We start from the raw sequence: 55704 nt of genomic DNA, 5'->3' as shown, positions 1-55704 counted from the left end.
AATAAGGAAAAATATTTCCTTACAAATCTCTGATATGTTTTCAAAATGTTACTGCATATGTAGACGAGAGTAAAGGTGTGGATTTGGTGCATCTGTATTTTCGTAAGCATTTGATAAAGTGTCACATAGAACTTATCTCTGTTAATGTGACGGATAAGTTAACTAATTGGATAAAAGAGTGGCTTGACTGAAGAAAGCAGAGGGTTGTTGTAAGTGGAGTTTAGTCAGACTAGATCAGTGTTGCAAGTGGTGTATCTCAGCGCTCAGTTTTATAACCATTGTTCTTTTGATTTACATTAATTACTTAGATGAGGGAATAATTAATAAATTTTTGAAAGGTGATGATGATATCAAGGTTTTAGGTGTTGCTGGCTGTGAAGAGAATGTTGCTGTGTTAGAAAACAAGTTAGATCATTTAATGAGTTCCACAAAGAAATGACGGGTGGCTTTAATTATAATAACTGGAAGACTTTGTATGTGGGGTATCATGATTGAATAATCATATTTGTAAGAGAATAACTTCATCTGTATTATTAAAGAAAGGATTTTGGAGTAATTACTGTTTTTTTTTATGCCATCCAAGAAGTGTGTTTTGTTAGTGGTAGGTTAAACAGGATTTTAAATTATATTTTCAGAAATATTGAATAATGAAAAATGTCGTTGTTTTGTCGTTTGGAATTCAGCACAAAACTACTCAATGGGCTCCCTGTGTCTGCCCACCACGGGTATCGAAACATGGTTTTTAGCGTTGTAAGTCTGCACACATACCGCTGAAAGACTGCGGGGGGGGGCTATTATTCGAATAGTCTTGGTCGCCTATGGAATGAGTTGTCTGCGAATTTTGTGAAATAAGTAAATTTGAGTGAGTTCAAAAGAAAACTTCATAGATATATAAATAGCAAGAGCTGAATTAAATATTTTCAGTTTTAGTTTAAGATGGGATAACGTATATGGACCAAGTCCATTTTCTCCCCAAAGATTATTTTATCTCTCACTATTTTGTCTTTATGCTGTTCGTAATTGACTTCTATTTTTCTTGATAAAATATTGTAAATGATACATGTTATTTTATAATTTTATAGTTTTTAGAACTTGAATAGTGTTACTACAGGCAAATGATGCTATTAGGTCGATTGCATTACTAAGGTTCAAAGGGAATGGTTTTATAAAGATTCAGTAAGTTCACAATGTTAATTGGGCTAATTTTCACCCATATGGCCATATCAGGTGTGACATCCATTTTTTGTTTCACTTTATAAATAAAAAAAATTAAATACAATTCACAAAGTGTGACAGTCACGTAGGTTTACATACAGATCTTTTGTTTTCATTTATATAGTTGATTATATTACATGTGGTTTACAAGTGTTATAATATTCTTCAAGATTGCATACAGATTTTTATCTTATGTTTCGAATTGTTATTTGTATATTACATATGTCTTACAAAAGCTGATAAAGTTTCTTTCGACTGATTACAGCTTCTAGTTTCCTTACTCAAGCACACTTTTTTACAACATTTATCACAAAAAGGATGCCTATTTAACTATCCTGTGTTTTCTTTCGTTTCTGATAATTCTATCAATATAAGAATGATTTTTTATTGTTCTTGAAGAAATTAGTTTCATTTACATAATTTTAATAGTATGTATATGTGTGGAAGATGTTATAGTTACCCAGGATACTGTTACTTTGAGGCACCCAGTATTCTGAAGGATTATAATACACCTGCTGTTTAACTTTACATTATTTTTTTAAAAAATCATGTATTATATTTAGTAATTTACTTTACACACTTTTATCTTCCTGAAAATTATAATTTAACTTCTATGTATGTTTTCATCTTGTTACAAACAAATATGACAAAGGATGATGTGCAGTTTGACTTCACTGTATTTAAAATAACAATATTTATCATTCACTTGATGTATCTCTCATAAAACTTTGAGATAAACTTCTGTCTGACGTTAACATTGTTGCTTGTTAGGAAGTACAAAGGTCACTCATGTGGTCACTCATACAAACAGTGCAGGCCTGATTATCAGACAGGTGTCGTCATCATCTCTGGTGGCATTATTGTATGGCTCTATTTCGATGAAATATGGTAGCACGTATATCAACACTCTCTCTGTCTTCAATCTTTAATAGCAATATTCCCTCTGACGATACTTCCTGGAATTATGACGTCATTTTTCTGATGACTTCATTCTTTGTGGGGTCTATAATTCATATTCTCCACCTCTCTCCCCATCATCTGAGATGGACGTGCATGTAACACCTTCTGGCGCCGTGCCGGGCAATAAGTGCCATAACCACTCATACATTTCTAGCCAAATAGCTAACACCACAATGTGTTTGGTGTTTTAATAAAATATAACCCCAGAATGCATTTTCGCTTCACAACTGTTATTCTCTGAATTATTGAAGTAATATAATAAAGCTATAATTGCAGTATAATACCACTGAAAGTTTTAAGTCTTATTTTTCTAAGTCATTTAGTTTCAAAAATATCAGTTTGGAGAACTTTTATTGATTAAGGTAAAACGTAATATACATCATTTCTTATTTGAATATTGAATATTGGAAGGTACGAAGTATTTCAAAGATATTAAAGAGATACGCACTTTGACAAAAATATAGTGAAAGTGTACCACAAACTCAATATTCAATCCTATTTAAAACATTTTTACACTGCTTATTGAACATCAAGTTGTGGAGTAGATTAAGAAAGGTTATGTTGGTGTTTTAATACGTCATTTCGGGGAATTTCTTGGGACAAATTTTACAAAAACTCCATTTGCAGGATTCATAACAGTCATACCAATTTTGATGGTCAGTTTCTGATAGAAAAAAACAACAACAAAAACATTATTATAAAGAATTGTAATTTAACTTTAAATCAGTCTCCCTACATACATTTTGTGCGTGAATAGTTAAAAAACAAAAATTATTCTACTGCAGAATTCAGATGATTTGCAATCAAAGTTTTATGAGTGTATTACGCAAAATCAGTTGTAAATTATGAGAGATTTAATGTAATGAAGTCAAAGTTAAGATATATTCATTTGATTAAACGCATATACTTGACGAATACCATGAAAAAAGGAAAATTATATATGTCAAAATTCATCTAAAAACATTTTAACTTGAGACATGACCAGTTCTCATATAAATATTTTCCAAGAAGGTTATATAACCTTGACTTTTATCTCCATTAAGACGTTGCTTAAAATTAATTATCACTAAAGTGTACAATTACAACTTTTAAAAGGAAACTTATATTTATTTAAACGTAAATTCCAATACGAAAAAAACGAAGAAACACCAAAGATTAGAAAAATTCACAAGCATACTACACACATGTGATTGTTTGTTTGTTTTTTGAATTTCGCACAAAGCTACTCGAGGGCTATCTGTGCTAGCCATCCCTAATTTAGTGGTGTAAGACTAGAGGGAAGGCAGCTAGTCATCACCACCCACTGCCAACTCCTGGGCTACTCTTTTACCAACGAATAGTGGGATTGACCGTCATATCGACGTGGATGGGAACCCGCGACCCTCAGATTATGAGTCCCACGCCTTAACACGCTTGGCCATGCCGGGGCCGTATATATGACAAAATAATACTAATATATCTCTGTATTACTATACATATTACATAATAATACTGATCTGTGTGTAGTACTACATGTAAATCACACAAATATACTAATCAATGTGTGTATTACGATATATATATATATGAAAAAATAATACTGATTTATCTGTGTATTACTACATATATCATATTTATACTACATTTATCTCACTGCGATAGCATATCATACCTGAAAAGATAAGAAATAATGTAATAATAATTAAAGCCATAAGTACTGTAGTTGTTCGCTCTATAGATCGTACTGGAATTGTTAAAACCTTTATTATAAATTCCGGGCAAAAATGACCTTAAAAACAGACTTCTTGAAACAGCACTCAAAACCTTACTTTTCGATAGCTGAAACCATCCGAACATTGACAATAAGCAAAAGAAAGAATTTCACGATTGTTAGACAAGATTAGAATTTGTCCTTTTTTGGTTTGTTTTTAATTTCGCGCAAAGCTGCACGAGGTCTATCTGCGCTAGCGGTCCCTAATTTAGCAGTGTAAGGCAGCTAGTTTATCACTACACATCGCCAACTCTTGGGCTACTCTTTTACCAACGAACAGTGGGATTGACTGTAACATTATAACGCCTCCACGGCTGTAAGGTCTAGCATGTTTAATGTGACGGGAATTTGAGCTCACGACCCTTATATTACGAATCGCGTGCCTTATTCACCTGGCCATGCAGGGGCTTCATTTTTTGAAAACATCATTATTATTGTCTTCGAAATCTAAAGTTGAAATGAAAGCTGAGTTGCACTGTTACAGATACACAGAATGTAATATGTTGTTTTTAATGCCTGCTTCTATATTTGACACTTGTTAAAACAGTCAATATAGCATAGCAAGAAGAAAATGTAGATTAACCACATAAAGTTTATATAAAATTTAAAAAGAACATACACATTTTCAACAGTATCTTATTATATATACATATATATACGTAGGTGTGTGTTTGGTTGGACGTGATCAATATATATTCTGTTATGGTTACCTTTTCTGTTTTCTCACAAGGCATCAAGTAGTACTTCTGAACTATTCTAGATATGGCCATCTTGGCTTCTAGCTGAGCGAATCTCATCCCAATACAGTTTCTAGGTCCATGACCAAATGGTTGCCAAGCAAGTGGATGGTGGTCGTGATTATCAACAGAAAATCTGAAATATATATAAAGTTAAAATTTGGGGGTAAAGTGTTGGTAAAGTTGTTAAAACAATAACACTGTATAGACACTCGTACAAAGAATATATATATATATAAAGTTGCGTTCGTTCAATTTAAGAAACTATGGAATTTTTCTTCTATTTTGAGCAAAATATTCCAAAGCTTATTAAATACTGAATCGATTGTCTTACACAAGTTTATAAATGATATTATACATAACTGATATGCGATGTCCCGTTATAAGTTTCCTGTAATAATGTCCTAATTACCACATATTTTCATTTTTCTATAACTAATAAATAGCATAACCTAGCATATTAATAAGCAGGAATTTTAAATGACATATTTTTAGTTACCAGAAAACCATTAGAACTGGGAACCAGCATTTCGCAACTGTTTAAGTAGAGTTAGTTAGCCATTTTTTAAAATGATTTCTATAATTCAATTTTCCTTCGTATCGCTATAGATACAAGTTATGGAAGAATGAACGAAGATTTTGTAAGCTGTACAAACTAGTTTATGGCAGTTTCTCGACCTTTCGCTAGTTTACTGTTGTCATCGTAAAATTTTCGGTTATAAAACATATTTTAAACCTTTCGAACGAATGCTATTTATAGAACAAAAGCAAACAACTTTTTAAAATGAAAATATTTTTAAAGCCAACCCAAAGGCTTTTTCTGTAAACATAAGCATATATTTTGCTATTTTAATAAAGTAATAGATAGAAACAAAGAAGAAGTCTATCGAAGGTCGCAAGCTTTATATAAAACTAAAATATTTTTCAACACGCGAAATATCGAAGAAACAAGAACTGTGGTAATTATCATCGATAATAAACTTGTCAAGTGCCCTCATGTAAATGATGAGGTTGAATAATTAGCACTTACTATTCAAGTAATTTTACCCTATTAACTAGTGTGTTCGTGTGTGTTTTTTCTCTCAGCAAAGCCACATTGGGCCATCTGTTGAGTCCATCGAACCCCTGATTTTAGCGTAGTAAATCCGTAAACTTCCTGCTGTACCAGTGGTGGACTCCTATTAACTAGATTGTCATAGTTATAATCTTACACACTTAAAAGTGTGATTGAATTAAACGCCATTTCACCACTCGTATCTTGAACCTTTCAATAAAAACGCCATTAGGCTGGCAATTAGATATCTCGCATTATTGGAAAGTCATTTTGTCTTTATTTTGCACTATTATACTGCGTTACCTATAACTTCAAGAAAAGAATATAGTTCGTTAATAGCTGCAAGGTCAGGCAAGGTGAAAAGAAACAAAGCAAACACAATATATGTATATGTTGTAATTACCTTTCTGGATCAAACGTTTCATGGTCTGGCCATAAACCTGGGTCGTGATGAAGGTGGTAAACAGGAACCTGTACAGCCGTTCCTTTCAGAATTCGAATGGATCCATATGTTATATCTCTATTTGCCTCTCGATTAACAAACCTATTAATATAAAATCACGAATAATCATAGCACAACCGTAATTCCCAGACAAAAACCAAAATTCCAATGAGATTCTAGCATGTTAACCGATAGATTATTTGTTCTTTTATGTTATTATTTGCTCTATCATTCAGTCAAATTGACCACATTTTGATGAAACATGTTTAGAATATTATTCCTTTATCTCCTGCCAAGAATGATCCAAATCAGTTGATAACAAACGACGTACGGACACATTTTCGTATTTTTTTAGAGCTGAATATGATCAAAGCTGAATAACGTGTATGAACTCTACTGAGTGATCTTCTAGTTCCTTCTGTATTGGTATAATCTTTATATTTGACCACCTTTGATTTATAGTCACATTGTTTACAACTACTTAGTCAAACTAACGAAGTTTATGACCCTCAGGAACCTCTAGTTGTTTACAGTTTCAATTAACCCTAATAAAGGAAAATGAAAGCAGAAAACACCATGTCCTACATATTTTAATGTGTTCTATATAATATAATGTAGTAAATCTATATGTAAAAACGGCTCGTTTGGGTTGAGAAAATATTTTACATAGAAGAGCGAACAACATTTCGACCTTCTTCGGTTATCGTCAGGTTCACAAAGAAAGAGGTAACTGAAGGTTTTAAGGGTTTGTGTAGCTGTGTGTCGAAATGTAGAGAGCAGTATTAGATGTTTGAATATATTATTTTATTTATTTTATTGTATTAATATAGGTATAAAGGCGTTCCTTTATATTGGTTTATTTTGGGTTTAATTTGTTGTATAAGTAAGGCTTTTTTAATTTTGCGTCTGTTTGTGTTTGTTTCTTTATTTAGTATTTGAGTGTTTTCTATGGTTATGTTGTGTTAATTTGACTTGCAATGTTCGAAAACGTATAAAGGTGACTTTTCATGTTCTTTGAATCTGGTTTCCATTTTTCTACTTGTTTCTCCAATATAGAAGTCGTGGCAGTTATCACATTGTATTTTATAAATAATGTTGGTGTGGTGTTTGTCAGTGTAGTTTTTACATAGTATAGACCTCAGTTTTGTTCCTGGTTTTTGAATAAATTTGGTATTAACTGGAATGTCATATTTTGTTACTAATTTTTGCCAAATGTTGATTATTTGTTTGCTGATGTCAGGAATATATGGTATTCAGCAGTATATGGTTTCGTGGTTTTTTTATTCGTGAGCTGTATTTACTTTAGTTGGTTGATTTTGCTTTCTGTCTAGCTGTGTGCGTATAATGTTTTCTACTGTTTGTGGAGGAAACTTATTGATGTTGATGAAGTATTGTTTTATTTTGTCTAATTCATTGTTAATTTTATCTGGTGAGCATAGTTTTATTGCTGTGTTTATTTGGTTTCTTCGTATGTTGAGTTTTTGTTTTGTTTCATGTGCTGAGTCCCAAGGAATGTATAGTCCAGTATGGGTGATTTTTCGGTAGATTTCTGTTTTGAATTGTGTATCGGTTCTTGTAATTTTGACGTTAAGAAATTATATTTGATTACTTTCTTCCTGTTCACATGTGAAGTTAATGTGATGTATAGAGTTAATGTGATTGAAAAAATTAAGTATGTGTTCTGTAGATTTGAATCCCGCAACCGTGTCATCTACATATCTGTACCAGTATAGTGGTGGATGTAATGCTGTGTTAATTGCTTGTGTTTTAACTTGTGTCATAAAAATATTGGCTAGAACTGGTGATACTGGGTTGCCCATGCTTAGGCCATTTGTTTCTACATAGTATTGGTTGTTGAACATGAAGTTTGTGTTTATAGTGGTGAATTCTATGAGGGTTGCTAACTGGTTACTGGGAATTTCTACAGTTGGGTTAGGGTCTCGGATATAGAGTTCTAAGGCTATCTTACAGGCTTCAGTGGGTGGAACTTCTGTAAAGAGGGATATAACATCGAAACTGGCCATTAAGGCTTTATGATTAAGTTGATTTAGATTAGACTTGAAATTAAAAGAGTCTTTGATGAATGAGCTGGCTGATGTTACATATTTGGAGAATGCCCATGCTATGTATTTACCAAGATTGTAATTAAACGATTCATATGTGGACATTATTGGTCGTAATGGACAATCTAATTTATGAGGTTTGGGGATGCTGTATATTTGCGGTGTGCGTGAGTCGGTTTTACGTAGGTAGGAATAAAGTGTTTGTGAAATTGTGTTGGCTTTTTTCATTTTTAGTAGTAATTTGTTCAGTTGCGTCTCGTGTGTCTTTGTTGGATTTATGTGTATTGGTTAAAATTTGTTCGTGTCTGATAGGATGTTATTCAATTTTTGGATGTATTCATTCGTGTTCATTATGACCATAGCGTTACCTTTATCTGCTTTTAGAATTTTATGTTTTTGCCTTGTTTTAGGTTTTTAATGGAATTAATGTCTCTTTTTGTAAGATTGTTTTTTAGTTTTCTGTTTTGTGAAATTATATTGATGGTTTTGTGGAAAATACTTTGAAAAAATCGTTTAAGATGTTGTTTTTAGGTGTTTCTGGAAAATATAAATTTGTAATTTTACCTGGATTATACATTCCTTGAAACTCAGCACATGAAACAAAACATAAACTCAACATACTAAGAAACCAAATAAACACAGCCATAAAACTATGCTCACCGGATAAAATAAACGAAAATTAGACAAAATAAAACAATACTTCATCAACATCAATAAGTTTCTTCCACAAACTGTAGAAAACATTATACACACACACCAAGACAGAAAGCAAAATCAACCAACAAAAGTAAATATATCTCACTAATCAAAAAATCACGAAACCATATACTGCTGTACACCATATATTCCTGACATCAGCAAACAAATAACCAACATTTGGCAAAAACTAGTAACAAAATATGTCATTCCAGTTAATACCAAATTTATTCAAAAACCAGGCACAAAACTGAGGTCCATACTATGTAAAAACTATACTGACAAACACCACACCAACATTATTTATAAAATACAATGTGATAACTGCCACGACTTCTATATTGGAGAAACAAATAGAAAAATGGAAACCAGATTCAAAGAACATAAAAAGTCAACTTCAGACACTGCAAGCCAAATTGACACAACATAACCATAGAAAACACTCAAATACTAAATAAAGAAACAAACATAAACAAACGCAAAATTAAAGAAGCCTTACTTATACAACAACTTAAACCCAAAATAAACCAATATAAAGGAACGCCTCTATACCTATATTAATACAATAAAATAAATAAAATAATATATTCAAACTTCTAATACCGCCCTCTACATTTCGACACACAGTTACACAACCCCTTTCAAACATGTGGTCAGCTTCCGGTCAGTTACCTCTTTCTTTGTGAACCTGACGATAACCGAAGAAGGTCGAAACGTTGTTCGCTCTTCTATGTAAAATATTTTCTCAACCCAAACAAGCCGTTTTTGCATATAAATTTCTCAACTAGTGGGTTTCTCGACATCACTGAAATACTTACTATTTTTCTTTTGTTTTCCATATCGTTGGTATGAGACATTTTTGATTTTATAGTATTTCCCTCGTATTTCATGGCTTCCAAAAATAATTAAATTTTTATATTTACGTAAAAATATTCAAAACTTACAGAAAAACTGGTGGATAAACCCGGAGACATTCGCTGAAAACCTGATCCAGATAACGGAGTTTATGGACAGACAAGTAGTCCATGTTTCCTCCCTAAAATATTACATTTCTGTGAACGTTATTTTATTAAACAAAATACACATCAATTCGATCTTATCGTACGAAATGAATAATCTAAGTTTGATGTATCCTTCATAGAAAAATGATTATTAGATTTATGAAGTTAATACTTTACTCGAGATTTCTAGATTATGTGAGTAAATTCATACGTTTTGTGAAAGTATTTTCTGAACTCTGTTTAGGGTAAGCTCTGTTTACAACAGCTGAAATATTCGAAATAAAATATTACTAACAAGCGAAAGTGGTGAACTGTATTGTAATTTACGTACTTTCCCAACGAAATCGTCTACTTCTTGTCTTAATTTTTCTTGGACTTTAGGGTGCTGCACCAGTAGGTGTATGGTGTAACCAAGAGCAGAACTAGTTGTTTCATAGCTGAAAGAAAGATATATGTTTCTTGTCCTTAAGCACAATGTGCAACCTGTGCTCGGCCCAGCATAAGTATCCAAACTCGATTGAATAATCTTACTGCAGAGACACAGGAGTTAACTTTAATATGAAATGAGTTATACATAAAGAGAAACAGAAGAAAAATTGAAATTCAAAAGAAATATGAACTTTGTTATGCCCTAAATTAAAAATTATAATAGTAATATATTAAGGATAATATTATTACTTCTAAGTATTTGTAACACTCGAAGTAATTTTAAAATAATAGTAATATGTTAAGGGTAATATTATTACTTAAGTATTTGTAATAGTTGAACTGATTTTAAAATAATAGAAATGTATTAAGGGTAGTATTATTACTTAAGTATTTGTAATAGATGAAGTGATTTTAAAATAATAGTAATGCATTAAGGGTAGTATTATTACTTAAGTATTTGTAATAGTTGAAGTGATTTTAAAATAATAGTAATGTATTAAGGGTAATATTATTATTTCTCAGTATTTCTAACTGTTGAAGTAACTTAGTTAATGATAACATACATATTACAAGTTAATACAGTAGATTATTAGTAATGACGGAACTGTTAAACTAATCGCAATTAATATGCCATTACAACCAGCAATATATTGTAATTAATGATAAAATGACAATTAAAAGAACTACAGTTACCCTGCTACTAAAGCCAACATAGCGTTGTACAACACTTCATTGTCAGATAGTCCACTCTTGGAAACTATAATGATACAAGAAATATATAATAAGTATTCAAATGAATTTAAGACTTTTATGAAATTATGTTATTAATGATTATTATTTTACTTATATTTGCAAATCAAAGTACATATAATACGTATCAGGAGTTTGTTCTTGTCTTAACTTCAGTAAACATTAATTTTACTGGTCACAACATTACACGAAAAATTACAGTTAGAAGCTCTTAGGGTTTCATGGACAAAATTGTTGTCTGTGGTAATGTTTCATGTTCCTCTTTATCAGTTGCTAAAGCCTGGATCACAGCTACATGAAGAGGAAGATGATCATGGTGTTATAACGGGTTATAATAAATACCATTAAACTGGTCGATAACATGTGTACTTTCGTCAGGGTTTGATTTGCGTGTTTCTTCTCCAGCGGTTAGTTGACTCTCTGTAACCTTCGTGACGTTGACACTGATGTTCTGAGAGTCCATCATTAACTGGAGAAGATCATTCCGTCGTTTCTATATAAGAAGAATAAAAAAAATCCATTGTTACCGTTAGCAACACTCTAGTAGTTTTGGTATTACACATATGAGAAACTATAGTATTTTCTTTTATATCATAATCTATTTTCTTAGCCTAAAGTTTTTCTTTGTCATTAACTTATGATTCGCCGATACTTAAAACGTTTGTGGACAAAAAGCAGTATTCTGAGGTTTGTGTTATTTATATTAAAACGAGTTTAAATATGCACATCAGAAAATCTCATGAAAACAACAGTCGAAATAAAGTTGTGGTGGAACGAAATGTATCAGAACCATGTGTGAATATGAAGTGTTTTAAAATTATGTTTTAATTGGTAAAGGTATATTTATTCAAGCTAAGAACGATATATAAATGGTTTTCCAAATATATAAAACATTATCTTTCTTTCATTCAAAAAATAATTAATACTGATTTACATTAATTCCTCCAATAGAAAAATCAATCCCATTTGAAGTAGTTAACCTGGTATATTCGTTTCTATGATTGTTAATAAAGTATACGGAAAACTACTCGAGTGATTCGCTGAAATGATAAATTACAAGAAAGGCAACAAAAAAGTTTTTTGAATTTCGCGAAAAGCTACTCGAGGTCTATCTGATCTATCCGTCCCTAATTTAGCAGTGTAAGACTAGAGGGAAGGCAGCTAGTTATCCCCACCCGCCGCCAACTCCTGGGCTACTCTTTTACCAACGAATAGTGGGTTTAACCGTCACATAATAACGACCCGACGGCTAAAAGGGCGAGCATGTATGGCACGACGGGGATGCGAACCCGCGACCCTCAGATTACGAGTCGCAAGCCCTAATCTACCTGGCCATGTCGGGCCGATTGGCTGACGCATTATCACTTCTCAATGGTTGACACGGGTATAATCGGTGAGAAGATTGGAACTAGAGATTATGAGTCAAATGTTTTAATCATTATGTTTTAGCAGCACAATAAATTCGTAAAAGGCTATATTAAACCTTGTTCTAAAGTTTTGTTAATATAAGCGTTAATATAAGGGTTAGCTTGTTGATGTCAAAGTATATTTTTTACACATACCGCTGGATCAGCTACTCGTGATTTCATAACTTGACGACAAACCTCCACAAGATCGAGAAATGGATTGGAACCTTTGTTCCAAAATTTAAACTGAAGATATCTGATATTTCTCGTGAACCAACCAAAAGCCGGAAACGACACTAAAACACAACCATAAAATTCTATTAAAGATATACGACAAAAACCATGTTGTTTGTGGTAAACTATGTAAAATAACATTTTATCTAATCAGTTTTTTTTTGCAATTGCGTTTATAAAAGTTAGATATAATTAGGACCTAAAATTATATAAAAATCATTAATGAACATTTGGAACGATAAATGGGTGGCACATTTTTCCCTTATTTCGATGCTGTTAGGTCACAGTATCTGCCTTTTTTCATGCATAATACTTTTTGTTATGAATCAAATGGCAACAATAGTAAAGCCAGCAATTCAGACTATATAAAACAGGGCGCTAGATGGGTGTAAAGAGGAGATGTCACTTTGGATAACAGGATCATATTTCCAAACGTTGTCATCAGTGTGTACGTCAATGGGAACTTGTGACTAGGTCGCCATTACAAGTGGTCATGCCGTCGAAAGTTTTAATTAGAAGGCGTATTGTTGGGGGCACGTTGATAGGACAACAAAACAGGCAGCTGTTAGTCTTATAATATATGTCTCATCATGCCGATAATTAATTAATTAAATCGTCTTAAAAAGAATGCTTCATTAAATCAGTTATAGTTACTTCGTGCTTAAAAGGACACTTAACTCTCATTCATTCATAATTAATTCAGGAAGTCAATTTTAATTAATTTGTCGTAAAAAAAATCTTAAACCTAATTTATCAGGTAATTAAATTCCGCGTCCTATAAGAACAGTAACTTACTCAAGTACTTAAAGATTTTCAATGATATTATAATATGTCAATAGCAATATTTTATGTAACAATATCACAATTATATGCATTTTACCACATACCCATAACATATGTCTTTTGGTTTATATCGCTCTAAAAGATGCGATATCATACAATGTTTAAAACTTTAACTTTATTATACATTTTACATCGTCAAGGAAACGTTTATTATGCAATAACACTTTTAATGAATTACAACAAAGTATTTGGTTGTCCATAAACAAATGTAGTTTTTTGAACTGCAAGTTAGGAACAGTATAAACCAGTGTTGTAAAACATGATTTAATCAAAGTAAGCACCATTTGCTTTAACACACTTTCGCCAACGTGTAACAATGCTGTTGATGCCCCTGCTGTATAAGTCAGAGTTTCCTAAATTAAAAAAGAAAATACCTTTTTTTCTCTTCAAACTTAACCTGGGAGCGTATAACAAAGCATATGGGAGACTATATTTGGAGGCTAATACGTGAAAGTGACGTACATCACAGTAACAAATCTGGAGAAACTGTAACTGTCCATTTTTTAAATAACCGTTTGTCAACTTCAAACGTACGAAAAATATGTGAAAGTATGGAATACATATCTAAACGGTTCATAGAATTTCAAGACAATGTTCTGTAAGACACTTAACGTTTTACAAATCATACTTAAGTAATAACTGTCCAACAGTTAAATATAATAAATGAATGACTTACTAATAACTACACCTACAACACCAGACGTTATATCATGAAACAGACAATATACAAATCCCTAGCTGTTGTTTTTGTTATAAGTTAGGTCTTTCATGGACAGTGTTAGGGAAACTCGACTCGTAATCTAAGGGTCTTGGGTTCAAATCCCCATCACACCAAATATGCTCGTCCTTTCAGCCGTGGGGGCGTTTCAAGTTACGGTCAATTCTACAATTCGGTGGTAAAACGAAGTAAACAAAGTTTTTGCTAACATAAATTATACAGTTCAGTGTTTATCATATGTGTGTATATATACACACAAAACATATCTTACTATAAACACTATATAATATTAATTAGAATGTCTAAATAATATTTAGTTTTACAGATCACTAAATGTATTCAATCAGTCCATTAACAATTATCAATACACAATATATTTGGCAATGAGTTCTCCATTAGTATACCACACTTTAATTGGTTCTATTAAAATTTAAGAGTCACCAAATATAGTTCTTGCGTAACATTTATATAATTATTTTATTATTTAGCATAGCTCATGATATAATGTAGTTGAAAACTATCAGCATGTTTCATTCAACTTAGAATAAAACTATACTTAAACGTATGAACTTTATAATATATTTATAAAAATGTTTAATAAAATAAAAGTCAATTGTAGTAAGACTGTCGTTACTTGTGAACTTAATAAATTTAAAATATACGATACACTTTACAAAACTATCAATATGTAGTGATGCATGTCAGTTCAGTACAATTATTGTATTTAATTAAACTGTAGTTTTATCAAATTTGCTTATCAATGATGAAACATTTTCGCAATCTGCCTGCAAAGTTATACAAAACGCTAACTGAGTATTCTTAATATTTGTTAGTGTGAAATTATTGCATACTATGCGCAATATACAGCAAATTCTCAGACTGTAACAGTCGGCTCAGAACAATTTTTCTGAATGAATGATCGATTCTACTCAAATAAGTGAGATTTTATTATTATTTTTAATTGTATAATGTTTAGAAATATTATTGATACATATTAGATAAAAATTTATGTCATTGACAAAAGCCAGTTTTCATCTACCTAACAGCAGGGATAAGTTTATTTTATGACACTTTTTAAATAAAAGACAGGACAAAGGTTTTCTTTACGTAAGCACTTGTTACACTTGTAAGCACATGTTATAAGAATTACACACAACGTTATTTGTTTCTTTGTTTATAGTTAAACACAAAGCAAGAGAATGGGTATCTGTGCTCTGCCCACTACGAGTATTAAAACCTGTCCACAGACTTAATGATGTGCATACAGAATATACTAGTTACCTAAAATATCTCAGGGAACACCAGCCACCCTGTTAAGTATACAAACACGTACTCTTTCACCTTTATGTTATTTTACAAGTAATTCATTTTTCCTACATCTAATCCACCGTTAGTACAGCGGTATGTCTACAGATTTACAGCACTAAAATCATGGGTTCGATTCCCTTCGGTAAGCTCAAGAGATAGCCCAATGTGGCTTTGCTGTAAGAAAATATAAACATTCCTACACGTAAAGTAATAACGGAATGACTTACTGGTAATTCATATATTTTCTATTAAAGTACCTGAAACACTAAAAAATAACTTACAAATGCGATTCGAACATATGTTAAAAATGATCATATGGTCACTCATGTTATGAGCAAATGATAATAAGATCAATCATTATCTAAATGACGTCATCAATGATTAGGAAAAATGTACTGTCACAATATAGGAGATTGTCGTATATTATTATTTCAACAATTAGTTCGCTAATACTCAAAATAAGAAAACTTACAATTTTTTATCGATTATTCATTTTAAATCATAACATATAAATAAATAACATAAAAACATTCAGCCATAATTCTATGTTATTGAAACCCATTAAATAAGAATAGAATGCTTCAAGAATAACATTTCAGTCACACTTTGTCACTTCTCTGTTCATCTGTGGTTGTCACGAGATCATTGACACAATAGTTGAATATAAGATTACCCCTTGTGTCTAATAACTGCTGTACATACTTGTTCTATCACATTATTAATCAACCAAAAGAATCTCCATAATACCAAAAACTTTAGTTGTCAATTACGGTTTAAAAAAAAACTTTAGTTGTCAATTACCATTGTAATTATTCTTCGACTATTTGAAAAGAGTTTTATCTCGTCATGTTTTCCTAACATGGATTATCTTTCATTGACATCTTATCAAATGTATAAAAATCACCAATGTTTTGTAATTTCCTTACATGAAACACTTTTCTCATCATGTAAAAAATGTGAAAATTATTTGTGAAAAGTTGGTAAAAGTGTTATTGTATAATAAACGTTTTATTGACGATGTACAATGTTGTATGAAGTCATTTTTTTTAATATTCTATGATATTTTCACCTTTTTAGAGCGGTTCAAATGAACAGACATCTATAGTGCATGGGGTAAAATATATAAATTAACGACAATGTTACACTGAATATAGTTTTGACATTTTAGTGTATCACTGAAAAATTTTAACCTGACTGAGAAAGATATAGTCTCTTTAGGACATAAAAATTAATTAACTCATGAATTAGCTAAGCGTTCTTTTTCTGTGATGAATTCATTGCAATTAATTTAATTAATGAAGAACTTATAAATGAATTAGTGTTAAGCATCCTTTTTAGGACGAATTAATATTTAACCATTTAATGAATTAGTATTAAGCATCCTTTCAGGATGCTATAATTACTTTTATTATCAACATGATGAGACATGTATTGTATGAGTAATGGTATCTTGTAAGACCGTCACAAACATCCTTCTATCTAATGACAACATTTGGACTCGTCATCTTTGACGAGATCTTCCTTCGGTAGAGAGTACGTTTGAAGTGTCATCCTAACACTGTTAAGCAAATGTTACAAATTTAAACAATTTCATACACACTTTCTCCACTATAACAAATTTATTAAAACTATTATACACACCAAAATACCAAAACTCTTACTGTGAATGAGGAAAAGCAACGACTGTATTGAAGTACCGAAAATTACTTTGGCATGATTGATTAACTCGTGTTCCATTGGATTTTTCTGAATATGTGCGTCAATTCCTAAAGCACATTTAACTATAACGTCCATAGTCATGGCCTGGAATAGCTTATATACGTCTAGATAATTTTCTTGTTTGGAATATTCCTCAATATTTCTTAATAAGTCATTTATAGTTTCATCCATAGTTTGTGCCATCTAGTGAAGGAAAAGAGAAAGTTATATTTATAAATAAAATAATTTAAAATACTGCGCAATATTTTATATGTTGTTAATATATACACGTGAATGTTCGTCTTATTCTTATCTGTGGGTTGAAGAATAAAACATTACATATCAAATTACACATTTTCGTTAAATATCGAAGTGGGTGTTGGAATATTCTACAAGCAACATCAGTAAAAATTAAGTGAAAAATGTGTAATATTATTTACTGTAAGACGGATTTTGAATCCTTCAAAAATATTCAAATAAATATTTAGTAAAATATATTTCGTTCTATAATTGCGTTAATAATTTCTTTTTTTACAAATATATTGTTTCTAATCTTCGTGTTGTCGACAGAATAAATAAAACATTCGCGTTTTTCATATGATTGTGATGTTAACAACTGATTAAAAGTTTCTTTTGCAGAATAACGGTTGCAACCTTTGTTGGTCAAAAGAGTTGTTCTTTGTTAGAATTATAAATAAAGTTGTTTATGTGGCTTGTTAAACTGCTTGATATATTTTAAAGTAATTAACGAAATTAAAGTAAGTAACGAAATTAGGACAATACGACTTTCTCTGAAACAGCATTAACTTATTCCAAATCCATTGTTGGTTTCTGGTTATATAGAAGGGCACACAACGGAATGACTGTACTGTATACGCCAAGGGTATGAAAACTTGTAGTTTAGTATTATAATCCTTTAAACTTACAGTTGAGCAATAGAGAGGATTTTGTGGACCAATGAATAGCCTTAAAGAACATGAATGGGGTTAATATTATTTTATGCAACCCGTTTATTTTATAAAACGGTGAAACACGATTGCACGTTGTGTGAATGAGCTTACTAATTGTGAACAGTGAAGGATAGTTAACACGTGTTTAATAAGCTGTTACAGGTGGTGTCTGTTAACTCTTTATCTGGGTGTAAATATGCATTTGAGCTTAGGACAAACGAACTTCTGAAAAAAGAACTGCATTTTATAGTTGCTCCAAAAAAGACATCTGTGAATATTCACGAGTTGAATAAAGTAATTAATACTTACTGTTTGAAGTTTCATGGTAGTAAAGGAAGGGGTTATTACACTTCTAACTCTCTTCCAGCGACTTCCACGCAAGAAAATTAGGAAGTCGTTAATAGGTTCTCCGGGTTTCCTAGGTGGATCTAATTCAAAAAGACCCTAAAAACCCAGTGATAAATCACGATGCAAAAGTAACACCTTGAAGAAAACCACAATATTCAGTTATTTTACTACTGAATACACTGTTGGTTGTTTACATATACCACATACAACCAGTATCACTAATTCTAGAATATTTAAGAATACGAGCTGTAAGAAATAATATGTATAAAAACTGTTACTTAAATAAATTAGTTTTTAATATAATTGATCACAATATGGTAAGTGGTTTTACAGAAAAAAACGATATAAATTATATTTTGTAATAAATTTGGCGTTGTTTTAAACTTGGTTTGTCAAAACTTCTTATGTTATAGTAATATTTAATGAAACAATGACAGGTTTCGATTGAAACAGAAACTTTGTGTAAATTTTTCAAACACGATATAACATTAATTAAATTTACATTTTAATAAACATTTAACGAAAGGCACATGGGTATAAAACAATCCTTACTGATCGATCTGCAAAATCCATGAAATCCTTAATCTGAATTTCTTTTAACAGGTCGAGATCCATTACCACTAAAACTGGTCTCATTCCAAAGAAGTAGCTGGAATACGGAAATCAACATAAAAAACTATTGCTTGTTCTTTATAAAATAACACCTTTGTTTCAGGCATAGTTGCTTCAAGTCAAACTAGGGAAACTGTGTTGTCTTACACCGCATCCTATTCGCATATATCTATGTTAGAATTAAGACGTCCCTAATTTAGCAGTTTCCAATAGGGAACGAAGGTTATAAAAATAGAGATACAAAACTCTTTACCAACAAGAAAAATCTAATCAACCACCATATAAGCACTAATGTTCAGCTTGCAATCACGATAATCCAGTCACAGTAAACTCACACTTCAACATGATGTTGTTTATATGGAAAAAAAGGTCTAATCTGAAGCATCTATATAGACATGCTGCCAAACTGTTAATTTATTCATCAAATTAAAGTGTGTTCTAAATGTAACTTGCAACAAAACTTAATGTTACTGAAAAGCTCAACAAAACTTTATGTTCAAGAAATGATTTAAACATTTGAAATGTTGCATTAAAGTTATTGAAACAATAGGTGTATCAAGCTTTCATTAGATGTGGGCTTCACATTCTTTAAAATACGTTACTTTTATGAGAACATTTCTTCTTAAAGGTTCCTTCATAATATTTAAGGTGACTGATATTTTCATGTAATGTAAAGTATACCATCTGACGAATATTATCTTTTATAAAACTAAAAATATTTTATCAAGAACATTATTGGAAATATAACTAAATATTTCTTGATGTTGTAAAGGTTAATTACTTTAGGTTTATCTGACGTATCAAAGGACAATAATATCGTGTCCTCCAAATTTCTCTCTGACATACCACTGGTCAATATTTTTGGCCTACGAACTTTTTCTATGATGTAGGAAAGGTTAATTGCCAATGTTTCAGCTCAAATAACATAACATCTGGATTATAATATTTGTTTGCTAAGAGATGTAATCTGTTGTATTTATATAAGAGTAACATATCACACGTAAAAATACACGTATAATCCCATACATAGCATTGCATTCAATTATTAGCACATGTGGTTATATATTTAATGAGCTATCTAAGAGCTTCTGCACGATAACAAAGGAAACCTAAGTTACCATTTGCCTCGCTTATATCTCGATAGTCAATATTTCGGTTACCATACCAACGCATGCAAGGTGATAATTGTGATTCACTCTCTCCTTCGACATTATATAACATATAACTGTATGCAAGATTCAGCCAAAGTAATAATTATGATGTTATCTTTAAACAATGAATTTTAGTAAAGATTTATAATTGCATAATTCATATTATTTGTGGAAGAAACGACAACAGTTCACTGTACATGGGAATGCCATGTAGGTGTAAATTATACTGAATTTCCTTATCTTCATATAAACAAGTCATATCAGATGAAATTCTTACATAATTATCTCGTAAATTAAGAATCACAAAGTCCTTACCGTATACAAGTATATTAGAAACCTTCGTAATAACTTACAGTTACAATAACCAAATCTAGGCATCACAACTTATACCATTAGAAATAACACTTTAACTTCCTGAGTGAAATAAACAGAGACAAATATAGTTTCTATTTTATTATCAGTATCCAGCTCGAATGGATTATCATGGTTGAAATAACACTTTAACTTAGTGATTTAAATCCATGATCACTATTTTCAGTTCATTTAAAATGTATTTCTTCTTTAGTCAGTGCCCAAAATGATCCAGAAATCTTTAATAAATTGGATTTTATCCTATATTTATAAAACCTAGGAGACTACAGATCTATCATTTATAAATCCTACCAACCTCTGACAGCTGTTTTGATGTCAGTAACTAACCATCTCTCAACGTGCTGTGGTTTGATTGCCCTAGTGAGTGAAACTCTAGTACTGGGACTTACTTGACCCATTTTTCTCTCAGCCGACATGCCTTATGTTAATCTGTCAAAAGAGAAGACATACAACATTTCACAGACCTTAAATATCTTAAATTTAAACAATAAATGACTTAACAACACATGGAAACATATTTACCATCTCTCAACATGCTCTGAGTGGTGAATTTGTTTGTTTGTTTGTTTTGAATTTTCGTGCAAAGCTACTCGAGGGCTATCTGCACTAGCCGTCCCTAATTTAGCAGTGTAAGACTAGAGGGAAGGCAGCTAGTCATCACCACCCACCGCCAACTCTTGGGCTACTTTTTTACCAACGAATAGTGGGGTTGGCCGTCACATTATAACGACCTTACGGCTTAAAAGGCGAGCATGTTTGGGGCGATCGGGATTCGAACCCGCGATTCTCGGATTACCAATCGTACGCCTTAATACAATTGGCCATGACCGGCCATGATTGGTTAATTATTGACATCAAAAGTGTTAAATAAGTTTGTATGTGTTGTTAGTTCATTTATTGTTTAATTTTAAGAATGTTTATGGTCTGTGAATTAAGCACAAAGCTATACAGTGGGCAATCTGAGCTCTTTCCTTACCACGGGTATCGAAACCCGGTTTCTAGCTGTATGAACCCACACACATACTCCTGTTCCACTAGGAGGCTTGTATGATTGGTCAGTAAAAAATGAGTATATTGAAATAATATATTTTACTAGCTGATGCACTGTGATAGTTACCTGCCCCTAATATTTGGGTATATGTCTTTATGTTCTTCTACAGAACGGAAACCAAAGAAAAACGAATTAAGTATACAATCGTGTAATTTTTAGTTTAATTGTCTGTTTAACACACATTGCTTTAAAATAATCAAAACAATAAATGTTATGGTAACAATAAAGCACTTTTCTTTGACACATCAAATGTTAGTTAAATCACACCTAGTGTAAAAATATGAAAACCAAAGTAAATAAATATTACAAATATATTTATTTACCAATCATATACCTATAAAACAAAATCCTGATAAGCCTCAATTTAACAGCAAATAAATCACTGTAATAGAGGAAACATTCCACTTGTTTGTAACAGATAGGAGATTGGAAATGTAGATCAGAGTGTCTAACAGATTTCACAAATGTTATAAAAATTACCTCTCCTGTCAATTTTTACATTAAAGACTATTCATAACGATCAAAAATCTGTTCGTCACAAAACCTAAAAGTTCATGCATATTCATAATTAATAAATTCAGTGTTCATAATTCTGATATGTAACAAAACCACCATCATCCTGATATCCTCCTGTAAAATCTCCTTAAATGTTAAAGATCAATCATCGTTTCCATTTTAACTATGAATTTTGCTGTTCATATTTATAAGAATGTGGTCACATAATTTTATTTGTTATTCAAACACCACAATATAATAATGTAGGCATTTTTAGTGTTTAAACTGCACAGAAATAGACACCAGACAGATAAAGCAACAAATAAGGTTATAATTCCCTTGTTCATCTCAAAATATCAACAAAAATATTCACAAGTTTCTTAGTCCACAGTCAGTATTACGTATCAAGACATAAATGTTTAAGTTTAATTTATATAAAAATGATTTAATTGTTTAGCATTTTGTATTATAGATTTGTCCAACAATAATGTTATTCACCTTGTTTCCTTTTTGTAAAGCTTCTATAGTTCTTTTCCTTTTTTTCTTTCTCCTGATAAACTTCTCTGTCACTTAGCATACTGTCATCTAGTTATGGCTAAGACCTTGCTGTTTAGCTTTTAGTTAAAAAATCAAATTTCTTCTTTAATAATGGAGACTCCTTTTAATCAACATCCCATGAGCTTATTGCAGGTTACATACAAAGTCATAATAAAATCTGAGAACTATTGTTTAAACTCACTTAAACTTAATGCTTCCCCCATATCTGAAGGTAACCCAATCCAAAAACTAACCTTTAAAAACAAAATTGTCTTAGCTGAAGATTACTCCAGCTCTTCTGTGAGTTTATATTTGTATTCGTTAGTCTTATAGCTACATCAACACTGCCCATCTTCTTAACAATCTTGAACAACTTAATAAAAGTGCCTTTAAACACAAACAGTTTCACGAATCGTAGACTGTCATGGTAGGACAACTTTTCCACTTCAATTACGATTTTGTAAACTGTTTCCCAAAATTCAATGTTCTTCCTAAGATAACGAGTAAAAGATTGAACTCAATTTTCCATATATGGCCAAACTAGTGGACCTATACAATGAAATTATAACCTCTTTGGACATGTATTCAATATTTCTACAAATACAACCTAAAATCCTATTTGCAGTACCATTAGAACTGCCAAATACTGTGTAAAATGATCGCATTCTGTTGTAATTTTAAAACAGCTGCAACATCTTTGGGTTTGTAAATTGTATGTGTTTCATATAAAGTCTTTTATTTTCTGGAAGACCTTTTTGCTCATCTGTGTGTTAGCATCATCACTCAATTCAGCATGCACTCTCCATTGTGAGTTGACCACAAGTTCTAAATGGCTACCCGTAAGAGTTATTTTTCTTGTGAAAGAAGTGACAATTACGCAAAGAATATGACGAGCACAGTTAACTAGACTTTTCAGAAAGGAATACATTGAATTCTGTCTTTGTCTCAAGACAAGTAATCCTGGTAAAAAACATATTGTCTGTAGTCTTGGCAAAAACCACGGTCTCTTTAGTCTCTGACAGTTGGAATAATGCTATTTGTGCCACTGACAAATTTCCTTTTCATAAGGACAACTGACCTGAAGATAAGTAAATGTTACGTAAAGGAAAATTTATGGGTAGGTAAGTCAGTAGCACTGGCAATAACATATTGTTTAGATGACTTGTAAGACCGACTGATCATATATATATATATTTACATCACGACATTGTTAAGGTTATTCCTGTCGATATTATGCTTATAAAATAACTTATAAATTAACTTATCTGACACATGGGGATTCGATGTGGCTTTGCTATAAGAAAACACACACATCTTTTCATTCATTTCGTAATAATTTTAAAGAGTTCCAAAATTTCTAGTGGCATCTCAGATACTGTAATGTCCTTTCAGTTGTTGTAAACTTTTGTTTGTTTTAGTAACTGTAGTACAATCTCTGCAGATTGAAAGTCGAGGTCTCTAACCTTCTGGCCATATAAGCCAAACTAGTATTTTATAACATTATCACTGTAAATAACAACTTGTAACTGTGAAGTGATATTTCTTTTGAGACACTTAGAGAAAACTAGCACTCAGATTTCATAACTGTCTTCATTATTTGAGTGGTCTACAACAGCTACGATATAATTGGAATGTGTATTGCGCTAATCTTGTTTATCAAAATTATGTTTTGTTAATATGATGTCAAACGAGATGAAGTGAACATCTTTGGGAGGTTAATTTTGATTTTCGGGAACCTTGATGTATTAATGGTCTGACTCTAATTTGTGTTTAAACAGACTAAGTTTTACATCAATAAATCGTTGGGCACACACCGAATATTATTTATCCTAGAAATGATGCACAGATTGGCTTTTTTATGGCTTGTACCTAGAATAACGAAATTGCACAAACTTTGTTACCTGCCCGGTGAGTTATTGTTGTAAAACCTATTATTTCATCTTCATTGTGCATCAATACCTGATGATAATGAAAGCGTGTCGAAACGTTGTACAATAGTTACTTGTAATAAGTTTCCTTTCCTGATCCATATTCGAGCCGTCTGCTAATTTTAAGTAAAACTCATGATGACATAAATTCCATAATTCGTGGAAGACAAATAAAAGTTTTCTTTGCTATCAAATTTAAAGAATACGTAATGGTCATTTTTGCTTTCAGTAGTTGTAAAACTATATTCACAGTTTGTATGTTTCCTTCGGTATATTTATATCTTTTAGTTTTGATAATTAATTATTAGTTTTGTAGTATTTATGGTCTAAAATATGTTGTTTGATAATAATGGTTTTCATGAAGGAATGTGTCTGTAATAATAATTTGTTCACTTTCACTCTTCTATAATTCAACATAAAATTATCTCAACAGCATAGATACATTTTAAGTCTTTAAACTTATAGAATTGCCTCAACAACATAAATACATCTTAAGTCCTTAAACTTATAGAATTACCTCAACAACATAGATACATCTTAAGTCCTTAAACTTATAGAATTACCTCAACAACACAAATACATCTTAAGTCTTTAAACTTGTAGAATTACCTCAACAACATAGATACATCTTAAGTCATTAAACTTATAGAATTACCTCAACAACATAGATACATTTTAAGTCCTTAAACTTATAGAATTACCTCAACAACATAGATACATCTTAAGTCCTTAAACTTATAGAATTACCTCTACAACACAGATATATCTTAAGTTCTTAAGCTTATAGAATTACCTCAACAACATAGATACATCGTAAGTCCTTAAACTTATAGAATTACCTCAACAACATAGATACACCTTAAGTCCTTAAACTTATAGAATTACCTAAACAACATAGATACATCTTAAGTCCTTAAACTTATAGTTGACTGGGTTTTAATTTTCCTGAGACGAGAAAGGATTGTTGTTTATTATTAAGTAGAAAGCTGCACAAGTACTTGTCTGTAGTACATTGAAAACTAAGTTTTTGAAACTATCTATCTCAAATTACAGTACTATACAAAAGTGTTAGGATAGACAAGAGAATATTTTTCATTCTTTTCATTCCATGGGCCTAATTCTTAAATGCCATTTGATAATATAAATTTCAATACTATGACAATGTATCACTGGTCTCTGATGAGTGAACCAGAGTGAGAATACATACCGTTCTTTGGAACTCCAATATACGTGTACTAAGGATTCTGCTTCAATGAACATAGTGATCAAATTTAGAATCTGATATAGCTGTCTTAACTATATAGAAAGAAGCTAGCAATGAGCTAGTATATTCTAGAATAAATCAATTTTATAACGCACTACAAATAAACTTTGATGTAAACAGTGTTTAACAATATGCATATTAAGTTTTGTTGTTATTTCACAGCTCGAAATATATAAGATATTAATGCCTCTTTCAGGCACTAATAAGTAGACACTTTCCACAAATTAATTTTATACATAAGTAGACTATTTATCTATATTTTACGTACAATATAGAATTATTTCTATGTATAGCAGAGAGTTCATATAAATGCTTTACGTGATACTAGTTCGACTCTCCAAGAAACTACTGCAGAATTGAAATGCTTCCTTAACACTATCAAGCACACTCTAGACTGTGAGACAGAAACAGGTAAATTTGACAACGAGATAGGAATAGGCAGAACATCTAAACTCAATGATACTGATGTTAAGCATCTTTATGCAGCCTTCAGGACAGAAGGAAGACTACCACTGATCTCAAGCATGAGATAAACAGCCATGTACCAATTGACAGACAAGTGTCCAGTTCTTCAGCATTAGGAAGACTCAACGAGATGGAATATATGATCATGTAGCAGATTAAAAAACCTTTAAACCTTTACTTAAATACATGAATATTGTCAAAAGAATGAAATTTGCTTAAAAGTATTAAAACTGGAATGTTGATGTTGTGAAAGTGAATTGTGGATGAATGAATTCAAATTTTCAAAATATTCTGTTCAAATCCTAGGTTGCGCTTCCTGTAGAAGAAAGGTGAAAGATACTTACCACGATACATAAAAGCTTGAGAAAGGTAGTATGGTGGTTTAGGACGGTTTTTCTCCTGAGGAGACATGATATATTTACAAAACAGATAGAGTAATGGACCACGATAAATACCGTAAAATACTAGTACGTTATGGTACACCCAGTGGTTTGCGGTTTTTTGATAAATAATTCGAATACTTTTCCGTTCTAGAATGTCAAACAGCCTAAAATTGGGTTAAGCTGTAACTTAGATTTAGAAGATAAATAAATGTCGATATGTATCCACTTTATAATACTTACGAACAAGATTGATTCGCACAGTTTTTTCATAACAATATTATATTTTAACATACAAACAATAATACAATTTACAATAACAGTTATTAGAAATAATGATCGACGTACAACCGTTTTGCAAACTTAAAAACATTATCAAGCTTTATATCTGGTCTGAAGCTGAGACCACTGAGTCTCACTGAGGATTCACGATGAGCGAGTTAATTTCGAGTCGACAGGGAGTTAACCAGCTCTACGTTCTTCGCCAATCACACGTTGAGTTTTTCACCGCTGAAATATGAATCTGCAGAAGTTAAAGGGTTTGAAATGGTTGAAATCTATAAACGTTCCCGGTCAAATATCTGAAGTTCCTGATTAATAAGCGGTAACCACAATTATAGCTTCTAAAGTTTATAATATATCATCTGTAGCAAACTAACACGTCTTAGAACGTCGTGTAGATTACATTTATAGGCATGAAGAGTGTTTCTCGAAATTGCGATTTACGCAGCAGTATAAATAATACACCATTACTTACGTAAATACATAAGATGTTGATTCTTGCACTCGAGAATCTTCTACAACTTTAGTAAATAAAAAAGAATTTCACAATACAGGTTTAACAGTATATGTTAAACATATTTCTAAATATCTGTATGAAAACATCGATATTGAAATAGATATATAAGAGTAAATCCGTCACACAACCCAAAACATTCATCCAAATTATACACACATTTCTTAGCTAACAAAAGAAGCTACTATAGTCATTCAAACCCAATTTTAACGCAATTGTGCAGATCTGGGTTTTGATACATCAAAACTTAACAAATCAAAAGTTTCTTCCAATGATCTTTTATCGGGGTGTATTAGAGACGTTTGTAGTAAATTATACATTATTTAACAACTTTTCAGATTAGAAAAGCCTACATTGTTTAACAACTTCTCGGCTTAAAGAATCTATATTATTTATCATCTTTTCAGATTATAGTGTTTTACATTATTTATCGTTTCTTTAGATTAGAGAAACCTACATTGAAGAAATATTACCGATGGATAACTGTTGTTGTTTTATGAATTAAGCACAAAGTTACACAATGGGCTATCTGTGCTCTGCCCACCACGTGTATCGAAACCAGGTTATTAGCGTTGTAAGTCCGCAGACATACCGCTGAGCCAATGGAAGGGGCCCGATAGATAACTGAACAGTTCAATTATTATTCAGTAAAATCAAGCTTGAGATGTTATTTTTATCAGACATAATTTATCTAGCACGTAACGTAAAAGGTGTTGATGTCTCTTTCAAGCACTTATAAGCAGATATTTTATGTTTCAGATAGTATGTAGGATCTGAAGTTGTTTATTCTTAAGAAGACTCAGAAATGAACGTTTAGCAACTGTTTACAACTTGGCTTTTCTCAAATTGCAACGGTGTGTTAGACGAGTTTTAATATTCAAAAAGTTGGTCATTCGAAATGTGTCTTTGTTCCTTTTTTGAGTTGCTTCATGTGGAACCCTAGGGCACTAATCGTGTAGCCCACCACGGGTATCGAAACAAGGTTTTTGGCGTTGTAAGTCCGCGGACATTTCGCTGAGCTACTGGGGGAGAAAGGAACCGTAGTTATTCAACAAAAACTATAGATTAAAGGAAAGTGACTTAGAAAATACAGATCATAGACAAAGTGAGTTAGCCAAAGAAAATAATTTGAAAGTATTTGCATTTGAAATGCATGGTTATAAGTTACTAAAAAGGAACTGAGTAGTCGAGAGAGGGAAAATAGTGTCTCTATATGTAAAGTGTGAGTTATATCCTCTTGAAGTTGAAAATATTATCAAAAGTAACAGCAGAAAGACTAAAACCACTTGGGTATCTATTAGTGGATATTAAAGGCAAAATCTCTTAGCAGGAATTTGTTACAGATACAAGATGAACCTGATGAAACTATTGAGAAACTTTACAGTGAGATTCAGATTTCAGCTGTTAATGAAGACGTAATTATGGGTGATTTTAATTTCAAACATGTCTACTGGGAAATGCTAGAATCAAGCCATGATGAAGAAAGTTAACCAGGAACTGTTCAAGGTGTATTTCTCCACAAAATTGTTCAAAGGACGTACTAGAAATAATCATATTTAAGATTTATTGGTAACTTCCAATATAAAAATGGTTTGAGAACGTATAAATTGGGGTAACACCAAGGTACATTGCTGTATTGGATTTCCTGTTTTTCTGCATACGGAAATTAGGATAAACGATAATTTGGTCCCAAATTTAAAAAAATAAATAACTAAATGTTGAAGTGATGCAACAAGAATTATCTGTTGTACTTTGGTCAGCTGACATAACTGAAGACAGCGAACAAATGTGAATTTTTTAAAGAAACATTTTTTTAAATATATAACAAAAATATATTCCATGCAAACATTTTTTAATATTCAAGAGAAATATATTCCATACAAACATCTTTAATATTCAATAGAAATATATTCCATACAAATACGTTTTAAATATTCAATAGGAATATATTCCATACAAATATTTTAATATTCACCAAAAACATATTCCATACAAACATTTTTTAATATTCGATAGTAACATATTCCATTCAAACGTTTTTATAATATTCAACAGAGATATATTTCATACAAACATTTTTTTTAATATTCAACAAAAATATATTCCATACAAACATTTTTTTAAATATTCAAGAGAAATATATTCCATACAAACATTTTTTAATATTCAAAAGAAATAAATTTCATACAAACATTTTTAATATTCAATAGAAATATATTCCATACAAACACTTTTCAAATATTCAATAGAAATATATTCCATACAAACATTTTAATATTCAACAAAAATATATTCCATACAAACATTTTTTAATATTCGATAGTAACATATTCCATTCAAACGTTTTTATAATATTCAACAGAGATATATTTCATACAAACATTTTTTTTTAATATTCAACAAAAATATATTCCATAGAAACATTTTTTTATATTCAACGGAAATATATTTCATACAAACATTTTTTAATGTTCAACAGCGATATATTCCATACAAACATTTTTTAAATATTCAAGAAAAATATATTCCATACAAACATTTTTTAATATTCAAGAGAAAAAAATTCCATACAAACATTTTTAATATTCAATAGAAATATATTCCATACAAACATTTTAATATTCAACAAAAATATATTCCATACAAACATTTTTTTTAATATTCAACGGAAATATTCAACAGAAATGTATTCCATACAACAGAGATATATTCCATACAAGCATTTTTAATATTCAACAGAAATGTATTACACACAAACATTTTTTAATATTCAACAGAGATATATTCCATACAAACATTTTTTAAATATTCAAGAGAAATATATTCCATACAAACATTTTTTAATATTCATGAGAAATATATTCCATAGATAAAAATGGTAGCTGCAAATAAAAAACATACAAAGGTTGTAGAAATAAAATAAAAAAAATATTACCTATATAAGTAATTTAAGGTAACTGGTTGTTTTTGTTTTCAGTTACGCACAAATATACACAATGGGCTATCTGTGCTCTGCCCACCACGGGTATCGAAATCCAGTTTTTAGCCTTGTAAGTCCGCAGACATACTGCTAAGCCACTGGAGAGCGAGTTAACTCGTATTATAAAAGATTTCGAATAATAGAAGATCAAATAAATTGGCGAAACAGGAACTTAGAACACCTAAAGTGATGTATGCAATTATTTGGCTGATAACATAAGATATAATATTAAGAATTTTTTTAAAAAGTGTATCAGGAATAAATACAGGAGATAGAACGTTTGAGGGGCGATAAAAGAGGCTTTTATCTGATGGCTATGAAATGGCTTGGTTATTTAATTCCAGCTTTTATTAATGAAGACTTAAGCAGTATTCCTCATATTGAAGAGCTGATGAATGAAAACGAAGTTGAATAAGATAGTTGCATAAATTCTGAGCTTACTACAATAAAATTTGAGAGTTTAAAGAATGTTTAGACTTCTCGGCTAGGTAATATTTTTCCGCGGGTTTGAAAGGAGATCAATGATTTTTATGTGAACCACTTGCCAAAATTTTCGTCAGTCCTTGAATAGTCGACAAGTACCAACAGATTGAAAATTAGCTAATGTCGGTATTCTCTTCAAAAAGTTTTAAATGAATTATAGGTTTATTAGTTTTGCGACGGTTGTGGAAAAAGTTTTGAAACGTCTGAGAAAAAGTACTTTCAAAGTCATTGAATAAAGTTTACAGTTTCATCAGACAGCCAAAATATTTTCAATAAGGAAAAATATTTCCTTACAACTCTCTGATATGTTTTCAAAATGTTACTGCATATGTAGACGAGAGTAAAGGTGTGGATTTGGTGCATCTGTATTTTCGTATGAATAATTGTATTTTTAGGAGAATAACCTCAACTGTATTATTAAAGAAAGGATTTTGGGGTAATGATTGCTTTTTTGAAGCCATCCAAGAAGTGTGCTTTTGCTAGTGGTAAGGCAAATAGGATTTTAAATTATATTTACAGAAATATTGAATACAAGTGTAAAAATGTGTATGATTTAGTTGTATAGGTCGTTGGTTAGATCATACATGAAGAATTGTGTTCAGTCTAGGGCTTCTTACCATATGAAACACACAGAATTATCGGAAAAGGTTCAGAGAAGGGTCATTGAAATGGTACTTGGAGTGGAGTGGTTAACATAGGAAGAAAGATTAAGATACTTAAATTGTTTTCTCTTGGAAAAATAAAGATAAAGTGGGCCTGATTGAAGTGTTTAAGACTGTAAGAGGAATTGATGATACTGATATATTAACACTTTTCGTACTTAAGATTGAGAAGTACAGAACTAAAGGACACAAATATATATTTAGACAAGGTATAGGACGTCTTCAACTAAGACAACTTTATTTTTCAAATTTCGTTGTTTTCTCGTTTTGAATTAAGCACAAAGTTACTCAATGGGCTACCTGTGTCTGCCTACCACGGGTATTGAGCCCCGGTTTTTAGCGTTGTAAGTCTGCAGACATACCGCTGAACCACTGGGGGGGCTATTTTTCAAATAGACTGGATCGCCTATGGAATGGGTTGTCTTTGAATCTTGTGAAAATAGTAAATTTGGGTGAGTTCAAAAGAAAACTTGATTGATATATAAACAGCAAGAGCTGGATTTAATATTTTCAGTTTTAGTTTAGGATGGGATAACTAATATGGACCAAGTCCATTTTCTCCCTAAAGATTATTTTATCTCTCACTATTTTATCTTTATGCTGTTCGTAATTGACTTCTATTGTTCTTGATAAAATATTGTAAATGATACATGTTATTTTATAATTTTATAGTTTTTTAGAAACTTGAATAGTCTTACTACAAGCGAATGATGCTATTAGGTGGATTGCATTACTAAGTTTTAAAGGGAATGGTTTTATAAAGATTCACTGAGCTCACAATGTTAATGGGGCTTTACTTCAGCCATATGGCCATATCAGGTATAACATCCATTTTTTGTTTCACTTTATAAATAAAAAAAATAAGTACAATTCACAAAGTTTGACATTCACGTAGGTTTACATACAAATCTTTTGTTTTCATTTATATATTTGATTATATTACTCGTACTTTACAAGTGTTATAATATTCTTCAGGAACGCATACAGATTTTTATCTTATGTTTAGAATTGTTATTTGTATATTACATATGTCTTACAAAAGCTGATAAAGTTTCTATAGACTGATTACAGCTTCTAGTTTCCTTACTCAAGCACACTTTTTTACAACATTTGTCATATAAAGGATGCCTATTTAACTATCCTGTGTTTTCTTTCGTTTCTCATAATTCCATCCATATATGTATGATTTTTTATCGTTCTTGAAAAAATTAATGTCACTTATATAATTTTAACAGTATTTATATGTGTGGAAGATGTTATCGTTACCCAGGATACTGTTACTTTGGGGCACACAGTATTCTGAAGGATCATAATATATATGTCGTTTAACTTCACATTATTTTTTTTAAAAATCATATATTATATTTAGTAATTTACATTACACACTTTTATATTCTTGCAAAATTCTAATTTAACTTCTGTGTATGTTTTCATTTTGTTACAAATAAATATGACAGAACAATGATGTGCTGTTTGATTTAACTGTTATTTAAAATAACAATATTTATCATTCACTTGATGTATTTCTCATAAAACTTTGACATAAACCTCTGTCTGATGTTAACATTGTTGCTTGTTAGGAAGTACAAAGGTCACTCATGTGATCACTCATAGAAACAGAGCAGGCACTGACGTTCAGACGGGTGTCGTCATCATCTCCAGTGGCATTATTGTTTGGCTTCACATCGATGAACTATGGTGGCACGTATATCAACACTCTCTCTGTCTGCAATCTTTAATAGCAAAACACCCTCTGACGATACTTCCTGGAATTATGACGTAATTTTTTTCTGATGACTTTATTCTTTGTGGGGTTTATAATTCCATTTTCTCCACCTCTCTTCCTAACATCTAAGATGGACGTTCATGTAACACCCTCTGGCGTCGTGCTGGGCAATAAGTGCATTAACTACTGACACATTTCTAGCCAAATAGCTAACACCACAATGTGTTTGGTGTTTTAATAAAATATAACCCCAAAATGCATTTTCGCTTCACAACTATTATTCTATGAATTATTGAAGTAATATAATAAAGCTAAAATTGCAGTATAATACTACTGAAAGTTTTAAGTCTTATTTTTCTAAGTCATATAGTTTCAAAAATATCAGTTTAGAGAACTTTTATTGATTAAGGTAAAACCTAATACACATCATATCTCATTTGAATATTGAATATTGGAAGGTACGAAGTATTTCAAAGAGATAAATGAGAATCGCACTTTGACAAAAATATACGTAAAAGTGTACCACAAACTCAATATTCAATCCTATTTAAAACATTTTTACACTGCTTATTGAACATCCAGTTGTAGACTAGCTTAAGAAAGTTTATGTTGGTGTTTTAATACGTCATTTCGGTGAATTTCTTGGGACAAATTTTACAAAAACTCCATTTGCAGGATTCATAATATTCATACCGAGTTTGACGGTCAGTTTCTGATAGAAAAAACAACAACAAAAACATTATTATAAAGAATTGTATTTTAACTTTAAATCAGTTTCTCTATATATCTTTTGTGCTTGAATAGTTAAAAAAACAAAAGTTATTCTACTGCAGAATTCAAATAATTTGCAATCAATGGTTTATGAGTGTATTACGCAAAATCAGTTGTAAATTATGAGAGGTTTAATGTAATGAAGTCAAAGTTAACATATATTTATTTGATTAAACGTATATACTCGATTAATACCATCAAAATAGTAAAATTATATATGTCAACATTCAAATAAAACCATTTTAACTTAGGACTTGACCAGTTCCCAAACAAATATTTTCCAAGAAGGTTATATCACCTTGGCCTTTATCTCTATGGACACGTTGCATAAAATTAATTATCAATAAAGTGTACAATTACAAGTTTTAAAAGTAAACTTATATTTATTTGAACGTAAATTCCAATACGCTAAAAAACGAAGAAACACCAAAGATTAGAAAAATTCACAAGCATACTACGTACATGTGATTGTTTGTTTGTTTTTTGAATTTCGCGCAAAGCGACTTGAGGGCTATCTGTGCTCGCCGTCACTAATTTAGTGGTGTAAGACTAGAGGGAAGGCAGCTAGTCATCACCACCCACCGCCATCTCCATCTTTTACCAACAAATAGTGAGATTAACCGTCACATTATAACGTCCCAACGGCTGGGAAGGCAAGCATGTTTGGTGCACGCCTTAATACGCTTGGCCATGCCTAACCCGAACATATGACAAAATAATACTAATATATCTCTGTATTACTATACATATTACATAATAATACTGATCTATGTGTGGTACTACATATAAATCACACAATAATACTTATCAATGTGTATATTACAACGTATATATTTCACGAAATAATACTGATCTATATTTGTATCACTCCTATATATATATATATGAAAAAATAATACTGAATTATCTGTGTATTACTTCATATATAACATGATAATATTTATTTAACTGCGATAGCATATCATGCCTGAAAAGTTAAGAAAGAATGTAATAATACCAAACGTCATAAGCTACTGTAGTTGTTCGCTCTATATATCGTACTGGATTTGTTAAAACCTTTATTATAAATTTCGGGCAAAAATGACCTTAAAAATAGACTTCTTGAAACAGCACTCAAAACCTTTTTTTTCGATAGCTGAGACCATCCGAACATTGACAAGAAGCAAAAGAAAGAATTTCACGATTGTTAGACAAGATTAGAATTTGTCCTTTTTTGGTTTGTTTTTAATTTCGCGGAAAGCTGCACGAGGACTATCTGCGCTAGCCGTCCCTAATTTAGCACTGTAAGGCAGCTAGTCACCACACCCACCCTCAACTCTTGGGCGACTCTTTTACGAACGAACAGTGGGATTGATTGTCACATTATAATGTCTCCACTAGCATGTTTAGTGTGACAGGGATTCGAGCTCACGACCCTCATATCACGAATAGAGTGCCTTATTCACCTTGCCATGCTGACCCATTTTCTGAAAACATCATTATTATTGTCTTCGAAATTTTAAGTTGAAATGAAAGCTGAGTTACACTGTTACAGATACACAAAATGTAATATGTTGTTTTTAATGTCTGCTTCTATATTTGACACTTGTTAAAACAGTCAACATAGCATAGCAAGAAGAAAATGTAGATTACCTAGATAAAGTTTATATAAAATTTAAAAATAACATACACTTTTTCAACAGTATCTTATTATATATACATATATATACCTAGGTGTGTGTTTGGTTGGACGTGATAAATATATATTCTGTTATGGTTACCTTTTCTGTTTTCTCACAAGGCATCAAATAGTACTTCTGAACTATTCTAAATATGGCCATCTTGGCTTCTAGCTGAGCGAATCTCATCCCAATACAGTTTCTAGGTCCATGTCCAAATGGTTGCCAAGCAAGTGGATGGTGGTCGTGATTATCAACAGAAAATCTGAAAGATATTTAAAGTTAAAATTTGAGGGTAAAGTGTTGGTAAAGTTGTTTAAACAATAACACTTTTGTGGTATAAATAATATATATATATATAAAGTTACGTTCGCTCAATTTGAGAAACTAAGGAATTTTTCTTCTATTTTGAGCAAAATATTCGATAGCTTACTAAATACAGAATCGATTGTCTGACACAAGTTTATAAATGATATTAAACATAACTGATATGCGATGTCCCATTATAAGTTTCCTGTAATAATTGCATAATTACTACATATTTTCATTTTTTTCTAACTTGAAATAATAAATAGCATAACTTAACATATTAATAAGCAGGAATTTTGAATAAAATATTTTTACTTACTAGAAAACCATTAGAACTAGTAACGAGCATTTCGCAACTGTTTAAGTAGAGTTAGTTCACCATTTTTTAAAATTCTTTCAATATTTTAATTTTCCTTCGTATCGCTATAGATACAAGTTATGGAAGAATGAACGAAGTTTTTGTAAACTGTACAAACTAGTTTATGGCAGTTTCTCGACCTTTCGCCAGTTTACTGTTGTCATGGTTATATTTTCCGTTGAAAGACATATTTTAACCCTTTCGAACGAATGCTACTGATAGAACAAAACCACACAACATATAAAAATAAAATATTAAATACTGAAGTAAAGGAAACTGTTACAACGGAATGTTTAGAACAGCAAATGGCTCCGAAGACAAAAAACAACCTCATCCGTAAAAGGGTCACGAAAGAGGACCTTCCAACTCAAAGGCTATTTCTATAAACATAAGCATATATTTTGCTATTTTAATAAAGTAATAAATAGGAACAAAGAAAAGAAGTCGATTGAAAGTCGCAAGCTTTATATAAAACTAAAATATTTTTCATCACGCGAAATATCGAAGAAACAAGAACAGTGGTAATTATCTTCGGGAATAAACTTGTCAAGTGCCCTCATGTAAATGATGAGGTTGAATAATTACCACTTGCTATTCAAGTAATTTTACCCTATTAACGAGTGTGTTCGTGTGTGTTTTTTCTTATAGCAAAGCCACATTGGACCATCTGCTGAGTCCATCGAACCCCTGTTTTTAGCGTAGTAAATCCGTAAACTTACTGCTGTACCAGTGGTGGACTCCTATTAACTAGATTGTCATAGTTATAATCTTACACACTTTAAAGTGTGATTAAATTAAACGCCATTTCACCACTCGTATCTTGAACCTTTCAATAAAAACGCCATTAGGCTGGCAATTAGATATGTGGCATTATTGGAAAGTCATTTTGTCTTTATTTTGCACTATTATACTGCGTTACCTATAACTTCAAAAAAAATATATAGTGCGTTAAAAGCTGCAAGGTCAGGCAAGGTGAAAAGAACCAAGCAAACACAATGTATATTTTTGTTGTAATTACCTTTCTGGATCAAACGTTTCATGGTCTGGCCACAGAGCTGGGTTATGATGAAGGTGGTAAACAGGAACCTGTACAGCCGTTCCTTTTGGAATTTGAATGGATCCATATGTTACATCTCTATTTGCCTCACGATTAACAAACCTATTAATATAAAATAACGAATTCTTACAGCACAACCGTAATTGCCAGACAAAAAACGAAATCCCACTGAGATTCTAGCATGGTAACCGACACATTATTCGTTCTTTTACGTTATTTTTTGCCGTATAATTCAGTCAAATTGACCACATTTTGATAAAACATGTTTAGAATATTATTCCTTATTCTCCTGCCAAGAATGATCCAAGTCCGTTGATAACAAACGACGTACGGACACATTTTCGTATTTTTTGAGAGCTGAATATGACGAAAGCTGAGTAACGTGTATGAACTCTACTGAGTGATCTTCTAGTTCGTTCTGTATTTGTATAAACACTACATTTGACCACCCATGACTTATAGTCACACTGTCTACATTTATGTCACTATTTCTCCCAGACTGTAAATTATTCATACATTTCACTACACAACTACGAAGTTTATGACTCTTAGTGAACCTATAGTTTTTACAGTTTCAATTAACCCAATAAAGGAAAATGAAAGCAGAAAACACCATGTTCTCTATAATTTAATGTGTTCTATATAATTTAATGTAGTAAATCGCTTAGAAATACCTACTATTTTTCTTTTGTTTTCCATATCGTTGGTATAAGACATATTTCATTTTATAGTATTTTTCTCGTATTTGTTGGCTACCAGAAATATTTTGATTTTTATGTTTACGTAAAAATATTCAAAACTTACAAGTAAACTGGTGGATAAACCCGGAGACATTCGCTGAAAACCTGATCCAGATAACGGAGCTTATGGACAGACAAGTAGTCCAAGTTTCCTTCCTAAAATATTACATTTCTGTGAACGTTATTTTATTAAACAAAATACACATTAACTCGATCTTATCGCACGAAATGAATAATCTAAGTTTAATGTACCCTTCATAGAAAAATGATTATTAGCTTTTTAAAGTTAATACTTTACTCGAGATTTCTAGATTATGTGAGTAAATTCATAAGTTTTGTGAAAGTATTTTCTTAACTGTGTTTAAGGTAAGCACTGTTTAGAACAGCTGAAACTTTCAAAATGATATATCACTAACAAGCCAAAGTGGTGAACTGTATTGTAATTTACGTACTTTTCCCACGAGCTCGTCTACCTCTTGTCTTAATTTTTCTTGGACTTTAGGGTGCTGCACCAGTAGGTGTATGGTGTAACCAAGAGCAGAACTAGTTGTTTCATAGCTGAAAGAAAAATATATGTTTGTTGTCCTTAAGCACAATAGATAACCTGTGCTCGGCCCAGCATCAGCATCCAAACTCGATTGAATAAATTTATTGCAGAGACACAGGGGTTAACTTTAATATGAAATGAGTTATACATAAACAAGAAACAGAAGAAAAAATTGAAGTTCAAAAGGAATATGAGCTTTGTTATGCCCTAAAGTTAAAATTATAATAGTAATATATTAAGGGTAATATTATTACATCTAAGTATATGTAACGGTTGAAATAATTATAAAATAATAGTATTATATTAAGGGTAATATTATTACTTCTAAGTATTTGTAACTGTGAAAGTAATTTTTAAAAAGTAGTAATGTATTAAGGGTAGTATTATTACTTAAGTATTTGTAATAGTTGAAGTGATTTTAAAATAATAGTAATGTGTTAAGGGTAGTATTATTACTTAAGAATTTGTAATAGTTGAAGTGATTTTAAAATAATACTAATGTATTAAGGGTAATATTATTACTTCTGAGTATTTCTAACTGTTGAAATAACTTAGTTAATGATAATATACATATTACAAGTTAATATAGTAGATTATTAGTAATGACGGAACTGTTAAACTAATCGCAATTAATATGCCATTACAACCAGCAATATATTGTAATTAATGATAAAATAACCATTGAAAGAACTACAGTTACCCTGCTACTAAAGCCAACATAGCGTTGTACAACACTTCATTGTCAGATAGTCCACTCTTGGAAACTATAATGATACAAGAAATGTATAATAGGTATTCAAATGAATATAATACTTTTATGAAATTATGTTATTAATGAATATTATTTTACTGATATCTGCAAATCAAAGTACATATAACACGTATCAGGAGTTTGTTCTTGTCTTAACCTCAGCAAACATTAATTTTACTGGTCACAACATTACCCGAAGAATTACAGTTAGAAGTTTTTAGGGTTTCATGGACATAATTGTTGTCTGTGATAATGTTTCAAGTTCCTCTTTATCAGTTGCTAAAGCCTGGATCACAGCTACATGGAGAGGAAGATGATCATGGTGTTATAACGGGTTATAATAAATACCATTAAACTGGTCGATAACATGTGTACTTTCGTCAGGGTTTGATTTGTGTGTTTCTTGTCCAGCGGTTAGTTGACTCCCTGTAACCTTCGTAACGTTGACACTGATGTTCTGAGAGTCCATCATTAACTGGAGAAGATCATTCCGTCGTTTCTATATAAGAATAATAAAAAACAATCCATTGTTACCGTTAGCAACACTCTAGTAGTTTAGGCATAACACATATAAGAAACTATAGTATTTTCTTTTATATCATAATCTATTTTCTTAGCCTAAAGTTTTTCTTTGCGATTAACTTATGATTCGCAGATACTTAAAACGTTTTCGGACAAAGATCAGTATTCTAAGGCTTAAGTTATTTATATTGAAACGAATTAAAATAAGCATATCAGAAAATCTCATGAAAACAACAGTCGAAATAAAGTTGTGGTGGAACGGGATGTATCAGAACCATGTGTGAAGCTGAAGTGTTTTCATATTATGTTTTAATTCTTTGTTTACGTGTAAGGTATATTTATTCAAGCTAAGAACGATATATAAATGGTTTTCCATATATAAAACATTATCTTTGTTTTATTCAAAAAATAATTAGTACTGATTTACATTAATTCCTCCATTTATAGTAGTTAACGTAGTATATTCGTTTGTATGATTGTTAATAAAGTATACGCAAAGCTACTCGAGTGATTCGCTAAAATGATAGATTACAAAAAAGGCAATAAGAAAACACCGTTCACTGCCAATGAAAACACGGATTACCTGACTGTTTTGTTTGTTTTTGGATTTCGCGAAAAGCTAATCGAGTGCTACCTGCGCTAGCCGTCCCTAATTTAACAGTGTACGACTAGAGGGAAGGCAGCTTGTCATCACTACCCGCCGCCAACTCCTCGGTTACTCTTTTACCAACGAATAGTGGGATTGACGGTCACATTATAACGCCCCCACGGCTAAAAGGGCGAGCATGATTGGCGCGATGGGGATGTAAACCCGCGAGCCTCAGATTACGAATCGCAAGCCCTAATCTACCTGGCCATGTCGGGCCGATTGGCTGACGCATTATCATTTCTCAATGGTTGACACGGGTATAATCGGTGAGAAGATTCGAACCAGAGATTACGAGTCAAATGTTTTAATCACTATGTCTTAGCAGCACAATAAATTCGTAAAAGGCTATATTAAACCTAGTTCTAATGTTTTTTTAATATAAGCGTTAATATAAGGGTTAGCTAGTTGATGGCAAAGTATATTTTTACACATACCGCTGGATCAGCTGCTCGTGATTTCATAACTTGACGACAAACCTCCACAAGATCGAGAAATGGATTGGAACCATTGTTCCAAAATTTATACTGAAGATATCTGATATTTCTCGTGAACCAACCAAAAGCCGGAAACGACACTAAAACACAACCATAAAATTGTATTAAAGAAATACGACAAAAATCATGTTGTTTGTGGTAAACTATTTAAATAACATTTTATCTAATCAGTTTTATTTTTCAATTGTGTTTATAAAAATTAGATATAATTAGGACGTAAAATTATATAAAAATCATTAATGAACATTTGGAACGATAAATAGGTGGCATCTTTTTCGCTTATTTTGATGCTGTTAGGTCACAGTATCTGCCTTTTTTCATGCATAGTACTTTTTGTTATGAATCAAAAGGCAGCAGTAGTAAATCCAGCAATTCAGACTGAATAAAAGAGATCGCTAGATGGGTGCAAAGGGAAGATATCACTTTAGATGACGAGATCATATTTCCAAACGTTGTCATCAGTGTGGACGTCAATGGGAACTTGTGACAAGATCGCCATTACAGGTGGTCATGCCGTCAAAAGTTTTAATTAAAAGGCGTGTTGTTGGGGGCACGTTGATAGGACAACAAAACAGGCAGCCGTTAATCTATAATATTTGTCTTATCATGCCGATAATTAAATAACTAAATCGTCCTAAAAAGAATGCTTAACAGTAATTCATTAAATCAATTATATTTACTTCGTCCTAAAAAGGACACTTAACTCTCATTCATTTATAATTAATTCAGGAAGTCAATTTATATTAATTTGTCGTAAAAAAAGGATTCTTAACCCTAATTCATCAGATAATTAAATTCCGTGTCCTATAAGAACAGTAACTCACTCAAGTGCTTAAAGATTTTCAGTGATATTATAACTTGTCAATAGCAATATTTAATGTAACAATATCACTGTTATATGCATTTTACCACACACCCATTACATATGTCTTTAGGTTTATATTGCTCTAAAAGATGCGATATCATACAATGTTTAAAACTTTAACTTTATTATACATTTTACATCGCCAAGGAAACGTTTATCATGTAATAACACTTTTTTTGATTTGCATGAAAGTATTTGGTTGTCCATAAATAAATGTCGTTTTTAAACTACAAAGTTTAGAAGAGTATAAACCAATGTTGTAAAACATGATTTAATCAAAGTAAGCTGCCTTGTTTTAAAGTGTTTATTGTTCTAAAAGTTGTCAAAGTGCTTGAAAAAAACGAAAATTTGTAGGGGAAGGATAGGGGAATAAGGTGGATGAGGTAGAACCTCGATTCCCAATTCGTTCAATATTTGGAGCGTCATCCTTGACAGGTCTTATAATGCCGTTTTTGTTGATTTTCAATCAACTCATGCGGAACCCACTTATCCAACGTTTTAGTTTTTCCAATCGCACTCAGGTAATGTCGAAACCTCTACGGTCAGTAAGAGAACCATAACCGAAAGTCTGGCTGATGTTCCAGGTAGTTTCGATAGCTTTTCGTCTATGTTTGAATTAATAGACGAAAATCAGACAAAAGTCCTTCTTGTTTTTGTTGCCTTGGGGGTTGGGAAACTTATTCTGAGTAGAGTTCAAACAGCAGACAATTAAGACGCCTTATGAGCGACAAACGTTGGATTAAACCAACCAATGATAAGTCACTCAATATTCAGCTTGTAAATATCATCGTGCGAATTCCAACATTTATTTCTGGACAACCTAATAACTTACACATCTTACTTTATTCAATGAGAAGTATTAATTATTATATGAAATTTGCTTACCATTTTTATTTCGTAAAATGATGTTGTATTAAATGAAATTTATTCTTTTAATTATCAATCAAATGTTTTACATCATACAGACATCAAGCCAAAGACATCATATATTACACTATGTAACAAAATTTTTACTTTTCATTATTCCCGGACAGAAAGTGTTATTTACCAATTGCTTATGCCTAACGTAACTGGAAAAGACCTATTTTTATCTTCAAACTTTGTTTTTTTTAACCTGGGAACGTATAACGAAAACACGATGGGAGACTATATTTGCGGGGTGATACGTGAATTTGTTTCACATTACAGTAACAAATCTGGAAAAACTCTTCACTTCTAAACATTTTTGTATAACTTTAGTATAAATACATGTAAATCTGTTGTTTTCTTTACACCTTATGTTAATGTAAATATGCAAATTTGCCCGTTTTTACGTAGAAAATAGGTTAATTTCTAAAGTTCATTATCCAGATCACAAAAGCAAAGTTTGAAAGGAATAATGGCCATTTTCTGTACATTTACAACATAAGCAATTGAGAAATAACACTTATTAAAAAGGAACAAAAGTTGTGTTACATAGTTTTATTTAATGTAATATGGTCCCGGCATGGCCAAGCGTGTTAAGGCATGCGACTCGTAATCTGAGGGACGCAGGTTTGCATCCACATCGCGTCAAACATCCTCGCCCTTTCAGCTGTGGTGGTATTATATTGTTACGATCAATCCCACTATTCGTTGCTAAAAGAGTAGCCCAAGGGGTGGCGGTGGGTGGTGATGACTAGCTGCTTTCCCTCTAGTCTTACACTGCTAAATTAGGGACGGCTAGCACAGATGCCCTCGAGTAGCTTTGTGCTTTATTAAAATAAAATGTAATATGATACATTTTGTTCCGCGTTTGCAATAAATGTGTGAAAATTTAAATGCCCTTAAAAGGAGCAATATCATGCAATACTTAAAATTATACTTTGACTTTATACAATATTTTACATCGTCAACAATACGTTTATTATACAATAACAGTTTTACTGATGTGTGCCAAAATAATTTGTACATATTTTTAAAAGGCGGATTTTCACATATCCATAATCACTATTATTTCTATACGAAGTTAATTACAATACAGCAACATTATTTGTACAAACTATCAACGTCCAGACTTAATTGTGTTAAAATTCTTTATTTATAATTAATAATAAATTATTCACTTACTGCATCTGTCCGTTTGTCAATTTCAAACGTACAAAAAAAAAGTGAAAGTATGGGACAAATTAATTTTTAACCATTTAATGAATTAGTATTAAGCATCCTTTCAGGATTCTTTAATTAACTAATTATCAACATGATGAGACATGTATTGTATGAGTAATGGTCGCTTGTAAGACCGTCACAAACATCCTTCTATCTAATGACAACATTTGGACTCGTCATCTTTGACGACATCTTCCTTCCCTCGGTAGAGAGTACGTTTGAAGTGTCAGACCTAACACTGTTAAGCAAATGTTACAAATTTAAACAATTTCATACACACTTTCTCCACTATAACAAATTTATTAAAACTATTATACACACCAAAATACCAAAACTCTTACTGTGAATGAGGAAAAGCAACGACTGTATTGAAGTACCGAAAATTACTTTGGCATGATGGATTAACTCGTGTTACATCGGATTTTTCTGAACATGTGCGTCAATTCCTAGACCACATTTAACTATAACGTCCATAGTCATGGCCTGGAATAGCTTATATACGTCTAGATAATTTTTTTGTCTAGAATATTCCTCAATATTTTTTAATAAATCATTTATAGATTCATCCATAGTTTGTGCCATCTGGTGAACGAAAAGAGAAAGTTATATTTATAAATAAAATAATTCAAAATACTACACAATATGGATATATGTTGTAAATAAATACACGTGAATGTACATCTTATTCTTATCTGTGGGTTGAAGAACAAAGCATTACATATCAAATTATACATTTTCGTTAAATATCAAAGTGGGTGTTGGAATATTCTATTACCAAGATCAGTAAAAATTAAGTGAAAAATATGTAATATAATTTACTGTAAGACGGATTTATGAATCGCTCAAAAATATTCAAATAAATATTTAGTAAAATATATTTCGTTCTACATTTGCCTGAATACTTTCTTTTTTTACAAATATATTGTTTCTAATCTTTGTTTGGTCGACAGAATAAACAAAAATATTCACGTTTTTCATATGATTGTAATGTTAACAACTGATTAAAAGTTACTTTTGTAGAATAACGGTTGTAACCTTTGTTGCTCAAAAGAGTTGTTCTTTGTTGGAATTATAAACAAAGTTGTTTATGTGGCTTGTTAAACTACTTGATATATTTTAAAGTATGCTCAGGATAACGAAATTAAAAAAATATTACTTCCTCTGAAACAGCATTAACTTATTCCAAATCCATTGTTGGTTTCTGGTTAAATAGAAGGGCACACAACGGAATATCTATACTGTATACACCCAAGGGTATGAAAACTTGTAGTTTAGTATTATAATACTTGAAACTTTCAATTGATCTATTGAGAAGATATTGTGGAGCAATGAATAGCCTTAAGGAAAATGAATGAGGTTATTTTAATGTTAAGCAACCGTTTTATTTTATAAAAGGGTGAAATTTGATTGCATGTTGTGTGAATGAACTTTCTAATTGTGAACTGTGAAGGATAGTTAACACGTGTTTAATAAACTGTTACAGGTGGTGTTTGTCAAGTCTTTGTCTGGATGTAAATATGCATTTGAGCTAAGGACACACGAACTTCTTAAAAAGAACTGTATTTTATAGTTGTTCTAAAGAAAACATCTGCGGATATTCACAAGTTGAATAAAGTTTTTAATACTTACTGTTTTAAGTTTCATGGTAGTGAAGGAAGGGGTAATTACACTTCTAACTCTCTTCCAGCGAGTTCCACGCAGGAAAATTATGAAGTCGTTAATAGGTTCTCCGGGTTTCTTTGGAGGATCTAATTCAAAAATGACCCTAAAAACACAGTGATGAAACACGATGCAAAAGTAACACCTTGAAGAAAACCACAATTTTCAGTTATTTCACTACTGAATACACTGTTGGTTCTTTACATATACCACATATAACCAGTATCACAAATATAGAAAATTTAACAACACGAGCTGTAAGAAATAATATGTATACAAACTGTTACTCAAATAAATTTCCTCATCATTTTTTAATATAATTTATCACAATTTGGTAAAAGATTTTACAGAGAAAAACGATATAAATTATATTTTGTAATAAATTTGGCGTTGTTTTAAACTTGGTTTGTCAAAACGTCTTATGTTATAGTAATATTTATTGAAACCATGTCAGGTTTTGATTGAAAGAGAAACTTTGAGTAAAGGATTTCAAACACGATATAACAATAATTAAATTTACATTTTAATAAACATTTAACGAAAGGAACATGGATAGAAACAATCCTTACTGGTCGATCTGCAAAATCCATGAAATCCTTAATCTGAATTTCTTTTAACAGGTCGAGATCCATCACCACTAAAACTAGTCTCATTCCAAAGAAGTAGCTGGAATACGGAAATCAACATGAAAACTACAGCTTGTTGTTTTTATAAGATAACACCTTTGTTTCAGGCGTAGTTGCTTGAAGTCAAACTAGGAAACTGTGTTGTCTTACACCGCATGCTATTCACATTTATATATGTTGGAATTAAGACATGAAAGTTGATGAGAATATATCATTATTTCTTTTCCAAATAACTGTCCTGTATCAATTTGTTAATATCAGATATGTACAACTGTAATAAGCGTATCAGAAAGGAAAACAATATAACCGATAATTAGTTTACGTTTTCTTTTTACCAACAGATGAAGCTGAAGTGTCATCTCTTTGAATTTCAATATTCAGTGTTAGCTGATTTGCTACTAAGTATTAAAGAATGACCTTAAGTATCATTATTGATACAAAATATAATTAAAATCATGTTTCAAGTTGAAATATTTTGATAGCAATGGCGTATAGTTGGATTATCTATAGTGTGGGACTATTTCTTACAATACTAGTTGGGTAAACTCAGGTAATCGTCGCAATTTTATATTCATAGATTCAGTTGCTTTACGAATCAATCAAATATCTGGTACTTTCCATTGGCTTCTAAGTAGCTAATTTCCAGATTGTAGTTTCTATACCTAATAATGCTATGTAAACAAAGTGAAACGTTCCGCATATAATACGCTGCTTTTAAGTATTATTAAGAATATTAACAAGTTTAACAAAAAAATTAATTAATTTATTCCAGTGTCAAACAACTGATTATTTTAATAAAATGTAGAGGGCGGTATTAGACATTTCGACACACAGTTACACAACCCCTTTCAAACATGTGGTCAGCTTCCGGTCAGTTACCTCTTTCTTTGTGAACCTGACGATGACTGAAAAAGGTCGAAACGTTGTTCGCTCTTCTATGTAAAGTGTTTTCTCAGCCTAAACGAGCCGTTTTTGCATATAAATTTCTCAACAAGTGGGTTTCTCGTCATCACTGATTTATGTACAAAGTTCTGCACTCAGTACACATGCAAGGGTGTGGAAATGACAAATATATTTTAAATGTTGTCGTCAGTGAAAATTAAGTATCGTGTGATCAACTGTGTCGTATTGCTTTAGCACCGAAAATAATGTTGTAGCTGTACACGGATATGGAGGTTAGCATAACACTTAGTTTTCACGTGTTTTCTGTGTAGCAACTCGGACACAAATATTATTATATGTTTTATACGAGTATTACACGATAGTTTGCTTCTTTATATCACACATTGAAACTAATTTCAAACTATCCACGAAGGGTTATTTTGACTTTCTGTAATACATATTGAAACTAATTTTATGTAATCCATCAGAAAGTTTTACTATTTTGTAATAGATGTTGAAATTAACATAAAACAACATGAGAAAACTAAATTTCCCTTTATTTTATAATATATTATAAGCTGCTAAATAAAATGTTAATGGAGGAGTTTGTTTTTAGAAATATCTCATTGCCCCCCACTAGTACAGCAGTATGTCTTCGGATTTCAACGCTAAAATCAGGGGTTCGTTTCACCTCGGTGAGCTCAGCAAATAGCCCGAATTGGCTTTAGTGAAAGAAAACACACGTAAAAAAAAAACACACAAAAATATCTCATTAACAAACAGCAACTTGTTGATATGGCTGTACCTTTAGAAATATTCCACACACATATCACTACTGTCTGGCAATAGAGTTGAAGAGCTAGCTTTGAATGAAGTATACATACTTTAATGCCGACATGGCCAGGTGGATTAGGGCGTTCGACTCATAATCTGAGGGTCACGCGTTTGAATCCACGTCACACCAAACATGCTCGCCATTTCAGCCGTGTAGGCGTTATAATGTGACGGACAATCCCACTATTTGTTGGTAAAAGAGTAGCCCAAGAATTATCGGTGGGTAGTGATATCTACCTGCCTTCCCTCTAGTCTTACACTGCTGACTGAGGAACGGCTGGCGCAGATAGCCCTTGTGTAGCTTTGGGAAAAACTGAAAACAAACCTACTTTTACGTATTTTATTAAAGAGGAAAATGTTCACAACAAGTGAAACCAGTAGTAGCTTCCACAGAAAAGATGTTTCATGTTGAAAAAATGTCTCTAATATCTCTTTTATTTCGAAAAATCTACTTACAGTATCCAGATTGTGAACAGTATTATAAAAAGGACGATCGTTACTGGTCCGAACATTGTGTTCAGTATGTAAACAATAAACTACTGAATAAACTAACAAAATAATTATGGTCACTGAAAAACGAAACAAAACAATCACGTTTGCAATAAGACAAATTAAACACTTTAAACTTTATACAGGGAAGTATGACTTCTCCATATGACTTTCAGCACAACTATTCTGTACAATTCGTCACTATTTGTTCCGGTGATAGCCGGGTCTTTTTATACCATTAAGTAAGAATTATGAGACCAGCCGTCCAGTAATTAGAACCAATCAGAATCAACGTTTAAATTCGCCAATGAAATTCATTTTAGAAAAGATAGCAACAAGAAGTACACGCAGGCCTCACAAGGTCAAAGTGTTCAAGACTTGACACAAAATTAATTGTTCTCTGATTACACTATGTAACACAAACTTTGTTCCTCGATAGTATGTGTTGTTTTTTAATTGCTTATGTTGTAAAAGTACAGTAACTGGCCATTATTTCCTTCAAACGTTACTTTTGTGGATTGGATAATGAAATTTTGAAATTAACTTATTTTCTATGTAAAAACGGACAAATTTCCACATTTTCATTTACACGGTGTGCAAACAAAACAACAGTTGAATCAATATTTGCATGTATTTGTACTGAAGTTACACAAAATGTTTAGAAGTTAGTAGTTTTTCGAGATTTGTGACTTTTATGATTTCGTTATACGCTCATTGGTTGTGGCGTTCAAATTCCAATAATCTTGTTGTAAACGCTCGCCTTGCTCCTCCGAGTATGTTCCCATGTTCTCCTTGAATTTATCAAGATGAGCGTCAAGGAAATGAACTTTCAGGAGACATCCTGCAATCCATTTAGCAGAAGTTCTTCACCAGGGCCTCAAACAGATCCACGTAATTTTCGGCCTTGTGATTGCCCAAGAAGCTTCAAATCACTGCGACAAATCTACCCCAAACATTTTTCCCTTGCCACTGAGCTTCTTGAGGAATGCACTCTAGTGTCTTCTTTCTCTGTGGTCCAACGAAGACACCAGCTTTTACCTTTGCCTCAGACAGTTTAGAGAAGAAGTCGTGAAGGTACTTGAAGGCTGCAGATTTGTTATCAAGAGCTATGAAAATTGTTTCATAAAACAATTTTGGAAATAACACCTTCTTGAAGTCCACTAGTGGCTCAAACTTCACATTATGCCTCCTTTCAGAGAAATGTGTCCGTTGAGACCATTGCTTCCTGTTGTAGTGCGCTGCGGGTTCTATGCTGTCCCAAAGGTAAAGATAACAGAGAAACTTGGTAAAGCCTCCTTGAAGACCCATCAGGAATGTCACAATATTGAAGTATCCGATAACCTCTCACTCATACTCATCATACTTCAAGGCTTCTAACAAGGTCTTGACGCTGGTGTATTCCTCTTTGAGGTGCACCGAATGAGCCAGGGAAGAGACGGATACTTATTACCGTTATGGAGCAACACAACTTCGAGACTTCACACATCAAACAATTGTTGGGTAAGAAAAAAAAAGTTCCTTCACCTTTTGAAAACTCTGGGAGTTACGGGGTATCTTGTGTTTATGTGTTTATGAAGATGTGTTTTATGCCACATCAGGCAATCTGCTCAGTCCACCGAGGGGAAGTATTAAAACTGATTTCTTGAAGACACGTGTTCTTCTATTATCATAAACAGTTAAACCTTATCAGACATAATGATAGTTTGTGGTTACCAACGGCTTTATGGTTATTAAAAACCGATAACTCGAAAGTGCGTATGAATAAATCGATACGTTAAAAATAAATACCTTACTAAAAGGTCTGTGTATTTGTTGTGTTAACATATATCTGGAATAATCCTAAACATAAACTAGACAGTACCAGAACCTGCAATATTTAAGGAAGGAAATAAACTCTTCCAATACTGAAGTAGTGATGTTTGCGTGTTTTCTTATAGCAAAGCCACATCGGTTATCTGCTTAGTGGAATCGAATCCTTGATTTTAGCGTTGTAAATCCATACGCAGGGGTGATCATAATTTAATTTGTAAGAAAGTAGAAGAATCAGCTAAAGTCAAATAATATAGTTGTTGTGAAGATAAAATATATAAAAAAACAATAAAGAAACTGTTGCAATCTTTTACATAAAAATAATTTTTCGTTACACATAAAACATACGTGATTACTCGTATATAAGTTCTTGTAATTGTTTTAGTAAGTTAAACCTGGAATTCCAAGATATTTTTGTAAATAAACGTTTTGTCTTGAAGAAAAAATCAATACTTTCACAAAGTGAAAATAAATATTGAAAGTACAGTGATTCGTACTTTTATCATCAGAAACTTAATAAATCTATCTAATTTTTACTCACAATATAAGGTAACGGTATATGATCTTACAAAATAATTAAGTTTATAGTTTGAAATTATTTGTTTACTAGAGATAAGAACAAATACACAATTAAAAGAACAGTATAATTTGAACGGATGATTAATAACATATATAAATATATATATATTTGATTGAATGTAATTACATTTTAATGAAGTTAAGTAAACAAAATCACAAGAAAAGACTGCTTTAAAACAGCAAATTCAAACCTCTGACTAATTATATTAGTTTGTTATAACTTATAAAACAAGTCGAGACAAGAATAAATTAAATAAAAAAGCTTCACTAATTGAAAAGATTCAAAGATACTAATAATAACGTGGGATTATAAAATATATCCAAGGTTTTGGAGGGGACTGTGGAACTAAAACCTACATTTTGGTGGGGATACACCGTCTATCTGTCTGAACCTACATTCGCCAGTCTCACATAAGAAATGCAAGAGTAACATTAAATATATGAATATAAATTAGGAGAGCGAGATATGGGTGCCCACAACATCCCACATCTATATCACCCTTCACTGCCTGCAGACAGTTGTGGGAAGGTGACTGTTTTACCAATAAAGAAGAAAAATTAATTAAAGAAAATAAAGAAATATAATACAACCATTTGGTGGTAAGTAACGTTAACTTCAAGAGGTATATTTTCAACTTACTTTAAAAATCAAACAACTACACGTGGAGAGTTTGAGATTAGTTTAAATGTGTGATATAAAATAACAAAGCAACGTGTAATACTGATGATATACAAAGAATATTCGTTGCTAGACAGAAAAGTGTTCAAAAACTCAGTGTCACGCTTACCTATATATTTGTGCAACGACAAAATTATTTTCGTTGCTAAAGCAATACGACACAGTTGATTACACGATACTTAATTTTCATTGACCACAACAGTTAAAATATATTTGTCATTTCCACGTCCTTGCACGTGTACTGAGTGCGGAACTATTATACATAAATATTTGTATTGAGGACATACTTATATTACAAACGATTCAGCGAACGTAATAATTATGATGTCATCTTTACACAATGAATTTTAATAAAGATTTATAATTGCATAATTCATATTATTTGTGGAAGAAAGTACAACAGTTCACTGTACATGGGAATGACATGTAGGTGTAAATTATACTGAATACCCTTATCTTCATATAAACAAGTCATATCAGATGAAATTCTTATATAATTATCTCGTAAATTAAGAATCACAAAGTCCTTTCCGTATAAAAGTATATTAGAAACCTTCGTAATAACTTACAGTTACAATAACCAAATCTAGGTATCACAACTAATAGCATTAGAAACAACACTTTAACTTAATGATTCAAATGAACAGAGACAAATATAGTTTCAATTTTATTATCAGTATTCAACTGGAATGGAATATCATGGTTGAAATAACACTTTAATTTAGTGATTGAAATAAGCAGAGACAAATATAGTTTGAATTTTATTATCAGTATCCAGCTCGAATGAATTATCATGGTTAAAATAACACTTTAACTTAGTGATTGAAATCCATGATCACAATCTTTAGTTCATTTAAAATGTATTTCACCTTTAGTTAGTGCCTAAAATGATCCAGAAACCTTTATTAAATTGGAAGTGATCCAATAATTATATATCATAGGAGACTACAGATCTATTATTTATAAATCCTACCAACCTCTGACAGCTGTTTTGATGTCAGTAACTAACCATCTTTCAACGTGCTGTGGTTTGATTGGCCTAGTGAGTTAGGCACAGCAATGACTCGTACTTTGACAAAGAGTGAAATTCTATCAGTACTGGGACTTACTTGACCCACTTTTCTCTCAGCCGACATGCCTTATGTTAAACTGTAAAAAGAGAAGATATACAACATTTCACAGACCTTAAACATCTTAAATTTAAACAATAAATGACTTAACAACACATGGAAACATATTTACCATCTCTCAACATGCTCTGATTGGTGAATTTTGTTTGTTTGTTTGTTTGTTTGTTTTGAATTTTCGTGCAAAGCTACTCGAGGGCTATCTGCACTAGCCGTCCCTAATTTAGCAGTATAAGACTAGAGGAATGCAGCTAGTCATCACCACCCACCGCCAACTCTTGGACTGCTCTGTTACCAACGAATAGTGGGGTTGGCCGTCACATTATAACGCCCTTACGACTCAAAAGGCGAGCATGTTTGGGGCGATCGGGATTCAAACCCACGATCCTCGGATTACGAATCGGACGCCCTAACACAATTGGCCATGCCGGGCCATGATTGGTTAATTATTGACATCAAAACTGTTAAATAAGTTTCTATGTGTTGTTAGTTCATATATTGTTTAATTTTAAGAATGTTTATGTTCTGTGAATTAAGCACAAAGCTATACAGTGTGCAATCTGGGCTCTTTCCTCACCACGGGTATCGAAACCCGGTTTCTAGCTGTAGGAGTCCACAGACATACTGTTGTTCCACTAGGGGGCTTGAATGATTGGTCAGTAAAAATGAGTATATTCAAACAATATATTTTACTAGCTGATGCAATGTGATAGTTACCTGCCCCTAATATTTGGGTATATGTCTTTATGTTCATCTACAGAACGGAAACCAAACAAAAGCGAAGTAAGAATACAATCGTGCAATTTTTAGTTTAATTGTCTGTTTAACACACATTGCTTTAAAATAATCAAAATAATATATGTTATGGAAAAAATAAAGCACTTTTCTTTGACACATCAAATGTAAGTTAAATCACACCTAGGGTAAAAATATGAAAACCAAAGTAAATAAATATTACAAATATATTTATTTACCAATTATATACCTATAAAACAAAATCCTGATAGGACTCAGGTTAACAGCAAAATTTCACTGTATTAGAGGAAACATTCCACTTGTTTGTTACAGATAGGAGAATGGAAGTATAGACCAGAGTGTCTAACAGATTTCACAAATATTATAAAAATTACTGCTCCTATCAATTTTTACATTTAAGACTAATCATAATGATCAAATGTCTGTTCGTCACTAAACCTAAAAGTTCGTGCATATTCATAAGCAATAAATTCAGTGTTCATAATTCTGATATGTAACAAAACCACAATTATCTTGATATTCTCTTGTAAAATCTCCTTTAATGTTAAAGATCAATCAGCGTTTTTCTTATAACTATGAATTTTGCTGTTCGTATTTATGAGAATGTGGTCACATAATTTTATCTGTTATTCAAACTCCACAATATACTAATGTAGGCATTTTTAGTGTTTAAACTGCACACAAATGGACACTAGACAGATAAAGCAACAAATAAGGTTATAATTCCCTTGTTGATCTCAAAATGTCAACAAAAATATTTACAAGTTACTTAGTATTACATTTTAAGTTATAAATGTTTAAGTTCAATTTATATTAAAAATGATTTTATTGTTTAGTATTTTGTATTATAGATCTGTCCAACACTAATGTTATACACCTTGTTTACTTTTTTGTAAAGCTTCTATAGGTCTCTTCCTTTTTTTCTTTCTCCTGATAAATTCCCTGTCACTTAGCATGCTGTCATCTGGTTATGGTCAATACTTTGCTGTTTAGCTTTTAGTTAAAAAATCAAATTTCTTCTTTTAAAATGGAGACTCCTTTTCATCAACATCCCACGAGTTTATTCAATGTTCTTCTTGAGATAAAAAGTAAAAGATTAAACACAATTTTCCATATATGGCCAAACTAGTGGACCTATACAATGAAATTATATCCTCTTTGGACATACATTCAATGTGTTTTCAAAATATTCAATTTGCACTCCAGTCCTAACAATAGTAGCAATCAATGATGAAATGAAAGTAATTCACACTCCTAGTGAGTACGATATAAACATAAAATTATACAGTTTTAAACTGAAGTATTGTATCCTCACTTCCGACTCTGAGTTAATGTCTCGAACACTCCATAATGTAAATTCCTGTATAAACACAAATAATAATTAAAAAAAACATCTTATTCGAGTACGACATTCCTCACTTAAGCCAAGAAAGCCATATCTCTAGAGATATGGACGTATCACTAAATGATGTAGTAAATCAAAACAAAATATTATCATGAATTCGTGATAAGATTTGAGAGCTGATGGAAATAATGTTACTCTAATGAGGCCGAACTAATGACAAACAACACAAGAAAAATGAAATATCCGTAATTATAGAAGATGAAAATATCAACATTTATTGTGATAAATCATAGTAAGCTGTGACAAAAAGTATGTTTCCTGTTTTGATTTTCGCGCGTAACTAGTCAACGGCTATCTGCGCTAGCTGTTTCTAATTTTGCAGTGTAAGACTAGAGGAAATAGTTAGTCATCACCACCTACCGCAAACTCTTGGGCTACTATTTTACCAACGAATAATGGAATTGTCCGTCACATAAGAACGCCACCACGGCTGAAAAGGCGAGCATTTTGGTGCGACGGGAATTCAAACCCTTGACCCTCAGATTACGAGTCGAATGCCTTAAACCA

At 31.6% G+C, this 55704-nt stretch overlaps 2 protein-coding genes across 2 annotated transcripts; both read right to left on the bottom strand.

The window, feature by feature from the left end:
- Positions 1-2585: 2585 nt before the first annotated feature.
- Positions 2586-17502, bottom strand: LOC143244627 (thromboxane-A synthase-like). The gene is made up of 9 exons (XM_076489651.1): positions 17268-17502; positions 12660-12799; positions 11440-11590; positions 11041-11104; positions 10250-10355; positions 9862-9953; positions 6120-6260; positions 4636-4798; positions 2586-2839 (listed from the first exon to the last, which is right to left on the bottom strand). The coding sequence occupies exons 1-9, from the start codon at positions 17494-17496 to the stop codon at positions 2753-2755; spliced, it is 1173 nt and encodes a 390-aa protein (XP_076345766.1). The 5' UTR covers positions 17497-17502; the 3' UTR covers positions 2586-2752.
- Positions 17503-33245: 15743 nt separating this feature from the next.
- On the bottom strand, positions 33246-44817 carry LOC143244638 (cytochrome P450 3A19-like). Its single transcript, XM_076489678.1, has 9 exons — positions 44694-44817; positions 41301-41440; positions 40044-40194; positions 39645-39708; positions 38850-38955; positions 38462-38553; positions 37619-37759; positions 36036-36198; positions 33246-34216 (listed from the first exon to the last, which is right to left on the bottom strand). Coding segments are annotated over exons 1-9 (945 nt in total). The 5' UTR covers positions 44695-44817; the 3' UTR covers positions 33246-34129.
- Positions 44818-55704: the final 10887 nt, after the last annotated feature.

The sequence above is a fragment of the Tachypleus tridentatus genome, chromosome 1 (assembly GCF_004210375.1).
Source record: "Tachypleus tridentatus isolate NWPU-2018 chromosome 1, ASM421037v1, whole genome shotgun sequence".
Classification (NCBI taxonomy): Eukaryota; Metazoa; Arthropoda; class Merostomata; order Xiphosura; family Limulidae; genus Tachypleus; species Tachypleus tridentatus.
The sequence above is the reverse complement of the archived record's forward strand: the minus strand, read 5'-3'. Positions and strand labels throughout refer to the sequence as shown.

Bases quoted from the DNA above. Each gene is read 5' to 3' on its own strand.
- LOC143244627 (XM_076489651.1), bottom strand. From the start codon at position 17,496: ATGGATGAAACTATAAATGACTTATTAAGAAATATTGAGGAATATTCC. The intron at 11,591-12,659 runs GTATGTGTAAAA...CTTCTTATATAG, and splicing joins CACGAGTAGCTGATCCAGCG to AAACGACGGAATGATCTTCT. The intron at 11,105-11,439 runs GTATTTATTATA...GTATCATTATAG, and splicing joins TGTTATCGACCAGTTTAATG to TTTCCAAGAGTGGACTATCT.
- LOC143244638 (XM_076489678.1), bottom strand. The intron at 37,760-38,461 runs GTAAGTTTTGAA...TTATATTAATAG, and splicing joins GTTTATCCACCAGTTTACTT to GTTTGTTAATCGTGAGGCAA. The intron at 34,217-36,035 runs GTAACCATAACA...TTTTTCTATCAG, and splicing joins CTTGTGAGAAAACAGAAAAG to AAACTGACCGTCAAACTCGG.